Genomic DNA, 58,842 nt, shown 5'->3' on the forward strand with positions numbered 1-58,842 from the left:
TAAGTGTATAATGCTTTATGTAAAGGGGAAACCGGTACAGTTTATAAGTAGCAAAAACAGAAATCGGAAATGAATGAATAAATTAAAAATAAAAGAAGTATCACATTAACAAAAAATAAAATATCATTTTTCAAATTTAAGTCTATTTTACGGAAATTTGACAATTTTACTGGATTACTGAAAAGTTCATGCGACTCCCGTTAACTGAACCTGGATGCATACTTATATGTCTTTTGAGTTTTTATGTCTTTGTCAATTGGCTGCTAATTCGTTAACGAATACATTTAGTGTCTGTGTTCATCCTTGTGGTTGTAGTTCGAGTATTTCGCTTTTTTTCGTGAATTTTCTTTGTTTATATTCATAATATTAGTGGCTATGGTTCGAGTATTTAAACACCTTTTTCATATATATATAGCAACGAAGTAATTATTCGTGAATTTGAGCACAGAACAACATAATTTGTATCATAAATGTAAACACAAATGAAGATCATTTTTTTTTGTCGGTTATGTGTTAAAAATTGTGTTTTATGTCATGCATTTATAAAAAAACTGTAAACTCATAATAGTCCGTCATGCATTTCAACTCATTCAGTGGATTGGTCGTTAAATAGCTCAGAAAAAAATGCATTATTTGTAAAATAACACTGATATATGCATGTATTGGCAGGAGCATTAGAATATTAGAATGCTAAATATTGCATATCCGTATAAGGAAATCAGAAGCGGATCCAGGATTTTGAAAGGGGAATTAGGCAACGTTAGGAGTGGGACAAATAAAATGTCTATATATGCATTAACCATATATGAAGCTCCTTAAGGTGCGACATGATCAGTCAAACAAACTTTATTAGATCAACTCGTTAAGGAACGATCGTTTTCATTGGTCAATTCAAACCTTCGACATCACATAAACTTTCACCCGCCCAAGCACACCTGCGAAAATAGAACGCGCGTACTATAAACGATCGAAAGTTGAATGGACTGATCACACTTGATTATCTCATGGCAATTCTAGCTTATATACATGTGAATGTAAAATTTTTGATATTATAATTTTGTGCAATAGTTCTAATAAGGTCCTTTGTTTTAAAATTTAAAATTTAAGACTCTTAAAGGTTTTCACGGCGAAATATTGAATCAAACTATCTCCTCTCAAATAGTTCTGGACTAATCCCGCGCACCTTTTTATGCCTGTTAAGTTACATCATTATGTGTTTGCAATGAGACCAAATTAGGAAATATGAATGAAATGGACTCGATGATGTTGGATAAACGTAAATGAGACCGTAATTCACTACAAAAATAACCAAATTACATAATAAAGATATTGCACGATTTTACAGGAAATAGGTTTGTGAAATAAACTGTTCACTATTCATATTCTATCGCAAGTATATCATAGCCACCTCCTCGACGACCCTAAAACTAGGCTGACTTACACTTAACATTTTTTTTTTAAATATAAAACTACATAGAAATAGAAAAATGGCAAAATAAATTTATATCATCTCATGGCATAATCTAGTAACTTTTTAAAGCAGGGAGGCTTGGGGTTTTGAGGAATTCGACTTGGCATAGTGTGATTTTTTTCTTATTCAGTTTACCTTATTTTGAAAAAAAAAATCCCGAAATGCTAAGTAAACTCAGAACAGGTAACCATGCTTTGTTTAGAGAAAAATGGATATGGCCAAACATTGGCGCAGTGAAAGGAAATGCGCTTTATGTAACTCCGGCGATATAGTTGATGAATATAATTAATGTTTTGCTGTTCTCAGTTGAGAAACGAACGTAAATTATATATTGTAAATGTTTACATGGAAGACCAAGTATTAAGTCACTTTTTGGTAATGAAAAACAATCAGTTTTAAAAAGTGTGTTTATTCATTAAATATATTAATAAAAAGGTGAGTCCCTCCTTGTACATGTATTTTGTCATCCTTAATTTCTTGATATTTCGTTTATCAAGTTATTATACATGTATGATTTTGTACTTCGTTTTAAATAAGCATGCTACATGTCACTTTGGTGGATAGTTGTCTCATTGGCATTCATACCACATCTTATTTTTATATATGATATTGCATTTCTGTACCTTCAATTTTATTGTATTTTCATTAATATTGTATGTTTCTCGGTAAACTTATACTTAGTTTTTGGAGAATAAAATACCTTTCTATATGTACTACCAGTATCCTACATCTGAAACTGCTAATGAAATATTATTTTTATTAATACTTCGTCTTGATAACATTGTGACTTGTACATTTTAACCACGGCATATAAATAAAAACACCGTAAAAAAATATTTCACTAGGTTAAAACTACTTAGAGAAATTAAAAGAAAATGTGAATGTTTCTTTTAATATTTCATTTTCATTCATAATCAATTGTGTATGTACATTTTTACATCGCGATGACCTTGAGGTCACTCCGATGTATTGCTATCGCCTAGATTTCCATTATGTAAATTAGTTTTGGGTTTGTAACCGATCTATAAACATGATAAATATGCGCACATAAACGAGTGCAAAATAACATTCCTTGTCATTTGATATAAATACATCTCTTCAATGAATACTGATAAAAATATTTTTGTTTACAACATAAATTAATAATGTGAAAATGTTTTGTAGTTAGATATATATATATATAAGTAAAAAATCATTGATAATATCCATGCACACGTACCGAAAAATTGTGTTAAAGCATGCGGAAGAATATCTCAAAGAACGTTTTGAGACAGGACCGGTAACTCTGTAATTGTTTTTGCGGGAAAATATGAATGCCTACTCGTATCCAATCTTAGAAAAATCGAATTTTTACAGAAAAGTGTCCACCATGCACTTGCATTGCACTATTATTAGAACAGTAGAATAGAATGATATACAAACGGATGCAAATCATATATATATGTAACTGTTATTTTAATATAATATATAACAACAAATCAGTGTATACTGATTTGTATCACTACAATATAATAGTTATTACGGTGAAGTTGAATTTCCTGTCATTTATTCATCATACTCGCACGCACTTGTCTAGAAAAAAATATATCTCTGTACATTAACCTCAGTTTCAGGTAAAGAGATATGTTGTTTTTTTTCTGAGACAAGTGCTTTTGACCATCCTCAAGAACTTGTGGTCATCCGATGTTCAGTACTTCAGTACTTTGATTTTTTGTATTTGCACAAAACAACACGGGCTTAACAATGTTATGCAAAGCTCTATTCTTCCGGTAGGTTCATCTTAGTATGAAATCAAAAGACAAATTTGCATCCAATTAAAATTAAAAAAAAATAGCTTATTTGTATTGTTCCTTATAAGCTACGACATTTCTCACAAGTATTTATTTATTTTTTAGTTCCACAAATGCAAAAGAAAAATCCTCGCCGATTTTACATTTCAATCCTTTTTACGCAAACATGCCTTCAATTCATTTCATTTTCGTAGTAACCATGATAGTACATTGTATAGTGCGTCAATTGTGTTCATTCACGTGCACAATACGATTATTGTTGTTTTGTTTATATCTTTCGGGGACAATTTGTTTCGTATGTGATACGTTACTTCTGAATGACCAAATGCTTAGCTACTGTATGTTCGTTTTATAGCATGAAAACAAAAGAGAAATGTACAACTTATCATAAATAAAGGCAACAGTAGTATACCCACGGTAGGTATAGTGTCCGGCTAGGATCGTGGTTTTTTGAGTGAATCTGTCCATTTTTTTCGAGTGTAGATCGGGCTTTTTCGAGTGATAAAACATGCGATCAGGTCAATTAACTGCTAATTCGTAATTATAATAGTTTTTTACTTGACTACCCATCTTATTTTGAATACTATACATGTTTTGAGTAACAAAGAAGCACAATTTCCTTGTATTTAACCATCAAATTCAGTGTTTGTTATTGTCCGGGCTTTTTCGAGAGGAACTGTGAAACCGTCCGGGTTTTTAAACAAATGGTCCGGGTTTTTTAACGAAAATTTTATTAAGAAAAAAGGTATTCTTGACTTTAAAAAATGACTTTTCTAGTTTATAAATGTAATTTAATGAATGAAAATATCATATATTCTCAATAAATCACCAAAACATATTACTACTTTGATCAAAATTAACCTTTTTCAATTTAATGCAAATTTTCTGTTCGGAAAACGTTCTACCACAACATTCCAGTATTAAATTAGAAATTATTGGATCCATTATAAAAAGGTCTTTTAATTAGAACATAGTGCAGGTGACTCATAATCTTTAATTTCAACTTCATCTTATGATATTTTTGTTGTCACAGTTAATAATATTTTTCGTGGTGAACCTCGGAGTTTTTATACGGTACGTATTATGGTATACCGTTGTCCGTCCATCGTCAGCATGTCGGACAATAACTCAAAAACGCTGTAAACAATTTAAATGAAACTTCGTGATGGTTTATATCTATTGAGGTATCCTCCCTTTCGAATTTTATAAATTTTAGATTTTAACTTTCCGAGTTATGGGATTTTATTAAACAAACTAGAGGCTCTTTAGAGCCTCTATCGCTCACCTTGGTCTATGTGCTGTAGAGCATATTAAACAAAGGAAACTCTTCTACATTAAAAACAAGAATAGAATTCATGACAAAATTCTCTGCGTTGGTGATAGTGACTTGTTTGTAGATCTTGCTTTACTGAACATTCTTGCTGTTTACAGTTATCTCTATCTATAATGAACTTGGTCCGATGATAAGTTTCAGAGGAAAAGATTTTTGTAAAAAATGTTTGCGTTGCACATGATCCGCTATCTTTAACATTAAAATACAGTTATTAAGCTGCTCAGATTGTGATCTGTTCAACAGCAATTAAAACTCTAGACGTATATATCCGAGCATCACGGGATGACGCAATGTAAAAGTTAACGGACAACGACGGACGGGTACAGCTGAGCTAAAAAGGGGTGATTTTACAGTTTTCGGACAATATTTTTAAAGTGCTTTGAGGAGTTTTCATGAAACGTTGGGGACTGCTTTATATAGAAGAGGGACGAAAGATACCAGAGGGACAGTCAAACTCATAGATCGAAAACAAACTGACAACGCCATGGCCAAAAATAAAAAGACAAACAGACAAATAATAGTACAGATGACACAACATAGAAAACCAATGACTAAGCAACACGAACCACACCAAAAACCGGGGGTGATCTCAGGTGCTCCGGAAGGGTAAGCAGATCCTGCTCCACATGTGGCACCCGTCGTGTTGCTTATGTTATTACAAATCCGGTAAATAGTCTAATTCAGTAAGTCACATTCGTGAAAAGGGAGGGTATTGTAGTTACGACATAAGGAACATATCCGATATCATCTGTGAAACGGTTATTCCATAACGGTCAACCAACTCGTGATGGCGTCCGTAAAATTTACGAAGGGATGACTTCAACTTCACCATTTGGAACTCTTGGTTTAATAGCTTCCTTGTGAGCAGCAATCCTCTATCAAGGAAATCATGATAGGAAACACAAGCCCGGAAATATCGTATCAATTGGGAGATATATACTCCGTATGCAGGCGCTGCTGGAATGTTGCTACATAGAAATGGAAAGTTCACAATTGGGAAGCTGCAATCATCTCGTTTGTCGATTAGGGTTACCTCCCTTTTAGTTTTTTTTGACACTGAGAAATTATTTATAGGTTTCATAACGAGTGAGAATGGATATCGCTTGATATCATCTTGAGTTATTTAATTTCAATATAATAATGAACGAAGCTCCGGCGAGTTTATTATTACTAATCGAATTAAATAACGAGAGGAAATTACTTACTTACTTGCTTACTTGAATTAAAAAACAAGAGTTGATATCAAGCGATACCCCATTCTCACATATTGTTAACCGTATTTGTCTTATGGTCAACACTCTCATTGTCTCAAACTAAAAAATCTGCGAATCGTTGGTCTAGTATTTTGCTCATGAAATGTACATCGTCGTAACCTTTGATGGTCATCAATGACCTAACGAATAGCCAATGGAAATGCCGTAATATCGTGTTATCATGCTGGATAAGCAAATCAAATTAACGCAGATTTTCGTATCACTTTTCGTATCACACTCCGTGCAGTGTGATATGAGAAATGTTTTATTCGTGAAAGAAATATATAATAAGCCACAACCATAAGAGAATGAACTTTATTCTTTGAAAACGCGACGGGCGTATCATGCGCCAAGTCTAAGGCAGATATAAGTAAGCTGTTTATTAAAAAACGTAGTAAGAAACCTACTGGACAGCAGAGAGGAATCAGAAAAATGCATTGTTTTTGTTAGATGTATTTCTATTTGTATCAATCTGATGAGTTAAGCCTTTTTCAACTCATTTTTATAGTTCGTACTTATGTTGTACTGTTACACCACTGTCCCAGGTTAGGGGAGGGTTGGGATCCCGCTAACATGTTTAACCCCGTCACATTCTGTATGTATGTGTCTGTCCCAAGTCAGGAGCCTGTAATTCAGTGATTGTCGTTTGTTGATGTGTTACACATTTATTTTTTCGTTTATTTTTTGTACATAAATTAGGCCGTTAGTTTCTCGATTGAATTGTTTTACATTAATTTTGTCATTTCGGGCCTTTTATAGCTGACTATGCGGTATGGGCTTTGCTCATTGTTGAAGGCCGTACAATGAGCTATAGTTGTTAAGTTTTGTGTCATTTGGCAATCATACCACATCTTCGTTTTTATATGTAATAAAAAATATTCTACTTCGAGAGGTCTGCCCCCCTGCCCCCACAAAAAAACAACAACAAAAAACATTCGCACACTTAATCCGACCAGTTTTTATTCCCATTGACAATAAAATCTGAATTAAATTTCATATATAGTTAACAATGAAATGAATAATTCATCAGCTTAATTCACTATTTGTACGTACGTCTCAATCCAAATTGTCTATTCTTACATTATATTATTGACATCATGAATATATACTGTACATGTAATTTATAAGATGTGACAAACAACAATATATACAAATGACTGATAATTTTTTATAAAGTATAAGTGTTAGTACACCTTTATCAAACTGATGAATGCATTGGTTTCGTGACTTAAAAAGTACATAATGTGAACCCTTTTTATTGTTTTAAACGTAAATACACTGACACATAACATTCTAAGCTATAATAGCAAATTTGTATAATCACTCGATAAAACACGAACGCACTCGAAAAAACCCGGACTGCTCTCGAAAAACCCGAACACATAGAAATGAATTTAGTCTCAAAATGTCGTTTTCAATGCAACAACAAGAATTTTTGTAAAGTGTCTGTATATCTAAGGATATATGGATTCCATGTATGCATTTCCATCGACATTTGCATTGGTATGTGTATAAAAATGGCTTTATTCTGTTTTTTGGAATAAAAGCATTGTAAGGCTAAGTTCAACTTTTTTAACGAAAAATAATGTCGGATTGATAATATCTTTTTATCTCAAATACTAACACACCTTGTATATCCTTGTATATTAAACTCAAGCTTCTATATCACGTCTTGTCAGAAAGGAAGCCTGTTTGTTTACATTTTTGATCATATTCACTCGAAAAGAAGTGGTCACACTCGAAAAAGCCCGATCAAATCACTCGAAAAACCACGATCCTAGCCGGACCCTATACCTACCGTGATACCGCTGTTCGAAACTCATAAATCGATAGAGATAAAAACAAATCTGGGTTACAAACTAAAACTGAGGGAAACGCATCAAATTATTATAATGAGATCCTTATTACATGTAACTACGACATTGTCAGGACAATAACCTAGGATATGATTGTATCCCGTCAGTGTGAAAGAAAATTAAAAGTGGTTCGTGTATTCATCCGTATAAAAGTGGCACATGTATTTATCCTTATATTTTTCATAAGCTGGTACATGATAATTGTGTTGTTCCATAAAGAACATTAATAAATAAAAAAAATATCACAAGCATAATATTTCGACCCCACTATTGGAAAATCAGGCGACAACACAGTATTACAAAAACATTTATTTAATTCTTTTTACTAAGGATTTGACAAACTATACACATCCTTGTTTTTTACGTTCGTAGTAACATAGTACATTCCATTGTCGGTCACAATGTGTCAATCCACGTGTTGTTGTATTTGAATCTTTCGGCCAATGAAGTGAGACGTTACAAGGGGGCTAGGATGAAATTTGAAAAAAAAGGCAGGACATGAGTTTTGAGTAAAAAAAAGGCAGGATGAGCAACTTGGCAAAAAAAAGGCAGGATGACAATTTATGTAAAAAGGTCAGGATAAACTAATAAAAAAAAGGCAGGACCGAATAGAGTGAAAAATAAAAAGGCAGGACAGAGATTACAACAAACAAACAAAAAAGAAAAAATGCAGGACAAAGGTTTTCATCCTAGCTCCCCCCCCCCCCCCCCCCCATAAAAATCAAATGGTAGCTCCCTTAGTTTATCTATTCTTTACAAATTTATTTAGTAACGCTTCATGTACCACAAGATTGCCTTGTTAATGCAAACAATACACCTAAACATCTTGCAGTACCTATATAAAAATAAGAAGATGTGGTATGATTGTCAATGAGACAACTATCCACCAGATTTCCAAATTAAGTAGATGTATGCAGCTATAGGCAATCGTTCGGCCTTCGACAATGAGAAAAAAATCCATACCGTATAGTCGGCTATAAAAGGCCCATTACATAACAAATATGAGACTATTCGATTGAGAAAACTAACGGCCTACTTTAAAACAAAACAATTTATGAAAAGCAAATATGACAGACATGAACCAACGACAAGTCAATAACTTAACTACAGTCTCCTGACTTGGGACAGACACATTATAATGTAGAAGAGAGGCGAAAGATACCAGAGGGACATTTAAACTAATAAGTCGAAAATGAACTGGCAACGCCATGGCTAATAGATATAAGAGGATGTGGTATGAGTGCCAATGAGACAACTCTCAATCCAAGTCATAATTTGTAAAAGTAAACCATTATAGGTCAAAGTACGGCCATCAACACGGAGTCTTGGCTCACACCGAACAGCAAGCTATAAAGGGTCCCAAAAATGACCAGTGTAAAACCATTCAACAAGGAAAACCAACGGTCTAATCTATATACAAAACGAGAAACGAGAAAGACTTATGAACCACATCAACGAACGACACCCACTGAACAACAGGGTGCTGACTTAAGGCATGTGCAAACAAATGCAGCGGGTTTAAACGTTTTACAGCTCTCTCATAATGCTAGCAAGACAAAGGTTTGTTTGGCTTGCTTGCTTTGTTTGTATCAATGTTTGCTCAAGCATTGTAATTAAGATTGACATCTGCAAACAATATAAGTAGGCGGAGTTAAATCTGTGTAAAGGTAAATTTGATTATTTGATAATGTCCAATCAAATTTAAATATAATAAAATTGAGAATGGAAATGGGGAATGTGTCAAAGAGACAACAACCCGACCATAGAGCAGACAACAGCCGAAGGCCACCAATGGGTCTTCAATGCAGCGAGAAACTCCCGCACCCGGAGGCGTCCTTCAGCTGGCCCCTAAACAAATATGTATACTAGTTCAGTGATTATTGACGTCATACTAAACTCCAAATTGTACACAAGAAACTAAAATTAAAAATGATACAAGACTAACAAAGGCCAGAGGCTCCTGACTTGGGACAGGCGCAAAAATGCGGCGGGGTTAAACATGTTTTTTGAGATCTCAACCCTCCCCCTATACCTCTAGTCAATGTAGAAAAAACAAACGTACAACAGTACGCACAGTAAAACTCAGTTTAAGAGAAGTCCGAGTCCGATGTCAGAATAGGAAACAAAAGAAAATAAACAAAATGACAATAATACATAAATAACAACAGACTACTAGCAGTTACTGACATGCCAGCTCCAGACCTCAATTAAACTGATTGAAAGATTATGTCTTCATCATATGAATATCAGGCACAATCCCTCCTGTTAGGGGTTTAGTATTATACCGTCATAAAATATATGAGAAGAACATAACCCGTGTCATGCCAACAACTGGTTTTAGAATAAATATGTTTAATTCCGATGCAAAGACCCTATAAGTGAATCAATATTAAAGCCAAAATATGCAATCTTTAATGACCTGACAACAGTATCGTAACTATATCCCTTCTTAATAAGTCTGTTTAAAGGTTTTGTTAGCTTTTGAGGGGAATACTGACATTTTTGTGCTTTGTAAAGAATATTACCATAAAAGATTGGATGTGAAATACCCGAACGTATAAGATGTCTGCATGTTGAGTTATATTTACGAATGATGTCCTTATAACGATAAAATTTAGTAAATGTTTTGACTAGTTTATGATATCGAAAACCCTGGTGTAATAATTTTTCAGTAATATATAAATTTCTCTCGCTAAAATCTAATATGTTGTTACATACACGAGCGAATCGTACAAGTTGAGATATATAAACACCATAATGTATACAAGTTTAAATCCTCCTTTTTAAGTTGTTTTCAGATTTCAATCTTAATTACAATGCTTGAGCAAACATTGATACAAAAAAAAGCAAGCAAGCCAAACAAACCTTTGCCTTGCTAGCATTATGAAAAGAGCTGTTACAGGCGCCAACCTTCACCCTATATGTATATATACCTTCCTATTTGGCCAAAGCCATGTTTTTGCTAATGCAATAAAGATTCACTCAACATGGAAATAGTAAACAAGAGTGAACAAAGGTCATGGTGAAATGTCTCGCCTGCTATACTTATCACAATTAATTATACAAGACAACAATTAAGACATACATATAATTTCGTGGATAATTTTATATTGAGTATACGTGAAAGTATGCGTAACACATACGGGTATCCAGTATGTTTAATTGATGCTTGAAAAATCTTAAACCTATCCTGAAAACCTGACCTCCCTTCCTCTTATCCCTTACTCCCGGTTTTTGATTGGTAAATATTTTTCAATATTAAAATTTCTGACCCGTGTTTTGTATTCTGTTTCTTTTTATTTTGGCCATGGTGTTCTCTTCTTTTTCTTACAAATGTTTTATCCTCCCCCCCCCCCCCCCCCCTTTTGATGTCTTTTTCCCAATCTCCGGCGCAGCGCTCACATCCGTTCCGTACTTACTTCGTATTGATCGCTACACTGAATAAAACGTGTGGCAGAGGTCATATTCAGTGTAGTGAAGTGTACGGAACGGAAACGAGCGCTGTACGAAGATTGCTTCTTCCCTTTTTGAACTTGGCAAAAAAAAAAGCAAACAAAATATGATTGAACATACTGTTGTAGACGTCGGGTATACTTCAATGAGACTGCAACTCTACGACAAAAACAAATAGCGAGCTTGCTGTGGATTTTAAAACTTCGTAATTCTTTATTTGATCAAATTTGTTTTATCAATTCTTGCCTAATTCATTTAATGACCCACCTACGATGGTATTGGGCATTGTATTTTCCGGTCTTTGTGTCCGTCCGCCCGTTCGTTAGTCTGTCCTGTCTCAGGTTAAAGTTTTGGTTTCATGTAGTTTACCATGACTTTTAGGGCATATTAACTTTGAAACGTAACTCACGTCTTCACTATGATGTGACCTTTTTTTAAATCTAAGCCAAATTAGGATTCTGATCCAAATTGCCTGGTTCACTGAAGATGGAAAGTAAAAGTGTGAGCGGAACATGTTATCCAATGGACATGTATTCTTGTTTAAATCTTTTTATAGATTAAAAGCAATTCATGTAAATGTATCAACTGTTATCAAAGAATCAACTTGATATAATGCCATAAAGGTACAAGTTATCACAATACCCGTGGAACTCCTCCAAATTTTGCAATACTCGGAAACCATTATATGATAAATAATTCATGAGAATGTGTTACTAGATAGCAACAAAACAAAAAAGTCAAAATTGCAGACTCATAGATACACATTCGTTGAGAGATATTCCAGGATCAAACATCTGTTCAGAATAACAAGTTTGTACATGACTGTTTATTTCATTTAACAAACTTAACAACATAAAATAATAAAACATATGAAACATATGAAAAATGGCTTCATTTTAGCTAATCTCAATAAAACATAATATTTAACTGTATGAATATTAAATGACACCGATTAAACTATTGGTTATCGAGTTAATGAAAGACATATCCATGGTGGCAGCACCCGTAAAGTTATAATGCATGTCAAGCTGAAAATGTATTTAAAAGCATTTCCTGTGCACAATACTTGGTCCACATTCATCGTATTCCATCTTTGATATCCACATCTGTTGAAACGTGGATAATGAACCAAGTATGGAACCTCCAATCCACACTGAATACTTTCGTTCTGGTGCAGCAATGATTCTTGTTTTCATTGAACTTGGAACAATAGCGTCCATTTCTTTCTTTAAACGATCAGCAATCCCTGGAAACATAGTGGACCCTCCTGACAAGACAATGTTGTTGTATAAATCTTTTCTAATGTCAATGTCTGACATCATGATTGAATTGTGTATCATTTCATGGATTCCACATGACTCCATTCCTGCAATAAGAAAGTAAACTTTTTGATAATAACCAAAAAAAAATATGACTTATTTTGAAGGTCCATCTTGCTACTTCCTTTTATAAATGAAAATAACACTAAAAAAGTTTTAACGATTTTTTATAGTTTTTTGTCCGAGGCCGTTTTCTAGGTTTTCCTGCATCAGGAACCCTCAAACCCAGAAATTTGAAAGCCAGGGAATTCCGATGACTGAAGTCAAATCTATTTGAATACAGTGTAGGAAGGATTCAAGTATGAGTATCTGTTAATTGTTTACAAGAGAACTGCGCACATTTATCTTTTAATTGAATATCATCGTTACTATCTTTCTTCATTGGTACGAAAACTAAATCAACGAAACGAGAGTAAAACTTGCTTCACTCGTTATTATAATAGATATAGGAAGATGTGGTATGAGTGCCAATGAGACAACTCTCCATCCAAGTTACAATTTATAAAAGTAAACCATTATAGGTGTTTTAATTATTTTTTAAATATGAAGCAATGGCTGGTGTCAAGTTAAGGAACTTACCAGTGAATGATGGCTGAAACATTACTTCTGGACAACGAAAACGTTCATTCCCAATGGTAATAAGGGTTCCATCTGGTAATTCATACGATTTTTCAACCGCAGTTGATTTAGAAGAAGCATCCAATTCTTGTTCAAAATCAAGGGCGGTATAGCACAATTTTTCCTTTATATCTCTCACAACCTCACTCTCGGCCGTTGTGACGAAATTATAACCTCTTTCGTGAAGAATACGCTGTAAATATGCTGTTAAGTCCCGCCCAGCGAGATCAAGTCTTTTAATGGCATGTGGAAGTGCGTATCCTAAAAAAATGACATTTTTGCAATGTAAAAATATGAAAGAATAGATCGTTAGATTGATAAATATTACAGTAAATCTAGAAAACAAATTTTAATAGCCACATTTCGTTGTTTAGAAAGAATACTTATATTTTTATTCTCCTTGAAAAAAAAATTCTTATGTCGTTTGTAAGAGAAAGTAAAGTGTAACATCCATATGCAAACAACAGATCGTGTGTACAATTGGAAATATTGAAAAGTAATGTTCTTTTACTGATTTTTATATCATAGACAATAAACATTTACAATTACCGATAGTATCATCTATTACCAATCATATAAACGATAAATGCCTTTTATTGTTTGCCCAATATTTGCCATACATACCTTCATAGATTGGCACTACATGAGACACGCCATCACCAGCATCTAGGACAATTCCAGTTGTTCTTCCAGTGCCGTATAAGGACAAGACAGCCTGGATGTTGACATAAAAAGCCGGGCTATTAAATGTCTCAAACATAATCTGAAAAAATATTAATATTTGTACAAGAAAGTTTGTATCAATAGTAAGTTTTCGTATCCGACTGTTCTTTAAATAAATAATGTTACTCCTTCTTTTTACGTATTTTAAAATTCAACACATGATTTAATCCTAAGTTGTATCTATATCTACACAACGATAACTATGATGCTTTACCTGAGTCATACGTTCCCTGTTAGCTTTAGGATTAAGTGGAGCCTCTGTCAACATAACAGGATGTTCCTCTGGAGCCACTCTGAGTTCATTATAAAATGTATGATGCCATATTTTCTCCATATCGTCCCAATTTGTAACGATTCCGTGTTCTATAGGATACTTTAAGGTTAACATTCCACGTTTACTCTGTGCTTCATCTCCAATGTAACTATCTTTGGCTCCCATCCCTACCATTACACTCTACAAATAATACAATATAAAAATAAGAAGATGTGGTATGATTGCCAATGAGACAACTATCCACCAAAGTTTAAATGAAATGGATGTAAGCAATTATAGGCAATGCATGTTTTAATCCTTATTCTATGAATCACATTCTTGAAATTAGAACATCGGATATGTAATAATAAAAGATGCCATAACATAAGTACTCCTGAAATGCATTTATATGACATGGCATTCATGGAAATTATTTAGATAAATATTTTTTCAAAAGGAATAATTAATCTTTCAATCAAGTTCGTTTTCTTTTAAGGACAAGTCATTTAATTTTCTCTCTGATTAAAAAAAAAATTATAACTATACAAATTAATCGATGAATACGACTGTTTAATTAAAAAGCAAATCTATTTATTTACATTTATTTATTTTTTTAAATCAACCTTTATTAAATAATCAGCTAACCTGATATCTAGGTCGACCAGTTATGGCGGGAAAAACTGCTCTAGGTGCATCATCTCCGGCAAAACCTGCTTTAACCATTCCGGATCCATTGTCAATGACAACAGCAGCAATATCTTCATCATTTACGTTGAAAGACATGTTTCTGTGTTTTATTACTGCTAAAATATTAAACATTGATCACATAATGGAACATATTTCATGTATTATTAAAAAAAATCAAACTTAAGAAGTAACTAAGTAAACCGCATTTGGCTTTGACGCTCAACTAGTTTAATATAAGCACCAAATGATTAATAAAAATTGACTGGGAGAACAAATATACATTTTAATTTTATCATGAAGCATAAGTAATAAACTTAATTTTCAATAGTACTTACATTATTTTTTTCCTTAATTTGTAACAACACGAATGCCTCTATTTTCTTTAATGCTAATCTACTGAAAAACTGTTCATTTTATACCAAACTATGCTTACTCTTAGTTCTGACTACCGTTTTTTTTCTTATTTCCATATATGGGCAAAGGTTCTTATTGTTGGACATAAATGGATATACATTTATACTTATATTCAGAGAAAGGTCATAACTATTTGTAAACAGGAGTTATGTCCCATTAGCTTTGATTCACAATTTCTTATTACCTGTAATCTATTTTTAACTCTGATTGGAAAAATTGTATGTTATGTAAACAAAGCTAAATCATTACTTATTTAATATATTTGTTTACATTCTGTATATGGGTAAAAGTTTCCAGACAACCGATATTGAAAATCCTTATTCCATATGGAAAATTTCCTTCAGAACCGAGCAAAAATTTAAAAATATAAAGTTAACATGATCAAAAACTAATTCAACGTGAACAGTAAAAATCTAATACAAGAAGAAAAAGAAAACTGCGTAAAAAGATATGAAACTCAAGTATTAAATTAACTAATACACATGAAATATGTTAGAAACTATCTTTACTCTGAAAAAATAAAAAAAAATACTACTTAATTTGTGTTATTATGATAGATCATCATAAAACATTGTGCGGGACAAATTTCCCATTCCAGAATTGGCAAATCTGACTTTGTTGTTTTAGGGAGCTACCATTTGATTTTTATGGGAGGGCTAGGATGAAAAATTTTGTCCTGCATTTTTTTTTAGTTGTAATCTCTGTCCTGCCTTTTTATTTTTCACTCTATTCGGTCCTGCCTTTATTTTACTAGTTTATCCTGACTTTTTTTTACCTAAATTGTCATCCTGCCTTTTTTTTTTTGCAAAGTGTCTCATTCTGCCTTTTTTTTTTACTCAAAACTCCTGTCCTGCCTATTTTTTTCAAATTTCATCCTAGCCCCCCGCCCCCCCCCCCCCCCCCCCCCCCCCCCCCCCCATTAAAATCAAATGGTAGCTCCCTTACAAGATAACAAAAAAAAAAGCATTTACCAAGTGATAGAGAATTAAAAAAGAAAAATTTTCCCACATGTCCTAACATGTCACTGTTGCAGGTGATTAAAAGAGAGGCGAAAGATACCAAAGGGACATTCAAACTCATAAGTCGAAAATAAACTGACAACGCCATGGCTAAAAAAGAAAAAGACAAACAGACAAACAATAGTACACATAATACAATATAGAAAACTAAAGACTGAGCAACACGAACCCCACCAAAAACTGGGAGTGATCTCAGGTGCTCCGGAAGAGTAAGCAGATCCTACTCCACACGTGGCACCCGTCGTGTTGCTCATGTTAGTACAAACCCGGTAATAAGTCTAAATCGGTAGGTCACATTCGGGGAAAGGGAAATGGGATTGAAGTTACGAAATTTGGAACATATCCGCTATCATCTGTGAAACGGATATTTCATAACGGTCAACCAACTCGTGATGGCGTCCGTACAATTTACGAAGGAATGATTTCAACTTCACCACTTGGAACTCGTGGTTTAATAGCTTCCTTGTGAGCCGCAACCCTTTATCAAGGAAATTATGATAGGAAATAATCATGATAGGAAATAAAAGTACATTGGACATTCTCAATTTCACAAGGCAATGTTTGTTCCCAAGGGATCTAATTTTTCTTTTTCCAATGGGAACATATGTTTTTCCTTTATGAATTTTCGGAATTTTCGGAATTAATGTGTAGAGCTATGAAATAACGTAACGAACTGATGTGTACTAATAATCGGGATCAGTTTTTAACATTTTCGTTTCGATAACAAAATATATATAATACCCATTCTTTGTAACCACTTAAACTTTTTCGGCACACATAGTCACCGATCTTTCTGAAAATGGGCTGAGGTGTAGAGCCTAATAGCCTAGTCCGAAAAATAATGCCAACCGATATATATATTTGGTTGGTTACCATGGTAACAGAGGAGAAAGTTGGGATTTTTGAAAAAAATACAATATTTGGTGTAGTGTTGTGATATTATTCGGCTACATCTATTAAAAAGAAACACAAGAACAATTAATTTCAGTCTTGTTTTTATCAAAAATCAAAAAAAAGTTATGGGGAAACCTAGAAATGTGTGAAATTTATTTCAAAAAAATTATCATTTTGCAATATTCCTTACTAAACAAATTATCTTCCTTTGGTCTATTTAGAACTCTTCAGTGCATAGCTGTAAAAAATGTTCAGTGAAAATAATTTTGCAGAAAGCTATTTGCTACCAAAACTTTAAATTTACTGAATTTCGTGTTAAAACTTCTTGTAGCAAAACATTTTTGAGTGTCAAAGAAATTCATTGGGATAAGATGATAATGTTGTTCTCAGATTTGGGTTACCTGTTGTGTGAATTTGTGTCCTGTCATGATATTGATAATATTGTAATTTTTGAAGACTATTTACTTGAAGTAAACAATCGTGAATACAGTAGACAGCGAACGGTTAATCGTTTAATATACCATCCAGTTTAGCAGTTCACAACAATTAATCTAAGAACGAAACACCACCATTTGAAGGAGCAACAGGTCCAACATGTCTTCACGGCAAGAAGCATTGTACTTTCGATTGGCCCAGGTTAGTATAGCTCAAATTTATTGTTTACATCATTTCTTTTTATCCCCACAAAAATGACAACATCTATATCTACATAATACTTCTTAACGTCAATATGCTGAAGATTACAAAATAACAACATTATTTTTAAGGGGACAACCATTTGATTTTTTTTTAGTTGAAAGGGAAAGGGGAGTGAGGATTTTGAAAAGGAATAACTTTGCCATTATAAGAATTCGACTAAAAATAAAAGACTTTGCACAAGACAGAATGACAATAAATTATTCTGCGACATAAAATGCAGGATAGTTGAGGATACAGTGAAAGAATGAAGCACGTTAGCATCAGAGATTCAAGCAGTAGAACTGAATAACGTTGTATAAACACGGCTAAGCAATGCTTTGAACTTATTTTGTCAAATTAATACTTTTTTAACTGTTTTGCATTTTCAACTTACAGTAATAGTAAACCATTTTGAAATTGTCTCTCATGGCATTTGTTGACATTTCTGAACAACACCTGCCGTTTGTGCACATTTTTGTAGGTTACATGTAACAGTTCCAATGTTATAAACTGTAAGATTTAGTCAAAATGAGAGCTTTAATCAAATTTATGCATAATATTATTTTTATGGATTAATAAATTGTTGCTGGCAAAAATCAAAACTTTTGAAAAATTTCTGTTTGTGATAGGATTTAGTAAAAATGCTATATATCACGTATAATATGCTATCAACATTGAGTCCTGTTTCAAATTTGAAGTAAAATCTAAAGTTTTTGTTAAAATAAATATCAATTTAGAGAAACATCTGTTTGTGCTGGGATTTCAGTGAAAATTATTTTATAGGTACATGTATATAATTCTTTTTAAAGTTACCCTGTGTAAAACATTATCAGTCTACCAACATTTTTTAATTGGCTGTTAAAGGCTGTTAAAAATACATAAAAATAATTGTTATGCTCAGATTTCAATAATCCAATGCCTCATGTAAAGAAAGTGCCACGCCTTTGTATATTAAAGAACCCTTGCGAAAATTCTTTCAGGGGTCCCTAGGTGGTCTGCTACAATTTCTGTATCTTTCCAATTTATCCTGATTTTCCAGTGATATTTCAAATTGTCCGCCTTCATCCCAGTCCACCCCTATCGCAGGACCTTTTTGAAATTGTCATTTTTTTTTCAATTTCACCTCAGAAATGATCATTATATACACACTCATCATCCAATAATACGATGTTATTCAAAATGTATAGCTGTACATGCTTTGCCAATTCAACATTCAATATGAGAATGCATAAGAAAACAGCTCATGATATAGGTAAATGTTTCCTTATTGAAAGAAAGGTTAGACGGTCAACTATACCCTTTATTTATAGTCATTTATCATAGATAGAGGTTTAACGTCTGACTCGTTTTGTTCCATTCATTTATTTTGTTGAATTATATCAAATTATTATCTTTTATTCATTTTTGGTCAGTAGACTATTGCAAGACCTACCTATTGTATTAATTGTTATTTTGTTCTCGTCCGGAATATGCATGAGATGTTTGCCACTGTACATAAAGCAAACCACAATTAATCGATCATTTTATTTACAAAAACTTACCCCCCAGAATATTGATAGATTGCATTTGTAGTAAATATTTTTTTCTGTGCCTCACACAAAAATTTTCAAGCTGGGCCTTTCGTGACCTGTCAATTTTCTTATTGTATCTTCTTATACATGGTTTGAAGCTAGTGGTTAATTCCAAACAGTCAACACTAAGTGGCACTTTGATCTTTAGTCTTCACTGCAGCATTTTAATGATAGTTGATGGACCGACTGGTATAACCACCATTCTTTGATATGTGCATTAAATTGAAAACTTACAGCAGCAAGTTCTTGTATGAGAGATTTAGTCAATTTTAGAGCGTTTTTCTAGGTTTATGCATATTATTTGATGTTTCTATGGCAACACTATTACTATTTCTACCTGGAATATTATTGATAAACCTCAAAAACAACATAACCTGCATAATATAAGCAAATTTATATATTGCTATATGTATTTATAATAAGTTCATTAAAATAAATTTGTCAAAATTAGCACTTTTCAGCAAATATGCAAATGGACTGCTTGTTTCCATGGCAACACATTCAATGGAAAATATTGCACAATTTGGAAATATGATTTATAAAATAATTTTATCTGTTTTCTCTGTACTGAGTTTTTGATTTTTTGTATATTTTTCGTGTTCATGAAAATAGTCTGAAACTTCTCCATAATCAGCACTTTTATTCAGATTAGAGAAATTATGTATTTGTTTCCTTGGTAACGCCAATATGAAATACTATACTAGCAAAATTATCTATATATATATGTACACAGTGAAATTTAATTTAGTGTAGGTTGTTTTAGTTTTTCTTCTTTTGTGCACATTTAAGAAACAAACTGAAACTTTTTCAAAATTGTTCAAATTTGTGTATCGTCATGAAACTGTTTCCATAGCAACACAGTTAAAAAAATTACTATAATACCCTTTTATATATGAATATGTTCAAAGTTTTTATGATAACTATAATTTCTACAAATTGTATATTTATTTAATATTTTTGGACTGCAGAATTAGGTTTTGAAACAATTTTTTTTCAAAATTTTGCAAAAGTTAATTTTATAGAAAAAATGAAAACTAAGCATTTTGTATCCAAGGTAACAACAGAATAAGACATAATTCCCCATTATTTTTTCGCGTCGACATTATTAAGATAAAACTATGATATTTATGAATTCATGGTTGACTTTAATTCAGGTGTCCGCAAAAAGTTAAAGTGAGCATTCAAAAATCTACTCGAAAGGGTTTTTTTTTTTACCTTATGCAAACCACCTAAAAAGGGGGGTATGTGTGATTATGATTGAAAATTGATACAAAAATATCAGTTGTTAAATTACATTTTAAAATGCATATATTTAATAAAATCATAAAAGTATTCCTTTCTCTTTTTTACTTTATATGAAAAATTATGTTGAAAATAGCATTTTTCGGCTTAAAATCATGGATATCCAGTAGGGTTAAAAATGGTCGGAGGTTGCTATGGCAACCGATGTGCAAAGCAACCATTTTTTTTCTTCCATTTTTTGTTTCTTTCATTAAGCTGAGTAAGTGTGTGAAGTTTGAAGAAAATCCATGACCATGTGTGCCACCCTCCCTATGGAAGAGTTTAAATAGTTACAGAGAACCATTAACAATATATTAAAGATATTTGTATCACACTTTAAGATTTAAAAGCCTTTTACTGTAAGTAAATGATTGATAGAAATGCATTGATTGTATTGCATCGTCGAGATGTGATACTATTGTCAATGAGACAAATATCCACCATGATAGCCCAATTGACTTGGAGTTCACTATATTGCCTCCAACGATGAGAAAACACCATACCTTATAGTCAGCGATAAAAGGGCCTGACACGAAAAAAATATTAAATTCAAACGAGAAAAAACCAACCACCTGCATTTGTAGCAAAAAACAAATATGGCAGACATGAACCAACAAAATAATCAATGAATTGCCCATTTTCAACACGAAACAATGTTATTTCAATGTTGAAGATGAGGTTGTTTCAATGTTAAGTTTCAATCGATATTCAATCATTTTAAAATCAACGTTGTGAAAACGTTGAAAAATAACGTTGCTTACAGATCACCTTTTCAACGTCATGTCAACTTTCAAAACTAACATTTCTCTGAAATGCTTGCTGAGGTGTGATCATGATGATAAAGGAAATGTTCTGGAATGCCATCGCAGCTCAGTTTTATCAATTTGCAATGATCGTTTTCATCCAGTGACTCAATTTATTTCAAGTTGATCAATATTAATGCCGCTGACTAAACTTTTGACAGTATATCTTGATCTGGTTTGCCATATTTGTTTTTAGATTTAATTTTTAGACTACTCTCCAAATCTGGCCGATTTGGCCGGTTTGAAGTAATTTTTTGTTATAAGCTGGCCCTATGTTGACTTCGAAAGGCTGCAAAGGAGTAGGGGCAATAAGGTCCTTATTTGGCTCAAATATTAGTGCAAATTGAAAATTTAACCATGCATATTCTCAACGTTGCCCAAACTACACTTTGGTACAAGGGTCGTCAGAAAATAAAAACAAATTTCACATATAACGAGTTACCATGGCAACAAACTATGACAAAATGTGTATATTTGGTAAAATTTATTAGTAATTTTCCTGGTTTTATGTCGACCCGCTTTAGGTATATATTAGATTAGAAAAGTATGTGCGCACCCAAGAAACAAGTTTATATTTGGTTAGAATATGTCAATAGTTAAAATAAAGCTTCTATATTTATTTTATTGTTTCTTGACTGCGCACGATGTTTCCACAAAGGAAGTAATGATGAAAACTGCATAAACTTTTTTATTTTACTTTGTTTTCATGAAATTGGTGCATTTAACGACGTAAATGTGACGTCATAACATCAAAAATCTTATGAAATTCATTTGTATTTCTTGAATTTATGCATTTCCATTATGTGCAAATTTATAAAACTTAATTTTCTTGGGCCAAAACCGGGCCTGAATGCCCCTATATACTCCTTTATTTTTAGACCTATTTACATCGGACTTTAGCATCATTTATCTATAAAACATGAACTACATTGTATATTTACATGGCTGCATAGTCCATTTTACCAACTTTGAAGGATTTGATTGTTCCACAGCCATATATTTTGTGTTCAAGGTGTCCGAAAATTTAAAATTTTTGCAATATTTCCGAGACTTTCATTAAACGCAGAATTCTTAGATATTTTCATATTTTGAAATTTCAAACACCAAATAGTTTTGTTTGCTAAAAGAGAATAGATTGAACACTATTAACTAATTTTCAAATCCTGGGGTGGTGTTCTCGAAAGTATCCTAAGATTCGTTCTAAGTCATAGATAAGACCAATTTTAGGATGGACTTAGGATCATCTTAGGACACTCTTAAGTTGTGTCTCGAAGCTATCTCAGACGCATCTTATGTTAGGACGTCCTAAACATATCCTATGTGCGAAATTTTTAATAGTTAAAGTAATTGTTTGATAAAACATTTATTAAAAACGAAACCAATTAATAAAATTGTTTACGAAATTTTAAAATTACATGTATTTAATTAAATGCATGATTTCAAATGTAATTATAAAATAATATCAAAAAGGATTGTGATTTAAACTGGAAAACAATTTGTTTTGAAATGAAAATATTGAATTCGTAGTGTCATCGTATCGTAAAACACGAAGTTCCTAGTTTAAAATCATGCACAAATTCTTTTAACGAGTTAACAACCGATGGTGCGTTTCATTTCATGTTCATCTTCACGTAAAAAATTGAGAAAAAAGCATGCACAAAGTTAGGATGAAGATATTATGATCTTAAGACACCTAATTAGGTGTCCTAAAGTTAGGACGAAAAATGTGATATATCCTAAGTTAAGAGAGCTTCGAGAACACGACTTAGGACAAAGACTTGTCATAAGATGGTCTTAGTACACGTCCTAATCCTAAGATAGCTTCGAGAACACCACCCCTGATAGATAACAGAAACTTGAGAATGGAACAAATCAGGTAGTCCGTCAACTCAATAGTCCAATAGCCGAATAGCTTTACAACTTTTTTAACCAGCAAAGTTACATTCAAGTGCATAGATTTAATATGCATAACAAAATACCATGATTTCATAATAAGACTTCAAAAAATCTTTTTTTTTCATAGAAAAGAAACTGTGTGCCTATGTGTGGCCATCAAAATCCCTTCACTCCTTTTCCCAACTGAAAGAAAGAATAAATATAAAGAGAGAAAAAAACACAGCACTTCAAATATTTAAAGAAGTAATAGTCTTTCTAAATGGCGATTCAAAATTTTTGCATTGAATTCGGGACGACCAATTTTACGATGCCAAATTAATGAATTTATTGTTGATTTCTTCCCGTTCTAAATAAAACCCAAGAGTTGACTTGAGTATAGAAATATGCTGGACTTCTCCCGTACGGCAGTAAAACCCACGCTAAAGAGCCATCTGTATGTAAATGATGTATAAATACGCAGCTAAGTTAACATGACGAGTCTTTTGTGATACATAATAAAAATAGTCAATTCAAGTCTCAAGTATTTAACTATTATTTCATACTCTTTACCAATACCAATAAAAGTTGAAAATCACAAGTATCTTAAATGGGTATTTACCGCGGTATGATGGATAAATCAACGGTATTTGAACTCTGTTGGTTAGTTTTCTATTTGGCAATGGAACCACGTTTCATAAGTTTTAATGATGATTTTGTGGTGCTGTCAGCAAATGATGTTTTTGGCTTCACAATAAATAAACACAAAATTGGGCGAGTTTCAAAAGGTAAAGTGAAAATTGAAGTTGAAACTTATATACCTTCTATCGTCGGCTACTAAATATTTACAAGTGCTAGATGATCAAAAAGCTTGTCTGACTAACGCAGCTATAAAAACTGATTAAGTAATAGTTATTGAACAATCAAGTCAGTATATGTCAGTTATTCTGCACAGTTTAGGTGACCTTTCTTAATTCAAGCGAATTCGTCAGTCCATGGATCCTGTGAAAGTTCTTGGGAGTGTGGGCAAATTCGTATAAATTCATATAAGAAGGGGATAGGATTTAAGATGTTTTTTTTAAAGACGGAAAGGGGGAAAATATTAAGTGAGGAGAGGTGTGCCAAAATTTATTGGACAAAGTAAAACAGAAAATGAATACATTTTCATTATTTAGATCTCTTTTTTCAACTGTATTCCGCAAACAATCTTGAAGACAGATCGCAACAAAACGAAGTCAATCTAAATCTAATTTATTTTTCCTACTAAGCCACATACTTAAAATATGCATATCATTAAATATACAGTTGCGGTTCCTAGATTCTAAAAAGGGGGCACTTGGACAAAACTAGGCGTGGGACTTGTAAAAAGTCTTTTCAAAAACATATGTGTATTAACATAACTGGGGCACGGGCCCGGGGCCAGGATCCCCGCCCCATCCTTAAATCCACCTCTGATCTAGTACCATTTTTTTTTACGAATAGAGTAATAGGGCGCGCGCATGTGTGTTGATCGGCAAAATTTATTAGTAAGTAAAAACGAGATATTTAGAAAATCTTTAATATAATTTATTTTCAAAACTTAACATTAGTATATAATTTATTTTACATGTATATACAGTTCATATTTAACTTCACAATAAACAAATACATGACAAAACACAATTATACTATTATTGATGATATGATATGATAACATATTACTATAAACCCATGTTAAATGCAACAACATACACACAGTTGGAATAGTTTTCAAGACATGTTTAGTTTCGAAATATGTGTTGTCTAAATATTCGAGAACAAAATATCTATGCATTCAGTAGATGACAATATGATTAATACATGTAGATGTACTTGCTGTTTCACTAACTCTATACTTCATATGACAATTAGTTTGCAATGAACTATCAAGTAATACGAAAGACAAGGATATCATGTCAAATTTGGTTGTCCATGAAAAATATCAGTCTATGTTTTGTAATTTGATTTAAAAGCATTTCCGGTGCACGATGCTTGGTCCACACTCATCGTAACCTACCGTCTTCGATATCCACATCTGTTGGAATGAAGATAATGAACCAAGTATGGAACCTCCAATCCACACTGAATACTTTCTTTCTGGTGGTGCGATAACTTTTGTTTTCATAGAACTAGGAACTATGGCGTCAAGTTCCTTCTTCATACGATCTGCAATACCTGAAAAATAAGTAATACAGGTATTGAACATCTTAGACGAGATATCATTGCATGTCAGGTAAAAATATATCATTATTGTAAATCGAGTTGAGTGCTTGTTCTCAACGGATTTTTATATTTTTCGTTCATTGATGTATGTTATGTTTCTTTATTTCACTGATAAAAAAATTATAAGTTTGATTTTCACTAAAAACATAGTTTAAACCTGAAACATGTTTATGTGACTTTTAAAGTCAGGAACTTCGTCAGTGGGTTGTCGTAAGTTACATCTTAATGTTTGTTCTGTGGGGCATTTGTGATTAATGCCAGATCTTCGTCTCTCTAAATTTTATTCACAATACTAGTTCAGTTTCAGGAGGAATTAGAGCTGACATAGTGTGTAATTGTCAACCCTATATATACCTCTAGATATTTGTGTGGTATTTTATGTTGAAGGGTTGCTATCTCGTTGTGTATTCCCTACATCATCTTTTCATAGAATCTTACATACAGTATTTCTTATTCGTGGAATGGAAAGATTGATGACTCCCCGAGACCCACAATTTAAAAATAACTTTTTTTGAACGGAATGCATTTATTTATATAAAAAGGAGATACGAAATGATTGCCAATAAAGAAAACTATTAATGAGTAACCAAAGAACTCGAATCTAAACAACATTACTATCGGTCACCGTAAGGTCTTTGTCAATTAAAAGTAAAAAAAAAAATACGTGTATAGTACTGTAAATTCAGAAATTATTGCGTGCATTTATTATTGCGATTTTGTCATTTTAGACTAAAATGCGATTTAAATTTTTGCGATATTCAGAAAAATCCTGTTTAATTTATATAAAAAATTTCATATTGCGAGTTTAAATTATTGCGATTATTACCCTGTCACATTTTTCGCAATAATAAAAACATCGCAATAATTTCTGAATTTACAGTAAGCTATAAAAGGCTCCTACTTGACAAAACGTAAAACAATTACAACCAACGATCTGATTTATGCTTAAAACAGTAAATCGAAAACAGATATGGTACACATCTACAGGTATCAACGACATCCACGGATTACAGGCATTGTACATTGCACAGACACATAATGAATGTGGCGGGGTTGAACATGTTTGTGGGCGCAACATAAGAACTAACTGTAAGAAAAAGCTCATAATATCGGCACAAAGCACGCAAATTAAAAGTATAAATGACAAAAAACACAAGGTACCGATGTAATAGTACTCACAGTCACTGAAAGCTAGTTCAATGTCAAATTAACAATAAATCATGTAAATAACCCAATATATCATTACCGCATGCGCATTTCATTTGAATAAAAAAAATCATATTTTTCCACCTATGAAAAAATCACATAAAACCTATTTATGCGCTCAAGACATGTGATTCTGGTAGAAACTTTATAAGGAACTCTGGAGACCAAACATTTGTCAAAAATGGGAAGTCAAAAATATCAAAAGAATTGAGAGCTTGATCAAACAACATACCCGTTGAAAAAGTAACTTACCATGAAACATTGTAGACCCTCCTGACTTTAACAAAAATAACTTACCAGGAAACATTGTAGACCTTCCTGACTTTAACAAAGTAACTTACCAGGAAACATTGTAGACCCTCCTGAAAGAACTATATTGTTATACAAATCTCGTCGAATATCCATGTCTGACATCATTATAGAGTTATGGACCATTTCATGGACTCCACAAGATTCCATACCTATGAAATATAATTAATTATGAAAAATTGAAATAAAAGATATTTTTTTAAATATAAAAGGTTAAAATTCACAAATCATTTAGTAGAATAAGATATATTAATTGTATTACAATGTGATCAAGACCAAATGAAGGGAACGTATAAAGTTTTAATTTTACTTTCATTATCATGGTCGTCTTCGTCAGTATTAATCTTACGATTTTCGAATTTTTCTTGTTACAAAAAGAATTTGAATTTCTTACCGATAAATGATGGCTGGAACATTACTTCTGGACACCGGAAACGCTCGTTACCAACGGTAATCACAGCTCCATCCGGTAATTCATAAGATTGTTCTAAATTGGAAGATTTGGCGGAGGTATCAAGTTCTTGCTCGAAATCAAGTGCCGTATAACACATCTTTTCCTTAATGTCTCGGACAATTTCGGTCTCAGCTGTTGTGACAAAGTTATAACCTCTCTCGTGGAGAATACGTTGTAAATAAGCGGTTAGATCTCGTCCTGCGAGATCAAGACGTTTAATTGCATGTGGCAGTGCATATCCTGAAAAAAAAACCATATATATTAAAATGATTTGTTAATCTATCCAGAATGATTTTCATTTCTTATGTAATTTAACTCTATAAATGAGCATTTCTTTGACATGAGCATATATAAATTAAGGAGATGTAGTATGATAGACAATGACACAACTATCCACCACAGACCAAATAACGTTGAAGTTAACATTTGTAGGATAACACATGACCCTCAACAATGAGGAAAAACACATACCGCATAGCAGGCTATACAACTTCAAGGCTCCTTTTATAAAACATATTTAGCTTTAAGACTGCTATATATATTGCATTTCCTAAAACAGTGATAAAGTAGACTGTATTCTTTTGATACAATGCTTTTGCAGTATAATTTTTTATCAATATACAAATGTTAATAAGAAGGATGATAGATTGATTGTTGTTTGATAAACGTTCAGTAGCAAATAGTTCATGTATATCATAGACGATTTATAGGAAGACATTTAAAATAGTTGTGTTTCTGGTATAAATAATTATGTGGGGATAACATAAAATCTTGTCAATACCTTCATAGATGGGTACAACGTGTGATACTCCGTCACCGGCATCTAAAACTATTCCAGTTGTCCTTCCTGAGGCATATAGAGATAAAACTGCCTGAATTTGGACGTAAAAAGCTGGACTGTCGAACGTTTCGAACATAATCTGAAAAAAAGTTTTGTATTAACTGATCTGAGTGACTTTATGATTTTAGTAATCTTTCTGCATACATATAGAATCATTGTGGTTGTACGCGGAATCTCATCGACAGTTTCCAGTAGAAACCTAATTTGGAACTAAAATAATATTTTTTTAATTTCAACGACTGTTTTCGTAAGTTATTTAAGCTGGTATAAACAAATGTGGTTACTAATGAATAATCCAATTTTTATTATAAAAAAAATAATTCAAAAAGAAGGTAAGAGTACTTAAAGATCAACGGGCCTTATTGCAAACTATTTAAACTGGAATTTGTTAAAGAAAGTTCAATGATTTCTCATACCTGAGTCATACGTTCCCTGTTAGCTTTAGGATTAAGAGGTGCCTCTGTCAACATAACAGGGTGTTCCGCTGGAGCCACTCTGAGTTCATTATAAAATGTATGATGCCATATTTTCTCCATATCGTCCCAATTTGTAACTATTCCGTGTTCTATTGGATATTTTAAGGTTAACATTCCACGTTTACTCTGTGCTTCATCTCCAACGTAACTATCTCTAGCTCCCATTCCTACCATAACACCCTGCACATAATGAAATGTATATTTTAGTCCTTATTCTATGAATCGCACATTTCTTTAAATTACAACATAGTGGATATGTAATAATAAAAGATGCCATAACATAAGTACTCCTGAGGTATGCATTTACATGACATGGAATTTTCAAAACTAATAAATTGATCTAATGAAGTTCGTATTTCTTTCAGGGCAAATCATTTTTATTTTCTCTCTGATTTAAAACAAAAAGTATAACTACATATTAATCGGTAAAAACGAATGTTAATCAAAATCCGTATCTATTTTTTTTTTATATTAAAAAGTTGTGTGTGTATTTTTTTTTTGAATACATTTTTATTAAATATCTAAATCTAACCTGATATCTAGGACGACCAGTTATAGCAGGAAAAACTGCTCTAGGTGCATCATCTCCGGCAAAACCGGCTTTAACCATTCCGGATCCGTTGTCAATGACAACTGCTGCAATGTCTTCATCATTCACGTTGAAAGGCATATTTCTTGTATTCTAAAACTGCACAAATAGTAAACATTGGTCATATTATATAGTACATGTGTCATGTATTATTCAAAATAGTTAAACTTACGAAGTAGATAATTTTAAGTTAACTTCTTTTGACTGTAACATGTGTAACGCTAAAATAGTTTAATATAAGGATCAAATAATTGATAAAAATTAATAGGGAAAACAAATATACATTTTAATTTGATTACGAAGCACAATAACGATAAACTTAATAATCACTATTATAGCACTTACTTTATTTTTTCCTTAATTTGTAGCAACACGAATGCGTCGATTTATTTAATGCCAATTTACTGAATAACTGTTCATTTTATACTAAAACTATGCTTACTCTTAGTTCTGACAACAGTTTTTGCTACAATCCATTTATGGGCAAATGACTATTATTGTTGGCCATAAAAGGATATACATTTATCTATATATTCCAAGAAAGATCATGACTATTTTTAAACAGGAGTTATGTCCCATTAGTTTTGATTCACAATTTCATCTTACCTGTAATCTATTTTTAACTCTGATTGGAAAAATCGTATGTTATGTAAACAAAGCTAACTAGTCAGTAAATCATTACTTATTCATATTTGTTACATTCTGTTTTTGGGTAAAAGTTTCCAGACTACGGATATTGAAGATCCTAATTCCATATTTGGAAAATTTCCTTCAGAACCGAGTAACTATAAACATGATAAAAACTAAATCAACGTGAACAGTATACATGAACTGCGAAAAATGCACAAAGGTAATGGAACACAAGTATTAAATTAAGTAATACACATAAAAGAAACTATATGTCAAGATTTGTTTTTATTCGAAAATAACTTTCGTGCATGCGTACGAAGTGCTTTTTCTAGATTCTTCTTCTTCTTCCAGGTAAGGAACCTGATTCAAAACTGAATGTTATTGGTTCCGCGCTAGCTGATAACTTCTCTCCGAACGACTCGCCCAAAAATGGATAGACTAAAAAAAAAGGCAGGACCGAATAGAGTGAAAAATAAAAAGGCAGGACAGAGATTACAACTAAAAAAAATGCTAGACGCCATGTAATTACATTTGTAACCATCGAGCTGACCTCCGAAGACTTCCGACGGTCATATAACCCATATAATTCATTAGAGTTGTTTCTTTGCTTATTTTGACCAAACTGAACCAAACTGGCTGCTAAAAGCGAATTATATCACTATTTCACTTTTATTAATGATTGAACAAAAAAATCGTATTTTGTTTATTTCTATATCTCGTAGCTAATGCCCCTTTAATGTTCGTAAAATGTCTTTTGGGGTTATATATATATTTTTTGACCAAAAATTATGCCTGAAATGGCCATTTAGTTTCGACATGTTTAACTTATGTATATATTTTGAAACTTCTTAAACATATTTAAGTAAAATACGCACCGGAAGTTCAAATGAATACGACGCAATAGATTATTCTGCGATTTGGGGACATTATGAAAATAAAATAAACACGGAACTTTTTTCAAAGTTGAAATTCCGACATTTAAAATCTTAATTTTTTTATTTAAATCGGAATTAACTTTTTGAAACTTGAAATTGTTCTTAAACCCAAAATTTTTACTTTTTAAAATCTTGAAATGCAAAAACTCCAAATTTCTACTTTTAAAAACACAAAAGGTTCCACAGGTTGAACTTTGAATTGTTATCTTTTTAAAACTTTTCTTGAGAAGTTAAAGTATAGAGATGATATTTTTCAGTGAGTTGGGATGCGTTCATCTATTTAATATATACTTATTAATTAAAAGAAAGTGTTTGGAATATCTGTCAATGACAGCATCCCAACGACATGCACACATACACACATAAAAGAAGGCGCATTACATCTCTTTTTTGGCATGTACACTGTAGAGCGCAGTTATCTCATTTTCACTGTTGTTCATTACAAAATAAAATATCGTCATTAAATTTGATATTGCTTAACTTATTAAGTTACATTTTTATACATTCTCAAAATCATAAGCTCCGGACTTGACCCCATACTGATCCGTAGGGGTCACCATGTGACGGCGTTAATACCAATCATAAAATCATAATTTATCCGAGGTGCGATAATACATAAATAATATACAAATATATATAAACAAAAAACAATAGCTATAATAAATTAGTATCTATACTACTAAAATAACGAGGTCCAATTTGTTAGCCGGCATGACGTAAAAACGACGAATAAAGAATTCAACTTTATATATAACTAATATAGGACAATGGTGTTGACTAAAAATTACTCCATTCCAAGCCCTTTTGTTTTCCACATAATTAATATTACCAATAGTGATTCAATAATTAACATGTTCCGGGTCGAATTCGATATCAATACCAACAGTATACAATGTATGTCACCTGTTACCTAGCTGTTACCTAATCTATACCGTATATGTTCCGCCTCTGTCAGGCACACCACCAAACGGTGCATTAGGGATTTGCTATATACACGGGTCATAATCAAACCCGAACTTTGTCATCATACAGGGATTGACAATTCTAAATTCAATCATTGTCACATGTAGTTTCCGGTTGTAGTAAAAAAAACCAGAACGGGTTCAATCAGAAAGATTTTGAAAGCAGAGAAAACTGTGCACCTTATAATCAGCATGACTTTATCAGATGACAATACGAATACTTAAAATCCAGGCTAAAAATAAAACGTAGGTACTTTGATCCAGTCACGGACTCGCGATGTCGTGGGTGTGTTCTAGTAAAAATAAAACATAACATATAAATAAGGATATATTGAGTATACGTCAATGAGACAGCACCCCAAAGACATCTAGGAATTAACTTACAAATTTCAACAATAGACTGATGTCTTTGTATACCATTTGACTCCAGAGTATGGAAATATGGTCATCCGGATTGCACAGATCAGGCGGTAAATTCCATACTACATAAAATGAGAGGCGTCCGTTTGGCTGAGCGGGTGGTATAAATACATAAACAAGAACGAAGAAATCCAAACAAAAAAGGGACGATAAATCTGATGCCTTGAGTAGGGAGAGTTCACACTCTTAGATACGGTAAATAACGATTGCAACAACTCTTTGAGGGCTGGTAGCATTCTGCAAGATAAAATTCTCTTTCAACCATGACCCTTTTTGCTAATATACTCCCCTTCTTTGAGTTCGATCCACTCTTTAGAGACAATATGTTATTCTAAGCTCATCAAAGATACTATGTTTATAAATTTGTACATCAAAAACGCGTATCGTCAACATCAGACCTATCAGTGGCGCTCAAATCAAAACATTTTAAATTTGTTGTCGTCCTGCATACGAACAAAATGTTTAGAACTGGACGTTAAGCAAGCAACGGTCAATTAACTAATCACATATCATATACTAATTCAATGGGGTAACTGTTCTACTGGTTGACATATTATTTCACTGCAGGTTGTTTCTGTTTGTTTTTTTTAAACAAACAAATCTAGAATGGTTTTGTTTTCATTAACATTACAACTGTCAGTCTTGTATTAACGTACACAATTTTGAATTTTATTCGGATATACTCTTTCATTTCCAATATGTTGTTATTATATCAAACACTGCCACTGTATACAGAATCAAATTCATAACAGTGTAGACGAGACCATTCGTTGGCGCGCTCAATTCTCCAGTTGAATGGATCAGATCAGGTAACTTTTTACAAGGGACATTTAAACGTACGGGGTCACCAAAGGATTCTCAACGCCTGAAAACAAGTAACTCGAAAAAAAAATACTACAGGCGTTTAACATTGAATATTTTGACATTCTTCACCGACAATCGATAATCAAATTATTTATCATACCGCACGTTCTTTACCTATGTGTTACAATTAATCTGTATAGTATGAGGTTTTTGGTTATTTATTCTACTACCAAGATATTACGAACACATTATTCAATGAATAGATAGATTAAAAAAAAATGTAAGGACAATTCTTAAGTAGATTGTTGTGTTCCAACTGCTGCAGTTAAAGCAGGTTGGGACATTTCCAGAGGTGAATTTAAGTGTGTGTGTGTGTGTGGGGAGGGGATTTATGGAGCTTCATATATGGTTAATGCACAGACATTTTACCTGTCCTACGTTGTTTGGTTTGCCCCCTAACCCTAGCCCCCATCCCCCTTTTTTTAAATTTTTGTATACCTGTGGTGAGACTGATATAATTAAAATTATTGTAAAATTCATAAGCACCATGTATAATTCTAGAAATGCTTTATTGAGTACTTAATAACTTTGTGGTACCACCTCCTCAGCAGAGATTATATACATTCATTTATTATTTTAACAATATTTTCTTTTAATAATGGAGGGGATATACAGTTATATATATATAATGTTTATAATGTGGTCAGATTTTGTTTGTATGTTTATGTATTGTCTTGGTAACAATCCTATAATTTTGGATTTTAAACCAATAAAATTATCTTATCTTATCTTATCTTATCATTTGTGTTTACATTTATGGTACAAAATAAAAATCGACATGTTTTACATTTAATATATTTTTCTATAATTTAATGGTATTAGCTCTGCGCATTTATTGTTATTTCAAGTGAAACTGTATGGTGTGATGATAAAAAGAATGTTTAAAACAAATTCCTTTTAAATTTTGTTGAAAGAAAGTTAAATTTTATGTATCGAAATGTGAAACAAGTGATTATTTAAATCCCCACTTGAAGGCCTCTGACAGACGGAGTGAGCGTAAAATCATTGTTATCGATAGCCGATGACAAACAAATAGAGCATTTGCAATATTCACGTATCAGGATACGTGCACAGATCGACGTATACGTATCGGGAAGATTTGTATAAAATAATGATTTAGCCCCGATCTGAATTAAAACTAAATTAAAATTAAATGCTTTGTAAAATATCTTCATCGGGAACAACTTGACTTAATTTATCCTTTCCTTGTATACGTGTTATACGATACGTCGATACGGATACGCCAGCAAATACGTGAATAATGCAAATGCTCTAATTAAAGGTAAATGATTCGGTATTATTAATAATTACACCTTATGTAAGAATCCTGGGTTTTGATTGGTTGATAGCCAGTGTATTTTTCACCAATTTACTGTTATCAAATGAATATCGTTCATTTTTTAACGCCGCCGGGGTAAATGCAAAAAGGATATGCCTTTTTTACCCTCTCTGCCATGGTATTTGCCAAACAATACTCTTCCCGACTGGACGCTTGTAACGTCACGATCATCAATGCGTTTTTGAACGTTAACATTCGGTGTAATTAAACAGATATAGCATGTTCTTGAGGGGTATTTGCGAAAAATACCAGTCTTGAGAATGAATTTCCCTCGCCTTACGGCTTGCGAAATTTAACATTCTCTCGACTGGTATTTTTCGCAAATACCCCTCCTTAACATGATATATCTGTTCAAAACATAATCATTACAATAAAAAAAATTATGACCTATCAAAACAAGAGAGATGCGACATTTTACTGAATACTACTAAATCTGAAAACCAAACTGTCAACTTAAGTAAAGAACTACTTATCTGCAGCTAATATTTGCGCGACTTGACTCCATTGCACTGATGTTTTTGTCGTAGGGAGTATGTATAAGAGTTACATTTTTGCCTGGTCGTATAAGTTCCACATGATGCAATATTTTTCTAGAAATGAGTGATAAAAATGTCTCTCAAACTTTCAGAAAAAAACCATGATTATGTGTATGTACATTAGTATTCATTGTAACAGATTTTTCATATTTACTAAACTAAACGAAACGAAAGAAATATATAAAAAACAAATTTGAACGGTTATTTTTTATTTTTTCTAGATTGAAATGATACATGAACGTAAAAACCTCTAAGGGCGTTCTATGCAGGTCAACTTTCCACGCGCTGTCCTTATTTGTCCTTTTTTTTCATCTTCCATACAATATATTTTCTGTTTAGTTCTGTCTGCAAGAATACTATTCAGGACACCGAATCGAATATTGTCTATTGAAGACGGAACATTGAAAGAACTCAGCTCAAATGTGATATAATGTGATAAACTTGGTGATGACTATCACTACATTTTCGAAATACTAAGGATTTTTTTATCCCAGGCATAGATTACCTTAGCCGTATTTGGCAGAACTTTTTGGAATTTTGGGCCCTCAATGCTCTTCAACTTTGTACTTGTTTGGCTTATTAACTATTTTGATCTGAGCGTCACTGATGAGTCTTATGTAGACGAAACGCGCGTCTGGCGTATTAAATTATTATCCTGGTACCTTTGATAACTATTTACACCACTGGGTCGATGACACTGCTGGTGGACGTTTCGTCCCCGAGGATATCACCAGCCCAGTAGTCAGCACTTCGGTGTTGACATGAATATCAATTATGTAGTCATTTTATACATTTCCTGTTTACAAAAGTATGAATTTTTCGAAATACTAAGGATTTTCTTATCTCAGGAATAGATTACCTTAGCCGTATTTGGCACAACTTTTTGGAATTTTGGGCCCTCAATGCTCTTCAACTTTGTACTTGTTTGGCTTATTAACTATTTTGATCTGAGCGTCACTGATGAGCCTTATGTAGACGAAACGCGCGTCTGGCGTATTAAATTATTATCCTGGTACCTTTGATAACTATTTAGCATTTTCTGTGCTTGCAAATTTAACCTCTTGTTCAAATACTATAAAATTCCATTCATTATTTACTTCATATATGATTGTTGTTGAAAAAAACGGTGTAAGTTTGTTTTTGATTTGAATATAAGTCCTCTTTGTTACTAAATTTTTACAGCTGTTATCCTAATGCTAGCAAGTTAAAGGTTTGGTTTGCTTGCTTGCTTTGTTTGTAATAATGTTTGCTCAAGCATTGTAATTAAGATTGACATCTGAATACAATATAAAAAGGCGGAGTTAAACTTGTATACATTATATTTAAATTTGATTGGACATTATCAAATAATCAAATTTACCTATATACAGGTTTTACTCCGGCTACATATATTGTTTTCAGATGTCAATCTTAATTACAATGATTGAGCAAACTTTAATACAAACAAAGCAAGCAAGCAAACCAAACCTTTAACTTACTAGCATTAGGATAACAGCTGTAAATGTGTTGATTTATTAGTTTCATTTGTTCAACGAACTTGCTTTGTATACTACAGTGGTATTCAAACTTGGGCATATAAATGAGCAGAAATACTTATAGGCTCCCTGATTTTTTATCATTTTAAAGATAATTTCTGTGTACTGTTGATTATGTAGAAAAGTACCTTCTTGTTTAATTTGTTTATATTGCACGGTTTTGTTCTGTTGAAAGACGCTTCTCGATGACGGAATATGGTCATGGATCCATTGAAAGCTCTATAACAATATTGTGTAAAAGAAGTTATAATTGACAAGTTTGTCTGGAATCTTGCTTATGCACTGCAATACAATTTTTAGTTTAGTGCCTAGATAAGATATCAAAAATGTGTTAACCCCACAAAAGCAAACATTTTCTGTCTTTGATTTTGCATGAAAGATGTTTAGATAAATGATTTTAACTTTAACGAGTTTTATGGTTTTATGAACATAAAAATGTAGATCAAATACGTAGTGCAAATGTTCGGCTCACGTTCGAGAAGCCATACGTATTGGTAGTTTATTCCAGAAGTAATGATCGCTCATTGCAAATTTTCTAAAAGTATGCGTGACGGTTTTGCAAGAACAAATCTAGCACCTAACCTGAAAACCTGAACCCCCAACCCCTCAACCTACTACCCCCGGTTTTTGATTGGTAAATGGTGCTCAAATATTTTGAGTCGTGTTTTTGTTACTGTTGTTTATCTTTTCGTTGTGTTTTCTTCGATTTATGATTTTTTTATTTCCCTCTTTGTATCTTCTTCCCTTTTTTGAGCTCTGTCAAAAGCTAACAGAAATTTGGTTGAACATACTGTTGAAGAAGTATTGTATCTCTTAATGCGTTGTAATGCGAATAAAATATGTCTGGTATATTTCAATGAGACTGTAAGTGTACGATAAAAACAACCAGCTAGCTTGGTGTTGGTATTAAAGCTTGGTGAATGTTAATTTGATCAAATTTGTTTTAGCAATTCTTGTCTTATTTTTTTTTATTGACCCGCCTACGACTGCATGGGACATTTTGTTTTCCAGTCTGCGAGTCCATAAGTCCGTTAGTTTGTCCTGTATCAGGTTAAAGTGGTTAACCATGAATTTGAGGTCACATCAACTTTTAAACGTGGTACACATATTTACTATGGTGTGACCTTTTTCAAATCTATGCCTAATTAGGATTCTGAACCAAATTTCCAGGATCACAGAACATTGAAAAGTGAGTGTGAGCGGGACACGGTGTCCAATGGACCTATATTCTTGTTTAAATCTTTTTATAGTTTTAAAGCAATTCACGTAAATGTATAAATGTTATCAAAGTTATAGTTGAAAAAATAATTATCCAAATGACCTTGATAAAATGCCATAAAGGTATAATTAAGTTATTACACACCAAATGAAACCCCACGGTTTTTCAATACTCAGAAACCATAATATGATAAATCATTTAACACGATACAAGTATGATCCTCGGTAACAACAAAATATAAAAGACAAAAAACAAAACATTGCAAACTCATAGATACACATTCGTTGGGAGATGTTCCAGGATAAAACATTAAAATAACTTCTTAGTACATGTTTGTTTATTATATCTAAAAAACTTAACAACATAAAATGATAATACATAATGAATCATGGCTTAATTTGACAAATCTCAATAAAAAATTATGTTAAACTATATAAATAATATCAAATGACACTGGTTTGTTTATCGAGTTACAAATGTAACGAAAGACACATCTATGGTGGCAGCACCCGTAAAGTTATTATGCATGTCAAGCTGAAAATGTATTTAAAAGCATTTCCTGTGCACAATACTTGGTCCACATTCATCGTATTCCATCTTTGATATCCACATCTGTTGAAACGTGGATAATGAACCAAGTATGGAACCTCCAATCCACACTGAATACTTTCGTTCTGGTGCAGCAATGATTCTTGTTTTCATTGAACTTGGAACAATGGCGTCCATTTCTTTCTTTAAACGATCAGCAATCCCTGGAAACATAGTGGACCCTCCTGACAAGACAACGTTGTTGTATAAATCTTTTCTAATGTCAATGTCAGACATCATGATTGAATTGTGTATCATTTCATGGATTCCACAAGACTCCATTCCTGCAATAGAAAAGTTAACTTTTTAATAATAATAATTAAAAAGAACTGTTACAGATAACTCATTTTGCATGAGTCTCTGTCTGCATGCTTTTAAAATTAAAAATTACACGTTGCCTTCATAACCTACACGTAGAAAATTGACAGCCAGGGATTTCCGATTACCGAAATCCAATTATAATATTTACTCTGCAGTAGGACGGATTCAAATATTGATATCATGATCTTAAATTCGTTCTCCATAGTACTACGCGATAGTATCTTTTAATTTCCTTGTCAAATTTAAAATAAAGGTATATTCTAAGTTTGTTCTCAGGTCATTAAGTCTACGAGACGCAAGTAAAAATCATATTGATCGCAATCATAATATATATGATTTATATCTTTTAAATATAAAGCAATGGCCGGTGTCAAGTTGAGGAACTTACCAGTGAATGATGGTTGAAACATTACTTCTGGACAACGAAAACGTTCATTCCCAATGGTAATAAGGGTTCCATCTGGTAGTTCATACGATTTTTCAATCGCAGTTGATTTAGAAGAAGTATCCAATTCCTGTTCAAAATCAAGTGCGGTATAGCACATTTTCTCTTTAATATCTCTTACAACCTCGCTCTCAGCTGTGGTGACGAAATTATAACCTCTTTCGTGAAGAATACGTTGTAAATATGCTGTTAAATCTCGCCCAGCGAGATCAAGTCGTTTGATGGCATGTGGAAGTGCGTATCCTAAAAAAAAATATGACATTTTTGTTATGTAAAAAAATAAAAGAACATATCATTACTAATAGATAGATTAACATTACAGAAAATCCATAAACTAAATTGTGAACGCAACATTTCGTTGTTTAAAAGAATACTTATATAATTCTTCTCCTTGAAGAAATAATTCTTATGTCATTTGGAAGAAAAACTAAAATGTAACATCCATATGCAAACAATAGATCGTGTGTATATTGAATATTGAAAAGCACTGTTCTTTTACTGATTTTTAAATCATAGGCAATAAGCATTTAAAATAACTGGTATTATCATCTATTACAAATTGTAACATCACAACATATAAACGATAAATACCTCTTATTGTTTGCCCAATATATCCGCGGCAATACATACCTTCATAGATTGGCACTACATGAGACACGCCATCACCAGCATCTAGGACAATTCCAGTTGTTCTTCCAGCGCCGTACAGGGACAAGACAGCCTGGATGTTCACATAGAAAGCCGGGCTATTAAATGTCTCAAACATAATCTAAAAAATATATTAATAGTTGTACAAGAAAGTCTATATCAATTGTAAGCTTTCGTATCCGACTGTTCCTTTTTTAACTTGAAAAATTTATGAAAAACGATGTTACTACTTCTTTTTACGTATTTTAAAATTCAGCAGATGATTTAATCCTAAAATGCATCTATAATTACACAACGATAATTATAATGTTTTACCTGAGTCATACGTTCCCTGTTAGCTTTAGGATTAAGAGGTGCCTCTGTCAACATAACAGGGTGTTCCTCTGGAGCCACTCTGAGTTCATTATAAAATGTATGATGCCATATTTTCTCCATATCGTCCCAATTTGTAACTATTCCATGTTCTATGGGATACTTTAATGTTAACATTCCACGTTTACTCTGTGCTTCATCTCCAACGTAACTGTCTTTATTTCCCATTCCAACCATCACCGACTATAGAAGGAAAAATAAAATAAGTTCATGTGAAATATATACATGTCCTACCATTTTGATAAAAAAATCAGGAAAATTAATGAGACAATTTCATGAACCATTGCAAATATAGACAACCAGAGCTGTATCTCCGTTTTTGTACAATTGTGTTGAAAGTAAAAAAATGTAAATGAATACCAAAGAAAGGGGTACGTCTTGACCTTGCAGTGAGGTGAGAGTTTTCGCTCTAAGTTTATGCCAAGAAGAAGAATAGAAATAACTGAATAGACATGTTCCTCCGATATATATAATTTTGTATTTATAATTATATCCAATTATAATTGCAATATTTTTTTAGGTATTATACCTATCATATATTGTTTACCTTCCAAACGGTTTTTTTTTCACTAATAGTACAGTTTAAATCGGTTTTATAAATTTGACGGTGATATAGACGGGTTTTAAACGAAAAAGTTAATACATGACAATAAAAAAAGCAACAAATAAAACTTAAAAATAATGAAAAGATAAAAACACACCTGATATCTAGGACGACCAGTTATGGCAGGAAATACTGCTCGTGGTGCATCATCTCCGGCAAAACCTGCTTTCACCATTCCTGATCCGTTGTCAATGACAACTGCTGCAATTTCATCATCATATACGTTGAATGGCATTGTGTCGATTATAACGTACCTAGAACACAGAAATATCATGTAAAAAGAATTTATAAGTAAATGAAAATTTCGATATCTTTCATTTTTTTTATTATTTGTGTAAAATTACTATGATACTTTGCTATTGCGTTGTACATTATCATTTACTACTAAATACTAAGCCAAAACAAAGATACATTGATTGATTGATTGATTTGGTATTTAACGCCACTGTCAGCACTTTAGGCTATTTATGACGGTAAGTTTTCATTGGTGTAGGAAGCCGGAGTGCCTTGAGAGAACCACCGACCTTCGATAGGAAACCAAGATACATACAATTCTATACACAAATACACATTAAACAGAAAATTAGATAATCGTTAACATTAATGCCGGATTTTTTTTTCAAAGAAAAAAGTCAAATTAAACGAAAGCTGGTACATTAGATGTTCAATTCAACTAAAAGAAAAAAAGACATGTTGAAAAAATGTATTGCAATTTGGTGTACTTGTACAAACCTTTTCCTTCTTTTTAAGTTATACAAATCTTTAAGTCTTCAGATCTTACATATGTCAATCTATCTTCAGGTTGCTCAATATATACTATATTGCCTGTGTCATCTCTCTGAATTTTGACTATAAGAGTATCCATATATGGAAAACTGCTTTCATTTTAGACATAAAAGGCTATACTTGAACCTTATTTAAATAGTCACATTCTGATTTTAAACTTTATCTTTACTGATTCATTTTTACCTTAAATCTAATTTTAGTTATTACAGGTAAATATACGTATGAATAAATCTACATTTAAAAACGTCTTATCCCCAATATAGTTATTTTCTTTAAGTAATATGGCATTTACATTTTTGTGCTTTTGTCAACATTTGTCAATTTTCCACATATAAGAAATTTGGAAGAACTTTTATTCCGAAAAAAAATAATCAAAAACTGAAAGTGTAATCCTTTTTTATTTAAAAACCTCTTTGAGTTTATGCTCGGAATCCGATATTCTGTAGGAAAACAATGGAAAAGTCATTCCTGTTTACTGTTAGTTTGAAATCATGCAGTTGATAGTTAAACCTCATTAAAAAAAATTTGCGTGCAAAATTACAGTTTTGCCAGTCAATTGATTGTTGTTTGCTCAAAGTCCAGTGGACAATATCTTGCACTTATTCAGGAAGAGAACAAATAAGCATATATCAACTAGGTAGACTGCAAAGTAAGTTGACGCTAGAACAAGAGGGTACATGTATGTTAGATAGGGACAGACATTTTGCCTTGCATCAGACCAAGTACGAACCCTACTAAATGTTATTGCAAGTGTTCTTTGACTTGCAGTGAACGAATGAATAATTGAATCAATCAATCAAGCAAGCAGTCAATCAATCAACGAATGAATGCATGGAATACAACAACAGAAACTTGGGGAAAATTAAAATAATAACCCCAATTCGATCAATCTTAATAAAAATTGTGGCGCGAAGATTCGCAACAGACAAAATTTAAAAGCTGTTAAATTCTAATATACGTCCATTGGAACCTTAGTGGTTGTCGTTTGTTGCTGTATATCTTATTTGTTTTTTCGTTTTTCGTTGAATTTGTTCATAAGTCATGCCGTTAATTTTCTCGTTTTTATTGTTTTACATATGTTATTACGGAACCTTTTAATATACTATGTAGTAGTGGTTTAGCTTATTGCTGAAGGCCGTACGGTGACGTACAGTTCTTAACTATTACGTCATTTGGTCTCTGGTGGAGAATTGTCTCGTTAGCAATCATACCACATCTTCATATTTCTAGGTTTTATATTTATTCCTGTCGTGGACATACATGTGTTTTATTCCAGGCTTTGTTTTATACATGTATACAGTAACCTATGACATTCCTTTGCAGGAAATAGAAGAAACACACTCTATTTCATTGAAGACTTTGCTTTTACATACATGTCAGTGTTTTTGAATGTTTATTGAATAGAATAAAAATTTCTCTGATTATCAATTAAGATAATACGTTAACAATATTTGTGACCTAATTGCATGGTGGTAGGACTTGTGCAATTTGAATGCATTGTCATGAAGAACTTTAAATAAGATTTACGATTGAAACAGTGGAAACAATCGTTTGTATATATTCTCAAAATCACATTTTGATGATAAAGCAAAATATGCCAGAATAATTATAAATTGGTTTATAAGTTTAGAAATACAATATATATCCTCAAATATTATATTACCTGCTGTATCTTCTTCTGTCACAGATTGGTCTATTGTCTGCTGTATCGTCCCCTGTCACAGATTGTTCTATCTGCCGTATCGTCCCTTGTTACAGATGGTTCTATTGTCTGCTGTATCGTCCCCTGTCATAGATTGTTTTATCGTCTGCTGTATCGTCCCTTGTCACAGATTGTTTTATCGTCTGCTGTATCATCCCCTGTCACAGATTGTTCTATCGTCTGCTGTATCGTCCCCTGTCACAGATTGTTCTATTGTCTACTGTATCGTCCCCTGTCACAGATTGTTTTATCGTCTACTGTATCATCCCCTGTCACAGATTGTTCTATCGTCTGCTGTATCGTCCCCTGTCACAGATTGTTCTATTGTCTACTGTATCGTCCCCTGTCACAGATCGTTCTATCGTCTGCTGTATCGTTCCCTGTCACAGATTATTCGGCAGTCTGCTGTATCGTCCCCTGTCACATATTGTTCTATCGTCTGCTGTATAATCCCCTGTCACATATTGTTCTATTGTCTGCGGTAACGTCCACTGTCACAGATTGTTCTATTGTCTGTTGTATCGTCCCCTGTTACAGATTGTTCTATTGTCTGCTGTATCGTCCCCTGTCACATATTGTTCTACTGTTTCTTGTTTCGTCCCTCTGTCGCAGATTGTTTAATTTTTTTTGTAATTAAATTTATAATGATTATTTTGTAACAGAACACTATCACATTGTCACATTGTGTAGTATCTAGATTCATGATAATGATTAATAATTTATATGATAATTGTTATAGCTGAAACTGAAAAGCGACAAAGTGATGGATGGTAAAAATATATGTAACATCCGAATCGTCCAAATGGTAAAATATTGAATAACATTATTTGAGTCTGTTATAATAAACATTTACTTTTGTTACCAAAAACGACAATAACGTTTTCAGGTCTCGTCAAGTAAAGAGAACTTTGAATTACGTTGATAGTCGTATTCATCGACTTTTTTTCTCCTCATATACTTTCAAGTTTCATAAAGTTTGTATGGCGTTTTTTTTTTTTTTTTTAAATTTGAACTTTTTTTTAAAAATTTATCAAGGTTTCAGTTGTTTTGATTAATTTGAACTTTTAAGACAAATTGACTGGTGTTACACTAGCGAATATATAGGTGTATATAGTTCTGAAAAATGCTTTTCTATTCAAGATGTAACCAACGATAAAATACATTACTATTGTATTTGCTTCGATCTGAATATAAAGGAATCTTTAATACGTAAATAATTATTTGGGAAGAACGAATTTCGGCATTACTCAATATAACATCATTATTATCCAAAATCATGCGCAAGGTCTTAGATCTGAATCATATCTCTAGCTTAACTGTGTATGACGGATGAAAACTTTATCTTAGCATCATTTGGAACTCTGTAAACATCGAGAAGTAAATGAATAGATTTCCAGTTTGTGACCAAAGGAAGAAAATGTTTCCTATCCTGTGTGTTCGTCTGATATTGTAAATATTATACCATTATGTATGCACATGCTGTGTTTCAGACAAAGACCAGGCATTGCGGTCGTAAAAGTTTCGAGCACAAAAATCGTACTCAGACTTAGAAATCTACCAATCTAAATATAGGATTATGCGTCGTGTACCCGAGAGGCATGATCTCCAATAGCAACAAATGTTAGCATTATCAAAAGACGCACAATTATAACAGTATATGTAAATATGCAATGACAATACAAATAATAAAAACAAGTATTCTATTTGATATTATGTATGAAATATCATTGCTGTTTGTGCAGCCTTTCGAAAACTAATTTTAATCCTAGTAGTTACGATCTTTTAAAAATTTTAAGCATTGTGTGTTAGTAAAAGTCCTCTGTCATGATTATGTAATATCCTTTACGATAACCAGTTACCGAGAACCAGTAATATAAGCATGTATAAATAATAGTTGAAACTGGTTATTGACAAAAATCTTGTAAAAGCTTGGTAAATAACACAAGCAAAATATGTCTTTGACGTCTTCATTAGAGGTATGAAATGATGGAAGCAGTTTGTTCGGTAACCATGGAAACGCAGTTTTTAGTCATCATCTTTTTAAATTCTTACACCCAGTGTGATAATCATGATTATCTATATAACACTAAAGTCATTTAAAAAGGGCTGTGCAATAAAATGTATATAATCTGAAACCAGAAAAGATTTTCATCTTTGATACCTTGAATGTCTATATAGAGAATCAAATTGAATGTTCCTCTTTTTTACATGTGAATGCATACATTGTTCATAAAAGCTTAATTACGAACAATGATTTATCTTTTCTTCATTGATTCAGATATAATGAATATCATTTGGTGTTGACCCCTGCGTAAAACATTGATATCATACACTGCACTAAAAAGAAACTGAAAATGGGGACGAGTATCTTTGTAGCAAAGTATATTTTATTCTTTCTTGGTACTTGCTATTTTTTTTAAATAAGATAAATTGTGTTGCCATTGATTAAGTCATAAATCTTTCCAATAATTAGTATTGACAAATAAAATTATATAGTGACTAAAAATATTTTTTGTAAAATTACCTTTTCAAAATTTCACGAAAAAACAACATAATAATTCGTTAATACAATAATAAACGGGGTTGTTAGTTTACGAGTTGAATATTTTTCGACATTTCAATTCCTATGAATACACTGACTCTGAATGAAAATAAAATTAATATAAAAGTATAGAACCTAAAACTTGTTCTAGGGGCTCACTCACAGGCACTTGTCTCTGAAAAAAAAATCCTACACAAGGTACTTAACTCGCATTTTTGAAAAATGTCACCCGGTCGCGAAATTCCGTTATATTTCGATTTCTCGGTTGTCAACCCCACTTAAACTTGTTATGCCGAAAATCTGAATTGATCTATCTACACAGTGGTGTATAACACGCCTACCTTTGTCGTAGCAGGCCTCCCCAGGTATGTCACCCGTAATTATTTCGTCTACCAACAGCCAATTCGAAATATAAGCACCCGCCTAACATACGACTAAATCATATACCACTTGAAAGCATACCATCTGTACTATCTTTTTTGCCCGGTCGTCAAATATTCGTACGGTGCAGTTTCTAACAAATGACGATAAAAGGTCAAGGACGGACGATTTCTAATTTTACAAGATGCCAACAATTTTGCATATTCTGGCTTCTGAATAGTAATGTTATGTATGGAAATATGAAAAACTTTTAGAACAGATGTTAAAAGTCACTTCTCAAACGCTGTTTAAAATATTAATGAGGTGCTTTTAATAAATAGCGCCGTTTTTCAGAAATTCCTGTGAAAATCATAAAAATGAGTGAAAACCAAAATATTGTCTGTGAATCAATTGTTATTCACTATACAACAAAATAACACTTTTCATTTTGTACTAAGGAAGTTTTTGACATCATTAAATTATTGCAATCACGCTTCTTGCTAATTAAACAGCCAATAATAACAACTCATACAGTTGTCCAAAATACCGTCAACTGCAAAAAGATAGCATTTTAGCTGTTTTATGTTTAAAGAAAATGTATGTTGTCAATATAAGGTTGAAGAAACACCAATTTGAAAAATGCAAATATGTTTAAAGGATATAAAACATGCGGAATAAATGCTTTTAAGGAGAATTGAGGGAGCGAAACTCTGATATTTCAATATTTATTTTTAGAAATTTGTATTCTTGCTTGCTTCTACTGTATCATGCATTGTCTATGGAAAAAAATGCTATTATATACTAGACACTGCAAATGTTCTTTGTGCTTGTCCGAAGTAGGAACTCCTATCAAAATACGTAAATTTCTTGTAAAAAATTGACATGATGCAGTAACATTAACTGAGTCTATTTTTGTTACTGAAAATTCTAAATAATTAAAATATAAGGAGTGTAACAATGATTGATTGATTGATGGTGTTCAACACTACTTCAGCACTATTGAATTTATTGTGGCAACCAGTTTTTATTGGTGGAAGAAGCCGAAGTGCGCGTAGAAAACCACCGACTGTCGGCAGGAAGAATAGCAATCCTAGATAATTATATATTAATTATTTTTATTAGTATGAAGAAAGAGATTACTATGTAAGTATCACACCAAAAATTCAACCAATCAGCATAAATAGCGTTTTGTAAAAGAAGACAACACCTGACCAGAAACATATAAATTGTATTGTATGTCTCTGTCCTGACTAACCATATTAGTTTTGATATTGATGTTAATTACTACAGCTACATGAAACAAATAAATGTCCCTTAATAGAAACTGAAATATAAATAATGTCTTTGAACCAATTTTATGCCAAGTTTACTTGGCCATGGTTTTGCATTCACATTTTATGGTTGATGTGCCCATGGAAGTAATATTGAATATTACTTCCATGATGTGCCATATAATATTCTAATTTTAGGTATTCAGAAAACTATTTTAGTAGATAATCTGTCACGCATTGATTGAAAATTTGCATATTAAAGATAACACATACACAATAAGAATACATATGGTTAAAATGAAGTTATATATTTTAAAAGATATATATTTTGACGATTATTGTGAGAAATGAAAATTGCGGTTGAATTTTTTCATTTTTTAATTAGTTTTATGTTACCTAAAACCAATTCATTTTCTAGGATATTTGTTTTTATTTTTTTATTTTTTTTTTTTACATTAAGCCCTTTGTAATTGACCTGGCAGCGATTTGTTTACCATTTTCTCACTTTATTTTCATACTATTAAAGAACAAGATGGCTTCCGTATTATATATTTAATTGTCAAATCACAAAAGTCGCGTAAATATATTGCTTGCCAACATACTTGGTTGGACGTAATTTTTTTTTCTTCAAAAAAAAAAAATAAAAAAGAAACCTCTAAGTTTTACCCAAACAATAAGAAAATCGTTTTTCTTCACCTTCCAATGCTTTGCATGCTATAATTTGTTCGTTTTGTTTTTCTGATGGTGCGAAGATCTCATCAAGAATTTATGAATGTTAAAAAACAGCATGTAGATGAGTTAACTTGGGACTTGGATTTGCATATGCATTTTATGGTAGATGTGCCACTTACTATTCTTAATTAAGATATTCAGAAAACCAGAGTGCTATTTTAGTAGATCATCTGTCACGCATTGATGGAAAATATCAAATTAATATTGATTAACGATAAAACATGTAAAATAAGAATATATATGATTGAAATGAACAGTTATGTTAAACTAAAATATTTATACATGTATATCATTGATCGATATCTGAGTTTTAAGTCCTGTTGTCTTTAATTGACTGATCTTTAAACAAGCTGGTTACCTTTTCATTGGTTGAAAGACAGTAGTAGCAAGAAGGCAGTCTCAAACTATAGCCGATGAAACACAGTTAACACCATGACCAAAAGAAAAAAGTAGGACAAACAAACAACACGTCTTAAAACACTACACTAGAATGTACGAACACGTACTGTCTAAAACCGGTGGTGATCGCAGTTGCTTAGGAAGGGTATTTAATCTTCCGCAATATTTATTTTCAGTAATATGTAATAAAACAACTAATATAGGTTGTAATAATGTGCTAACATAAAAAAAAAGTAGCCGGATTTGTGATTGAAAAGCGCCGGGTGCAAACAGTTTTCATTCGATTTTTGAATGAGATTTAACTTCTTAATGTTCTTAAAAAGTCTTTCGACATCGAAACACATGTTTGTTCTGTATATACCTTGTTTATGCATTAAAAAACTTTCACTACCCCTTTTTTTCAAATATGGTTATCATTTTCTCCTGATATTGACAATATTATCTAAACAAAGAAAAGCAAACGTATCCGTATTTACAGATGGTGGTATTTAGGGCAACTGTAAAAGCTTCGTTGAATTTTGACTTATATCATATTAACTGCAGTTTAAAAAGAAGAAAATCCCTTAAGTACGAAAGCCTATTAGGGTCACAAAAAAAAATTATTTCGTAATTACGAGATAAATATCTCGTAATTACGAGAAAACTATCGCGTAATTACGAGATAATCATTTTTTAACACGTAATTACGAGATAATTATCGCGAAATTACGAGAAAACTATCGCGTAATTACGAGATAATTATCGCGTAATATCGAGAAAACTATCTCGTAATTACGAGATAATCATCGCGTAATTACGAGAAAACTATCGCGTAATTTCGAGAAAACTATCGCGTAATTACGAGATAAGAAGTTTTTATCTCGTAATTACGGGATAATTATCGCGTAATTACGAGATAATTATCGCGTAATTACGAGATAATTATCGCGTAATGACGAGAAAACTATCTCGCAATTACGAGAAAACTATCGCGTAATTGCGAGATAAAATAAACTGCTTCGCTGAGCGCAGCTTGATACGCCCGCAGAGGTCCAACCCTGAACAGTTGGGGCAAAAATGGACACAATCCAGGTTCACCAGGGACTCCAAAATATCCGTTGGGTCCATTTGGGCCACCTGCTCCTGGTAATCCATCAAGTCCAGGTCCTCCTTTTAGACCAGGAAACCCATCAGAACCAGGTGTTCCCTTCGTGCCAGACACTCCTGATTCTCCTGTTATCATAGGAACACATTGTTATGTTTGGTAACCTGACATTTGTTCTGCTCACCTGACAGCTATCATAGATTTTCCTTTAAACTAAATTTACAGACCTGAGATCAAATATACAAATGTATGATTTATTATTTATAAATGAGAAAATGACCCAAAAATGAAATCTTAATGTTGATCAATGAACCATGAAAATAAGTTCAAGGTCAATTCACCCCTGTTAGATGAGCAGGTACACTTTTCAATGACTCTATTGACCATATAAAGTCAACCTATTACCGATAATCTCAAAATTTTCATGTTGATTTCAGTAAGTCACTGAACCTTTAAAATTGAGGACAAGGATAACTGACATGTCAACAGAAACTTCATAAGGGGCACTATCCAACATTTTAGGCTAGAATATAATTCACGACTAAAATCTGTTTTTTGATGATCTTGTATTACTGATAATTTTTTCTGTTTACAATTTCTTTCTATCTTTTATAGTTTTTGCTTAAAGCACAAAAAAGAGTAAAAAAAAATAATCATCATTTCAGGGCAATAACTCCTGTAAGGAGTCAACTGACGATATTGGCAATATTTACTTATTTTAAGATCTTGTCTTGTTGATCCTGTTTGCCTTGAAATTTTATATCTATCATTATAGTTTTCAAGATAAAAGGCAAAAACAAAAAGATATGGTAAAATCTTCATTATAGGGCAATAACTTCAATAAGGCATAAATTTACTATCTCTTGAATTTTGAAGAGTTGAAATAGGATGAACGGATCATATAAACCCGAAGGCAAATATAATACAAGCCCAAACGAAAAAATATAAACAAGTCTAAATTGAAAACAACGTTCAAACCTATGATTGCGTTGGATAAAAACCGCATATTTTATACATGTGCATGCAAAACAAATTTCTTGGTAGAAGGGTCTAAATACAGGACAAACAACATTTTCCAATAGACCTTTAAAAAAGTAAAAAAGTATATTTTAACAGGTCGAACAACTGATGTTCTTAAACCCTGCTGACTGCTATTGGCGATTGCCAAATAAACGGATCACCGGATATGGTGTACTAATGTTTGCACCTTTTCCAAATACCGTTTCGATTCCTAACATCACTGAAGAGACATTAATTGTCGAAATCCGGATATGGTGTTCTAATGTTTGCACCTATTGTTTGCGGTATACCATCTTTTCCGCAAGTTTATTGTTTTCTGTTTGGTATTAAATTAATAGTTAAGATCCAATTTGTTACATCTGGTGATCCGTTTATTTGGCAATCGCCATGGCAGTCAGCAGGGTTTAAGAACATCCGTTGTTCGACCTGCTAGTCAGATGCGTTTTGTTAAAATATACTTTTCCACTTTTTTTGGTCTTTTGGAAAATGTTGTTTGTGCTGTATTTAGACCCCTCTACCAAGAAATTTGTTTTGCATGCACACGTATAAAAATAACGGTTTTTCAAGAGTATCCAACGCAATCATAGGTTTGAACGTTGTTTTCAATTTAGACTTGTATATATATATATACAAAGTGCCTAGAAAATCAACCTAACGATTTTAGAGTAGATCTGTTTCTTCACTTCCTCCCCGAGCGGGGCAGGAACCTGTACTTTTTTAATTCTAACTTCTACGACAAAATTCCATTCTCAATTTTATATATATATATATAAAATTTATAATGGAAATGGGGAATATGTCAAAGAGACAACAACCCGACCAAAGAGCAGGTAACAGCCGAAGGCCACCAATGGGTCTTCAACGCAGCGAGAAAATCCCGCACCAGGAGGTGGTCCTCAGCTGGCCCCTAAATAAAAATGTGTACTAGTTCAGTAAAAATGGACGTCATACTAAACTCCAAAACATATAAATGAACTAAAATTAAAACAAGTTTCTGTCTTTAAAAAAATAAAAGCAATACGTGAACCTAAGACCGCTGACTGGTCACCAAAAGATTGTTGCTGAAATTTTGTTTGCTTTTGAATTGAAATAATTGACTGTGAATAGAAGAAGATAATGATGAAGTTAAACTACCTTTATTAAAAATATGTAATAGTGTGTACGTTCTTCCACAAGTCGGTTGAAAACAATGTTGGATAGGTGTGAATAGAAAAATGTATATACAGCTACTATTTGAATATACATTTTAAAGCTCGACTATTTCATTTATTACTTGGGATTGTACATCATTTTTTTTATAATCCTATTGCAAATCCCAGTTTCTACAAACCGGATGTATAATGCAAATTGCACAAACCAATCGCAATATAAATCTAAGCACTAAGTTTGCTTTATAATCTGGATGCATTTATTTTATCTATCACATCTTTATATTTTGTTTCCTGCATGGATGCCTTCGTTTTCCCAACTCGTTATTGAAGTTGTCTGTACTCATAGTAGATGTTGTACAGATAAATTTAAAGTCAATTTTCCATGTAAAGTGAAACCCTGTGGCGTGCAACTTATAAGAAGGTTTCGTATATTTTTCTTGAGAGTAACACACCAGCTTCATTTGGACCTCTTATATAAAGACTTATTTTGGTCTCATAAAACATCTCAAATTTTAAGGATTTCCTGATTTTACTTAAATCAATCTAAATATCCTAAAGGGAAACTTGGTTTTGAAGAATATCTTATTTTCAGAAGTTTTATGAATACATGAACATACACTTAAAAGAACCAATTTATATAAAAAGACATGTAGATATAAAAAGATACCAGGATTAACATGTTGTACGTCAGACGCGAGTTTAGTCTACAAAGAATCATCAGTGACGCTCGAATAAAAATAGTTAAAAAAGGCCAAATAAAGTACGAAGTTAAGTAATCTATTCCTTGGGTAGAAAATCCTTGGCATTTCGAAAATGTCAAAGTTTATAAAAGGACACTGACTCAAAAAAGAAAACAAAAGAGAAACAGCTAGAGATCAGAATACCGTAAGCAATGATGACCGTGCTTGAAAGTCACATGGCAAGCTCTTATTGCCGTGTCCTGAATTTAGATAAGAAAAGCGAAAATTCGCTTTCGCGAGTGAAATTAATATTCATGCATGAACGTGGTATTTTTGCGCAAGAAATAGTAAATTGAAAGCATACGCACTGATACTCTGGATAAGAATACGCATTTGAGTCATCGCATATATTAATCTAATAGTTGAATTCGGATGTCAAACTACCTACCTCAAGTGTTTTGACTCCGGATTCATTGACATTTTATCCGGAATTTTTGTGAACGCAAACCGATAGTGTGCGTGTGAACAGTGTGATGTATAATGTGAATGAATCAAGACGTGTAAGATAGCTGACCAACACAATGAATACAATTTTCAAAATCGTACCATAGTACAAATATTTAGATACTATAAGGTTGAACTAATAAAAGAAAAAAAAATTAACATTATGATAATTTTAATTAAATTTTGTTATGATTATTGTAAAATATTAATTACGTTTTTTTTTTTAGATGCAAGGATTTAAAATCCTTGTGAATTGAAACCACGCAAGTATTTTTTCATTCACGACCGTTTAAAATTTAGATATTTAGCCAACTTTGAGTACGCATCCCTGCTCATTGGTGCCCATATGTTACATATAATTTTCATAAATGTAATGTCTGGTCAAACCTGTGAGACATAATGCACGTATACATTACAATTTTAATTATATTCTATAATTATTAGGAATAAATTCAGTCTCAGTTTTACCTTAACAATGAATATTTTTTTAGTCTGGTAGTAACTATTAATGAAATTAGATATTTTTTATAGAAAAATCCTTTTGTTTGATTATCTTTCTGCTTTCCGACCACTGTGTTTCCGACCTTAGATAAATACTTTTAACAGAAATATCGTTTTCTTAATTTTCTTCATTCTTACCGACATTTTCTCATGCTATGATTGAAATACTAAATATCAAATGATAAACGTTCAAAAATAGTCAGTTTATTCTGGGTCATTGTATATCAATAAACTATTCCCAGGTTTGTTAAACACAACACATACAACGCGTAGAGGGACCGTCTCAAAGCATGAATTATATAATTGCGTTATCATTATACTTGATATTTAATAAACATTCACATTATTTTGTCAAAAGGCAAATAGGTTCTAACATATAAATGATTTTTAGAATGCAACCTAGTCTTTAATGTTTTACTTTCAAATCTACAAATGAACCGTTTGCCGGATTGTTGAAATATAGCTATACATTGTCACGTTGTAGCCTATCCATAGAGGAAAAGTATCAAAGACATAAATAACTACCTGTATAAATGATGAAAAAATTTTCGAGACGTTCCGAGAATCGTGATTCCGATGATATTGAGTGGCCCATAGACATTTCCAAAACTCCCCAATATATAACCTGAGGGGTTCACGCAAAAGCATACATACAAGACTAACAAAGGCCAGAGGCTCCTGACTTGGGACAGGCGCAAAAATGCGGCGGTGTCAAATATGTTTTGTGAGATCTCAACCCTCCCCTATACCTCTAGCCAATGTAGAATAAAGAAACACACTATGAAAAATAGCGTGCATGGTGAATGCAACATTACAGATAATACTTTTTAAAAAATCACATTATAAAATTTAGGCGGAATGAAGTTGTGAGAATTTCCTGGCCCATAGAATATACCCCCAAGAGATAAAAGAAAACCCTCTTAGATAAACAAAACGTCTAAGATGGCCATTTTATTAATACTATTATTTTAGAGTTTGGTATATACAGTACTTAATAATTTGAATATCTGTGTCCCAGGATCTGAACAAGAAATTGCTCAATCTAAATTTCACCATGTCATGTTACAGTGTATTATTACTTATTAAATATGATTTCATGATAAAGAATGTCAATTTCCGTATTTGATATAAAAATCCAATACCTATTGATTTTCTTAATATATTGGTCTAATTACCATTTAATTATTTGGCACGCGCCGATGTTGTCGGTAAGTGTTTTTATCAACGAACACGTGTTATATTTGCGGTCAAGCATAACCGGGAGTTTAAGACATGTTGTTTTACTGATTTGAAAGATAAAACCGAACCAATGACATATCAATATCAAAAATGTCTGTGAAGAATTTTCGAGAATTGAAATTTAGAGTGTAAAATAAATCATTGTTTTATTTCTAATAAATGCAGTTTTTTTTTTTTAAATAAACATTTAATTGGTTATCATTCTCTCTCTTTGACGTTTTTGCAGACAAAACAATATGCTGAATTAATTTAAATTGTCAGACATTCAACTCTCTCTTATTAAACTTTTAGCATTAAAATTTAATTGCATGAAATTTAATAAGTATTCTCATCACTTTTGCGGATGACTTTAACAATATTTACCTGTAAAATGATTTTTTTACAGAATGTTATATATTTTAAAATTCGTTCATTTTTATAGACACTTAATTGCCCTAAAGCTAAATGTCATCGTCAGATGTATAAGGGTCTGGATGGGGGGTTCTTTATTTCTGTATTCTTTAATTTTTTATGCCATTTTTCTCTATTCTTTATACTTTTTGCCCATCATTCTCTATTTTTTATATTTTAGTACCTCATTATTCTCTATTCTTTATTTTGTTGGTCATTTTCTCTATTCTTTATATATTTTGCCGATTATTCTCTATTCTGTAAACCTCCATCCACACCCGGCCCTCATGTATAATGGAAGACGATAAACATTTTAGTATACATACCACCTGTTGTTACTTCTTACCTGGACACAGGACTTATATATATTACGTATATAAGTACTCATGTAAAATTATCGATATGGTAAATTCAGTAGAATATAATCTGTATAAATGCATTGGCATGTTAAAGGTATTTTGATCTGACAACGAGAATACATTTGTTTTTCTTAAATGTCATGCTTTTAGGTTCGAACAATGCACAAAACCATCGTATTTTCAAAAAATCTCTAAAATGTGCTGACTTTGGGGCCTACTTTGGATATCAAGAGATTGGTTTAACCTAGCATTTAGGGTTTTTAAAAATATCCTTTTAGGAACCAAATTGTGGCTTTTTTATATTTATATTAAAATTGAAATTCAAGGCCATATTTTGCCAGAGAACAAAGTTAGCAATTACCCAAAGTGCGATATGCGAGAACAGGTTTCGTTTTCCTTAAAAAAAAAATTTATTGAAGTAACGAAACTTTTAAGGTCACGTCACGTTATTATATTTTTAATGAAAAGATGCAACATTGGATGCACCCTAAACAAAAAATTAAAACTATAAAATGGCGGGTATGCGTCAATCAGACAGTAACACAACAACAGCATTCGTCAGCAATACGCAATTGTCATTACAGTCAATATGTCATGTTAATTAAGGCCTTTAGTCGAGGTAAGTTGTGAATAAAGTAAAAGAGACTACAAAAGGTCTGTTATCAATCCAAAATTCTTTATAGGGAAAATACAGTATCCTGGAAAAGTTCCATTTTGCATTAAACCACTTTTCAAGAAAAAAATCAATAATGAAGTCTGGGCGTATTTCTATGAAAATGTTTTTTTTTCTGTTATCGTATCTTTCTTTTCTTGTGCGAATATTAACAGAATTTATAAGGCTGTGCGGCACCGACCATTGAAAAACATTTTTTTAAGAAGAGAGAGAAAATAAGAACTGTTTGTGTCTTTTGAAAATTAGTATAAAAAAATAATAACAACACTGATGTCTAAGGTCTAAGAAAATTCCTTATTCCAAAATATTTTAGCAAAAAAAGTTTTGTGTTTATATAAAAATTTTACAAAAAGGTTAGTTTCTAAACAAAATATGCTCGGCCAACACAAAATGAATGGTTGGTGATTTAATGTTATTTCTGCCTGTACTTTGCATGACGCTGCTGTATGAAATCAACCCTTAAGTAGGGCTATCGATAGCATGAAGAAAGGCATGCGAGGGTAAGAAATCAATTCGATAGCAACACAATACAAACACAAGTAAGTTACCTGACATCTAAAATTAAGAGGTATAAGCATAACCCGAGCTTGTATCAACTTTCTTAGTTCTGACTACGGTAAAATTCTATATATGTGTAGGACTCTGAAACGCGAAATCTACGAAAGTTTTTTTTTACGTACGATGGAGCGTGGCATTCTCTAAATACATACGGATCCACAGACTCTCCTTACTATGATATAACGGCAAACGAGGATCTCATGAGAGGAACAAAGTAAAGATAAATGATAACGCAGTCCACATACAGAATATCAAAGAGGACGATCTCTCATTTAGTATGCAACTGTAACTAATGAATACATAGAAATATTAAATGCAAATTTATATACTAACTTTGAAACAAATATACTGCTCATAATAATTGCACATCTGTAGATTTTAAATTAGATCACACGCGTCATATAGACCATCGCACATCATCGAACGGACCACTGCACTTCGGCGCAGACCATCGCACTTCAGCGTGACCATCGCACTTCAGCGTCCCCATCGCACCTCCGAGTCATACATATATATATACACTTCTTTTTACTTGATTTCAATAATTACAAACATTTTTTTATACCGATTTTCTGATAATAGGTTTTATTGTACTATAGTAATAATTATATTTCCCGCGGGTATTGCCCGAGGGAAATATGATTTATTCTAGGGTTTACAAATCTTCATAGCTGAAATGTTTTGAAGCTTATGTAACGAACATATATCTCTTCTTTATTAAATTGAAATGGAAATTAAACTCATAACAATATTGTGTTTTAATTAAAGAAAGTATGAAATTTATTTAAAAATTACCGTTACAAGGTGTCGTTTTCATTTATTAAAGCACTGGGTCGATACCAGTGCTGTGCACTATTAGTCCCTGAGTGTATCACCAGCTCAGTAGTCAGTACTTCGGTACTAACATGATTTATAACAAACATTTCTTAAATTGTCAGTAAAAGAAATGGCACTGACTGTGATGCTTAATGCAAAATATTACTGCCATGTCATTGCTGGTTCTAGAGAGGATTTTAATAGCTGTTTTCCAATTAGAGCTTATTTTAATCTTCGGACTTCCACTGCTTGCATCCCAGACCTTCATATCTTACTTGTGCTTCATTCAAGATATGACTACATTATCATTGTTGGTTCTAAAGAATATTTTTAAAGCTTTTGTACATTGATGACTATTCTAAGTTTTGTCCTCATGAATGATGGTACCAAAAGATCACTGGGCATTGATCTATATAAATTTGAATCTGTATGTCCTATTCATGCTTAATGCAAAACATGACTGCCTCCATCATTGCTGGTTCGTGTGAAAATATTTTTCATTTGTTCAAAATTGAATCTTCATATCCTTTTGATGTTTCATGCAAAATATGACAGCATTGCTACTGTTGATTCATAAGAACAAGACTTTTATTAAAGAATTTTCAAATTAAAGCTAATGTTAAACTATGGACCCCAACTGCTCGGACCGCATGGACCCCCGGACCTTCATTTATACAAACTTGAAACATCATGTCCTTCTAATGAGTCAGACAATATGACTGCCTTGCTACTACTGGTTCTTAAGTTTTTTTAAACTTAAAGTTAACCTCAAGTTCTTAAACCCCATAGACCTATTGACCACCACTTGAGAAATAAAAACATGAATCCCCTCCTACCAAGGATCATCCCTGCCAAGTTTGGTCCGAATTGGCCCAGTGGTTTCAGAGGAGAAAATTGAAATGTGAACTGTGGACGGGCGGACGACTGGCGCTTATTGATGACAATAGCTCACATGGCCCTTCGACTAACAGCTTAAATATTCGAATAAGCTACAATGCCAGAAAATGCAGTATATGTATATCCTTATGATTTATTCCCAAAATAATAAACGTAAAAATCAGGTCCATCCTAGTTTGATTAATTAGCAAATGCATGTAAGTTTATTGACATATATGACTGACAGTTCTGTGGACAGTTTAAAAAGTCGTACGTTCAAGTTTGCTAAAGTTGTGCGGCGCACAAGTTTACAAAATGTGTGCGCACAAGATTAAAAGTTGTGTGTATAAGATTAAAAGTGGTGCGCACAAGATTTA

The 58,842-nt window shown here is 32.4% G+C and overlaps 3 protein-coding genes across 3 annotated transcripts; all 3 read right to left on the bottom strand.

Moving 5' to 3' along the window:
- Nucleotides 1–11,973: 11,973 nt before the first annotated feature.
- LOC127723987 (actin-like) lies at nt 11,974–14,852 on the bottom strand. The gene is made up of 5 exons (XM_052230695.1): nt 14,715–14,852; nt 14,031–14,270; nt 13,718–13,856; nt 13,055–13,354; nt 11,974–12,522 (listed from the first exon to the last, which is right to left on the bottom strand). The coding sequence occupies exons 1-5, from the start codon at nt 14,850–14,852 to the stop codon at nt 12,197–12,199; spliced, it is 1,143 nt and encodes a 380-aa protein (XP_052086655.1). The 3' UTR covers nt 11,974–12,196.
- A 10,071-nt stretch (nt 14,853–24,923) lies between these two features.
- On the bottom strand, nt 24,924–29,497 carry LOC127723989 (actin-like). Its single transcript, XM_052230696.1, has 6 exons — nt 29,348–29,497; nt 28,756–28,995; nt 28,280–28,418; nt 27,439–27,738; nt 27,077–27,196; nt 24,924–25,481 (listed from the first exon to the last, which is right to left on the bottom strand). Exons 1-6 carry the CDS (start codon nt 29,483–29,485, stop codon nt 25,273–25,275), a joined length of 1,146 nt encoding a protein of 381 aa, XP_052086656.1. The 5' UTR covers nt 29,486–29,497; the 3' UTR covers nt 24,924–25,272.
- Nucleotides 29,498–38,183: 8,686 nt separating this feature from the next.
- LOC127723984 (actin, clone 403-like) lies at nt 38,184–41,812 on the bottom strand. Its single transcript, XM_052230692.1, has 6 exons — nt 41,555–41,812; nt 40,920–41,076; nt 40,162–40,401; nt 39,829–39,967; nt 39,142–39,441; nt 38,184–38,716 (listed from the first exon to the last, which is right to left on the bottom strand). Exons 2-6 carry the CDS (start codon nt 41,055–41,057, stop codon nt 38,391–38,393), a joined length of 1,143 nt encoding a protein of 380 aa, XP_052086652.1. The 5' UTR covers nt 41,058–41,076; nt 41,555–41,812; the 3' UTR covers nt 38,184–38,390.
- Between the last annotated feature and the right edge of the window lie 17,030 nt (nt 41,813–58,842).

Source organism: Mytilus californianus, unplaced genomic scaffold (assembly GCF_021869535.1).
Source record: "Mytilus californianus isolate M0D057914Y unplaced genomic scaffold, xbMytCali1.0.p SCAF_14, whole genome shotgun sequence".
In the NCBI taxonomy this organism is placed as follows: domain Eukaryota; kingdom Metazoa; phylum Mollusca; class Bivalvia; order Mytilida; family Mytilidae; genus Mytilus; species Mytilus californianus.

Coding starts and splice junctions, on each gene's coding strand:
- LOC127723987 (XM_052230695.1), bottom strand. CDS start 14,852: ATGTCTTTCAACGTAAATGATGAAGATATTGCTGCTGTTGTCATTGAC. Junction 14,271..14,714: donor CTGGTCGACCTAGATATCAG/GTTAGCTGATTA, acceptor TATTATTTGTAG/AGTGTAATGGTAGGGATGGG. Junction 13,857..14,030: donor ACAGGGAACGTATGACTCAG/GTAAAGCATCAT, acceptor ATATTTTTTCAG/ATTATGTTTGAGACATTTAA.
- LOC127723989 (XM_052230696.1), bottom strand. CDS start 29,485: ATGCCTTTCAACGTGAATGATGAAGACATTGCAGCAGTTGTCATTGAC. Junction 28,996..29,347: donor CTGGTCGTCCTAGATATCAG/GTTAGATTTAGA, acceptor CATTATGTGCAG/GGTGTTATGGTAGGAATGGG. Junction 27,197..27,438: donor GTTCCAGCCATCATTTATCG/GTAAGAAATTCA, acceptor TATATTTCATAG/GTATGGAATCTTGTGGAGTC.
- LOC127723984 (XM_052230692.1), bottom strand. CDS start 41,057: ATGCCATTCAACGTATATGATGATGAAATTGCAGCAGTTGTCATTGAC. Junction 39,442..39,828: donor TGTAGTGCCAATCTATGAAG/GTATGTATTGCC, acceptor ATTTTTTTTTAG/GATACGCACTTCCACATGCC. Junction 38,717..39,141: donor GTTTCAACCATCATTCACTG/GTAAGTTCCTCA, acceptor TTTCTATTGCAG/GAATGGAGTCTTGTGGAATC.